At 37.6% G+C, this 72089-nt stretch overlaps 1 pseudogene; it reads right to left on the reverse strand.

The window, feature by feature from the left end:
• Window positions 1–27499: 27499 nt before the first annotated feature.
• LOC116914967 lies at window positions 27500–32723 on the reverse strand (annotated as a pseudogene).
• Between the last annotated feature and the right edge of the window lie 39366 nt (window positions 32724–72089).

Genomic DNA, 72089 nt, shown 5'->3' on the forward strand with positions numbered 1-72089 from the left:
TGATCATAGCCATTCTGATTGGTGTAAGGTGAAATCTCAGGTGAGTTACATTTCTCTGATGACTAAGGGTTTTGAGCATTTCTTTAAGGAATTCTCAGCCCCTTAGGATTCCTCTGTTGTGAATCCTCTGTTTAGCTCTGTACCCCATTTTTAATTGGATTACTTTTCATTGGAGGTTAACTTCTTGAGATCTTTATGTGTTTTGGATATTATCCCTCTATCAGCTGTGGAGGTAGTGAAGACTTTTTTCCCAATCTGTAGGTTGCCTATGTGTCATATTGACTAAGTTCTTTGTGTTACAAATCTTTTCAGTTCATGAAACCCCATTTATCAATTCTTGATCTTAGAACCTGAGATATTAGAGTTCTGTTTAGGAAGTGTGCCCTCCCACCCCATGTCAATGAGTTCAAGGCCCCTTTCCACTTTCCCTTCTATTAGATTCAGTGTATCTCTATTTATGGGGAGGTCCATGATCCACTTGGACTTGAGCTGTGTGCAAGGTGACAAATATGGACCTATTTTCATTTTTCTACATACAGACTGCCAATTAGACCAGCCCCATTTACTGAAGATGCTTTCTTTTTTTTCCACTGTATATTTTTGTCTTCTTTGTCAAAGATCAAATGTGTGGTTTTATTTCTGGGTATTCTATTTTATTCCATTAATCAATCTGCCTGACTCTGTACCAATACCATGCAGATTTTACTACTATTGCTCTGTAGTAGACCTTGAGGTCAGGGATGGTGATTCCCCCGGAAGAATTTTTTAAATTATTTTTTTATTTATTTATTTATTTATTTATTTATTTATTTATTTATTTTATTGTTAAGAATTGTTTTTGCTCTTCTGAGGTTTTTGTTTTTCAAATGAAATTGAGGATTGTTCCTTCCATCTCATTGAAGAATTTTGTTGGAATTTTTGTGGGAATTGCATTGAATGTGTAGAATGCATTAGGTAGAATAGCCATTTTTTTTTTCATCTTTATTAACTTGAGTATTTCTTATTTACATTTCGATTGTTATTTCCTTCCCGGTTTCCGGGCCAACATCCCCCTAACCTGTCCCCCTCCCTTTCTCTATGGGTGTTCCCCTCCCCATCTTCCCCCCATTTCAACAATCACTTTCACTGGGGTTTCAGTCTTGGCAGGACCAAGGGCTTCCCCTTCCACTGGTGCTCTTACTAGGCTATTCATTGCTACGTATGCAGTTGGAGTCCAGGGTCAGTCCATGTATAGTCTTTGGGTAGTGGCGTAGTCCCTGGAAGCTCTGCTTGGTTGCAATTGCTGTTCATATGGGGTCTCGAGCCACTTCAAGCTCTTCCAGTCCTTTCTAAGATTCCTTCAATGGGGGTCACGTTCTCAGTTCAGTGGTTTGCTGCTGGCATTCGCCTATGTATTTGCTGTATTCTGGCTGTGTCTCTCAGGGGAGATCTACATCCGGTTCCTGTCAGCCTTCACTTCTTTGCTTCATCCATCTTATCTAGTTTGGTGGCTGTATATGTATGGGCCATATGTGGGGCAGGCTCTGAATGGGTGTTCCTTCTGCCTCTGTTCTAAACTTTGCCTCCCTATTCCCTCCCAAGGGTATTCTTGTTCCCCTTCTAAGAAGGAGTGAAGCATTCGCATTTTGGTCATCCTTCTTGAATTTCATGTGTTCTGTGCATCTAGGGTAATTCAAACATTTGGGTTAATAGCCACTTATCAATGAGTGCATACCATGTGTGTTTTTCTGTGATTAGGTTACCTCACTTAGGATAATATTTTCCAGTTCCCTCCATTTGCCTATGAATTTCATAAAGTCATCGTTTTTGATAGCTGAGTAATATTCCATTGTGTAGATGTACAACATTTTCTGTATCCATTCCTCTGTTAAAGGACATCTGGGTTCTTTCCAGCTTCTGTCTATTATAAATAAAGCTGCTATGATCCTAGTGGAGCATGTGTCTTTGTTATAGGTTGGAGCATCTTTTGGGTATATGCTCAAGAGAGGTATAGCTGGGTCATCAGGTAGTTCAATGTCCAATTTTCTGAGGAACCCCCAGACTGATTTCCAGAATGGTTGTACCAGGTCTGCAATCCTACCAACACTGGAGGAGTGTTCCTCTTTCTCCACATCCTGGTCAGCATTTGCTGTCACCTGAGTTTTTGATCTTAGCCATTCTCACTGGTGTGAGGTGAAATCTCAGGGTTGCTTTGATTTGCATTTCCCTTATGACTAAAGATGTTGAACATTTCTTTAGGTGTTTCTCAGCCATACAATGGCCATTTTTATATGTTAATTCTACCAATCCATGAGCATGGGAGATCGCTCCATTTTCTGAAGTCTTTTATTTCTTTCTTGAGAGAATTGAAGTTCTTGTCATATAGATCTTTCATTTGTTTGGTTAGAGTTACCCCAAGAAATTTTATCTTGTTTGTGACTATCGTGAAGAGTGTTTGTTCTCTAATTTCTTTCACAGCCCATTTATCATTCTTATAAAGGAAGGCTACTGATTTATTTGAGTTACTTTTACATCCAAGCACTGAAGTTCTTTATCAGCTAGAAAAGTTCTCTAGTTGAGATTTGTGTTCCCTTATCTATACTATCATATCATTGGTAAATAATGATACCTTGACTTCTTCTTTGTCAATTTTATCCCTTTGATCTCCTTTTGTTTTCTTTTTGCTCTAGCTAGAAATTCAAGTACCATTTTAAATAGAAACAATAGATATAGGGAGATGGACATCCTTGTCTTGTCCTTGATTCTAGTGAGATTGCTTCAATACCTTTCCATTTAATTTGACATCAACTGTTGGTTTGTTGTATATTGCTCTTATTATATTTAGGTATGGGCCTTGAATTCCTGAATTCTCCCATACTTTTTCCATGAAGGCATGTTGTATTTTGTCAATTTTTTTTTAGTATCAGGAAAGTTGATCATGTATTTTTTTTCTTTTAGTTTGTTTATATAGTGGATTTTGTTAATTGATTTTTTTTATTAACTTGAATATTTCTTATATACATTTCAAGTGTTATTCCCTTTCCCGGTTTCCAGGCAAACATCCCCCTCCCCCCTCCCCTTCCTTATGGGTGTTCCCCTCCCCCTCCTCCTCCCCCCATTGCCGCCCTCCCCCCAACAGTCTAGTTCACTGGGGGTTCAGTCTTAGCAGGACCCAGGGCTTCCCCTTCCACTCGTGCTCTTACTAGGATATTCGTTGCTACCTATGAGGTCAGAGTCCAGGGTCAGTCCACGTATAGTCTTTAGGTAGTGGCTTAGTCCCGGGAAGCTCTGGTTGCTTGGCATGTTAATTGATTTTTGTACATTGAACCAACCTCGCATCCCTAGGGTGAAGCCTACTTGATTGTGTTGAATGACAGTTTTGATGTGTTCTTGGACTCAGTTTGAGAGAACTTTATTGAGCAAATCTGCATTGATAGTCATAAGTGAAATTAGTCAGAAGTTCCCTTTTGTTGTTGATTCCTTGTTTGGTTTAGGTATGAGAGGAATTGTGGCTTCATAGAATGAATTACGTAGTATTCCTTCGGTTTCTATTTTGTGGAATAGTTTGAGCAGTGTTGATATTAAATCTTCTATGACAATTTGATAGAATTCTGCAATATAACCAACTGGTCCTAGGTTTTTTGTTTTGTTTTGTTTTGTTTGTTTGTTTTTTGTTTTTTGTTTTTTGGTTTTGTTTTGTTTTGTTTTGTTTTTGTTTTTGTTTTTTTGTTTTTGTTTTTTGTTTTTGTTTTTGTTTTATTTTTTTGGTTTTTTTTTTTTTTTTTTGGTTGGTTGGTTAGATAGTTTATGTGACCTTGATTTAACTTTGATGCACCACAGCTGCCTAGAAAATCCATCTATTTCATCTAGATTTTACACTTTTGTAGTTGAATCTGATGTTTTCTTTCTTTCTTTTTTTTTGGGGGGGGTGGGTATTTCTCAGGTTCTGTTTTTATGTCTCCCTTTTCATTTCTGATTTTGTTAATTTGGATACTATCTCTGTGTTTGCTGGTGAGTCTGGCTAAGGGTTTACATATATATTGTTGATTTTCTCAAAGAAACTGCTCCTAGTTGTGTTTTTTGCTTGTATAGGTGTTTTGTACTTGGTTGATTTCATCGCTGAGTTTGATTATTTCCTTCCCTCTTCTCCTCTAGGGTGTGTTTGCTTCCTTTTGTTCTTGAGCTCTCAGGTGTGCTGTTAAATTGATATTGTAAGATCTCTTCAGTTTCTTTACAAGGGCACATAGTGCTATGAATTTATTTTTTTTTAGCATTGCCTTCATTGTGTCCCATACGGTTGGGTATGCTGTGTCATCATGTTCATTGAATTCCACAAAGTCTTTAATTTCTGTCTTTATTCCTTTCCTTACCTTTGAATAGAGAGTTGCTCAGTTATCGTGGCCATGTATTGCTCTTATTAGTTAAGTTCAGCCTTAGTCCATGGTGATCTGATAGGATGCATGGGATTATTCCATCTTCTTGTATTAGTTGAGGCTTGTTTTATGACTGACTATATTCTCAGTTTTGGAAAACGATCATGACATGCTGAGAAAAAGGTATACTCTTTTGTTTTAGGATTAAGTGTTCCATAGATATCTATTAAATCCATTTAGCTCATAACCATTATTAGTTTCACTGTGTTTCTGTTTAGTTTCTGTTTCAATGTCAACTCCATTGGTGAGAAAGGGGTGTTTCATTCTCCCACTATTATTGTAGGGGTTTAATATGTGCTTTGAGCTTTACTAAAGTTTCTTTTATGAATGTGGATGCCCTTGCATTTAAAGCATAGATGCTTGGAATCAAAACTTTCTCTTGGTAGATTTTTTTTGATGAATATAAAATGTCCTTCCCTATCTTGATTGATAATTTTTGGCTGAAAATCTATTTTATTGGATATTAGGATGGCAACTCCTGCTTGTTTTTTAGGCCCATTTGCTTGAAAGACTTTATTTTTATAGCCTCTTACTGTAAGGGTGTGTCTGTCTTTGTTATGGAGGTGTGTTTCTTGTATGCAGCACAATCACAATGCTAGATCATCTTTGTGAATATAGTCTGTTAGCTTATGTCTTTTTACTGGTGGATTGAGTCTGTTAATGTTGAGCAATGTTAAAGACAGATGATTGTTAGTTCTTGTTATATTTCTTGTTGTGGTGGCTTATGTCCATGTGATTCTGTCCTTTTGGCTTTATTGTGAGGTGATTAATGTTTTGTTTTCTCCTTTGGTCTTAGGTACCCTCCTTGTATTGGAGTTTTCCTTAAGAATCTTCCGTAGGACTGCACTGGTAGATAGGTATTGTTTGAATTTGGATTTGTCCTGAAATATTTTGGTTTCTCCATCTCTATTGATTGAGAATTTTGCTGAGTATCTTATCCTGTGCTGGAATTGGATTCTCTTAAGGTCTGCATGAACTCTGTAGAGGATCTTCTGGCTTTTAATGTTTCTGTTGAGAAGTCTGGCCAATCTGCCATTATATGTTACTTGACCTTTTTCTCTTTTCTCTTTTAATATTTTTTTTTGTTCTGTGCATTTACTGTTTTGAGTATTAGGTGGCAAAAGGATTTTCTTTTCTGCTCCCATTTATTTGGTGTTCTACAGGCTTCATTTTAAAATATCACCATCTCTTTCTTTAGGTTGGGGAATTTTTCTTCTATGATTTTATTGAACACTTTTGCAGTCCTCTGAGATGGGAGTCTTTACTCTACTCTATTCCTATTATCCTTAGATTTGGTCTTTTCATTCTGCCCTGAATTTCCTAGGTGTGTTGGGTTAGGAGTTTTTTATGTTTTGAAATTTCTTTGACAGTTGTGTTAATATCTTCTAAGTTATGTTCCACATCTGAGTTTCTCTCTTCTATATCTTGTGTTCTGTTGGTTATGCTTATATCTGTAATTCCTGACCTCTAGGAAGGGCAGATCTGTTATTGGGATATAAAGTTATTTAAAAATAAATTATTGAAAAGACACCATGGAGAAAGAAAAGGAGTTTTTTTCCCTTCTGAGATGGAGGTGGGGCAGGAAAGATAGGTGCTTCTTCTGCCTCTCTTATTTACCAGGCTTTCAGCACAGTGTCTGGTTCCTGCCTCTTCCTTTGGTACAATTGAATGTTTGAACTTAGTTTGATAAAACAATAGTTTGTGAGACTTTTCCATTTTCTGACACCATCTTCGATTTCTTGTTGAAACTCTTTAAGTTTTTGATCACACAGGACTTTCACTTTCTTGGTTAGAGTTATCCCAAGATATTTTATGTTAATTAAGACTATCGTGAAGGGTGTTGTTTTCCTCATCTGTTTCTCTGTCCATTTGTAATTTGAATACAGGAGGGCTACAGATTTTTTTAGTTGTATTTATATCCAGCTATTTTGCTGAAAGTGTTCATTAGTTTCCACTTTCTAGTTTGTATCTCCTTGTCTTATGATTCTAGCTAAAACTTCAGGTACTATGTTGAATAGATATGGAAAGAGTGAAGAACCTTTTCTTGTTCCTTATTTTAGTAGAATTTCCTTGACTTTCCATTTAATTTCATAAGGGCTACAGGCTTGCTGCAAATTGCCTTAATTGTGTAGGTATGTCAAATGTATCTCTAATCTCTCTAGGACTTGTATCATCAGGAAAGAGTGTTGGATATTGTCAAAGGTTCTTTTGGCATCTAATGATATGATCACATGTTGGTTTTCTCCCATGTTCTCCACATGGTGAGATTTAATGATTTTAATATGTTGAACCATACCTGCATTTCTGGAATGAAACATACTTGATCTTGGTGGGTGATCTTTTTGATGTGTTCTTTGATTCAATTTGCAAATGTTTTGTTGAGTATTTTTGCATCTATCTTCAGAGGTAAATTAGTCTGTAATTTTCTTTCTTTGTTGGATGTTTATGTACTTTGAGTATCAGAATAACTGTGGGTTCATAATCAGGCAATTATCCTTCCTTTTCTATTTTGAGGAATGATTTGAGGAATATTGGCATTAACTCTTCTTTAAAAGTCTGAAAGAATTCTGCACTAAAACAATCTGGCCCTTTAAATTTTGGGGGGAGGGGGACACTTACTGACTGCTTCTCTCTCATTAGGGTACATATGTTTATTTAAATTGTCTTATCTTGATTTAATATTGTTAAGTGATACTTATACAGAAAAATATCTATTACTGTTAGATTCTCCCATTTGGCAGAGTACAGGTTTTAATGTAAGACCTAAGAGTTGTATAGATTACCTTGGCATCTATTGCTGTGTTCCCCTTTTCATTTCTGTTTAAACTTGGATATTCTCTGTCCATCTCTTCTGTAGTTTCGATACAGGTTTGTCTATCTTGTTGATTTAGAGACAACACAATGGAAAACATAAATAAACAAGTTAAATGCCTACAGAGAGGGCAAATACATAAAAATTCTAAAAGAGTGATTCCAAAATTCTGAAAAGATGCCTAGAACAAATGAAATAAACAAGATCACAAAAGCCACAGCCTTTATTTTATTCTTTTATTGATCTCATTGTTTATACTTTCTGTATTTCAGCACTCAGTTTGATTATTTCTTTCCAGATGATTGTTTGGATGTGACTATTTTCTTTCTTTCTTCTATTTTGTCTTAGTGCTTTCAGATGTGCCATTAGTTGCTAGTATAAGATTTCTCTAATTTTTTTTAATGTAGCACTTAGTATTCTGAACTTTTGTCTTAACATTGCTTTTATTGTGTCTTATAGCTTAGGGTATATTGTACATTCATTTTTATTGAATTCTAGAAAGTTTTAAATTTCTTTGTTTATTTCTATCTTCATCTATTTTTTCAGTCAGAAGAGAGATATTCAGTTTTAGAGTTTGTAAGCTTTCTGTTGTTTTCACTATTATGAATATCCATGTTTAAAACATGACGGTGTATTCAGAGAGCTATTTCAATTTTCTTGTGTCTATTGAGACTTGCTTTGTGTCTGAGTATGTGGTCAATTTTGGAGAAAGTTCCATGAGGAGCTGAGATGAAGGTATATTATTTTGTGTTTGAACGGATTATCTTATAAATACCCCTTAGGTTAATTTGGTTTACAAAATCAGTTAGCTCCAGCATTTCTCTGGTGAGTTTTTGTGAAGATGACTGGTCCATTGGTGAGATTGTGGTACTGAACTTTCATACTATGAGAGTGTGAGTGTCAATATGTAAGTTAAGTTGTAGTAGTATTTCTTTCACAAAAGTTTTACAAAAGTTGTGTTTGAGGCATAGATGTCATGATGTTAGATGTTTCTTTATCGAATATGTATTATTGTTCTCCATTCTCTATAGAATATCTATTTTGATAAATACTAAAATGTCTGCACCAATGTGCTTCTTGTTCTATTTACTGGGAATAGCTTTTGCCAAACCTTTACCCTGAGGTAATGTCTAGCCTTAATGGTGATGTGTATTTGCTATATGCAGTAGAACACTGGATCCTGATTTCACATCTACTCTTTTAATTTCTGTCTTTTGGAGGGGATTGAGAACATTGATATTGACAGATATCAATGACTAATTATTGTTAATACCTGTGATTTTATTGTTGTTGTTGATGATGGCAGGTGTATGTGCTTTCATGAGTGATGTTAACCTCCTTAGCTTGGATTTTTCCTTCTAGCACCTTCAGTAGGGCTGGATTTGTAGATAGATGTTTAAATTTGACTATCATGAAATACCTTATTTTCTTCAAATATCATGATTGAAAATTTCACTGGGTATAGCAATTGGGCTTCATATGTGTCTTCTCTTAGTCCACAGCCCATGTTTACCAGCCCTTCCATCGTTTAGACTCTCTATTGGGAAGTCAGTTGTAATTCTCAAATATCTGCCTTTTATGTCTCTTGGTATTTTTCCTTGCAGTATTTAATATTCTTTCTTTGTTATGAATGTTTTGTATTTTGATTATTAAGTGACAACGGGACTTTCTTTTCTGGTCCAATCTATTTGGCATTCTTTATGCTTCTTACACCTTTATAAACATTTTCTTTTTCAAATAAAGAAATTTTTCTCATATGATTTTGTTAAAAATATTTTTGGAACTTTATGCAGGGCTTTCTCTTCTTCCTCTACTCCTATTATTTTAGGTTTGGTCTTTTCATAGTGTGTCAGATTTTCTGGATGTTTGGTGTCAAGAATTTTTTAGATTTAACATCTTCTGACTAATGTATCCATTTCTTCTATTGTATCTTTAATGTGTGAGAGTCTCTCTTCCATCTCTTTTATGCAACACTCATTTCTGTTACCTTACCTAGATTTTCATTTCCACAATCCTATCCATTTTCCTACAATATTCATGATGTCCTGGTTTTAAATAGCTGAATAGTATTCCATTCTGTAAATGAACCACACTTTTTGTATCTATTCTTCAGTTGAGGGACATTTGGATTACTTCAAATTTTAAGCTACTACAAATAAAGCTACTGTGAACATAATGGAGTATGTGTCCTTGTGATATTGTGAAGCATCTTTTGGGTATATGCCCAGGAGTAGTATAACTGCAGTTCCAGATACCCACAGCCAAACATTGGGCAGAGTTCACAGAAGAGTTGGGGAAAGGATTAAAGGCCCTGAAGAGGATGAGAACTTCACTGGAACATCAACAAAGTCAACTAACCTGGACCCCTGGGAGCTCTCAGAGACTGAGCCACCAACCAAAGAATGTACATGGGCAGGAACAAGCACATATGTAACATACATGCAGCTCAGTCTTCATGGCTGCCGAGCCTAGTCTGACAGAGACTAGAAGTGCCAGGGTTGGGGGATACCGAGAGGTGGCCCCACCCTCACAGAGGAGACGTTAAGGGAGAGACTCTGTGAGGAGGGACAGGAAGAGGGAGCAGCATTTGGGATGTAAATAAATAAGTAAATAAATTAATAGAAAAATATAACTTTGTTATTATTTATACTCAGAACCTAATTAATAGTAAAATTTGTAAGTCTCTACTTGGAAACTCACTGGTAACACTGACATGGGAATGAATAAGAGGATTGTCACTTTTGGATTTTTCCTCCATTGCAAATTCCTCAGACCCATCCCCAGCCCTCTTGCAGACCAAAGGACATCTAAAGGGCTACCAGTTTTGCATGCCATTTTTTGTTTGCTTTTTTTTTCTCAAGTAAATGCTTGTGAGTTTAGTTTCCCTAAGAATATTTGAAGCAAACCATTTCTTTCGATAATATGAGTTGTCCAAAATCATAAAGTTGATTTCCTGTTTTTGTTCTATGTTAACCCAAATGAATCCATCTCTGAATTCTGATGTGCAAGCTCCTACTTTCAGATCTCCCACAGGAGTGATATCATTGAACCAATCCACTCTCACAGCTTCCAGAGTAGCAGACAGTATCTTTCCATACTTTACCAACTATTTATGGGTATCTTTTTCTTCAAGTTCTGTGAGTATATGTACTCATATACTCACAGTGTATTTGAGACAGAAGGTGTGTCTAAGTGCATTTGAGATCAGAGACAATTTTCAGGAATCTGTTCTTTCTTCCCCCATTTAGGTCCTAACTTAACAACAGTCTCCTTTACTGGCTAAGCCATCTCACCACTGAATTATAGCCTCACCTTTTAAAATAAGAAATTACTTATTATCATTTCGTATATGTATGTATGCATCTGTCCTGCATGCAAATGATGTAGTCATTCATTCTACAGTGTGAAGGTCATAGAGCGACTTTGTCAGATTGGGTCTGTCCTTCTGTCTTCATGAGATTTCTAGAGACTGAACACAGGTCACTAGACTTGCACGGTGGCATGGAAGATGCAATCAGCCATCTTCTGGCATGCCTTTTTAAAGCTATTTTTACTAATTTACATTGGGAGTCATTTCCATTCTGTAAGATAAATTTTCTTAATGTTCTATCTCTGTTGCTAGATGTACTATTAAAAGAGCCTAATAGCTCTTATCAAATATCTTATTTAAGATATATCTGACGGGGTTGGGGATTTAGCTCAGTGGTAGAGCGCTTGCCTAAGTAAATTGCAAGGCCCTGGGTTCGGTCCCCAAAAAAAAAAAAAAAAAAAAAAAAAGAAAAAAAAAAAGATATATCTGAAACGCATGTCTGAGATCACTATAATGGTTTCTTATACTCACTCCAAGGAATAGAACTATTAGTAGAAGATATGGCCCTGTTGGAGTAGGTGTGACCTTGTTGGAGTCACTGGTCATCCCAGTATGTCACTGTGGGTATGGGCTTTTTTTTTTCTAGCTGCCTGGTGCTAGCAGCCTTCAGATGAAGATGTAGAACTCTCAGCTCCTCCCTCCTGCATAATGCCTACCTGGATGCTGCCATATTCCCACCTTGATGATAATGGACGACATCTCTGAACCTGTAAGCCGAACTCAACTAAATGTTATGCTCCTAAGAGTTGCCTTCTTCATGTTGTCTTTTCACAGCAGTAAAACCATTTGTGACTTCTCTGTTTTGTCTAAGTTCTAAGGAGGAGTTGCTGAGAAACTGCATAGAATCCAACAGAGACATTTAAGAGAAGCAAACTTCTAAATGCAGTGGTAAATTCACTGGCTGTTTCTTAGCACCCTCCCCCCTTTTCAGTCCAAATTGATCTCTAGCCTTTGCAGCACATGGAATGGTTGGAGTGGGTGGGTGGGTAGGGGTGTACACTCATAGATGCATGGATAGGATACGGCATTTCCAAAGGGAAACCGGGAAAGGGGATAACTTTTGAAATATAAATAAATAGAATATGAGATAAAAAAGAAAAATAATTTAAAAGCCTTTCTAGCTACAATTATCTGTATTTAGCTCTCTATGACAATCATCGGCAAAGGAATGATAAGTAGCCTTTGAAATTTGTCTGGAAAAGACATATCTTCTCTTGCTTTTCTTCCGAATTTACTATGCTCAATTATAGCCAATGGTAAGTTGCACCAGGTAGAGGGGATCTTTTATCATGAAAGCAGATAAGAATGGAAGTCAAATGTAAAAAGGAGAAAGGAAGAGAATCAACCAGTGCCTTGTCAGTGACCCTGTAGTAGGTGCCTTTGTCAAAGACAAATGACCAGCATCATTAAGAACAGCAATGATTTATTTTGAGACAACATCTCACCCTATAGTATAGGCTGACCTGGAACTTACTGTGTATCATAGGCTTTTAAACTTCCTCATTTTCTCAGATGATGAGATTATAAGGTGCATCGCCATGGGTGGCTTAAGAATGGGAATTTTGTTTCAGCTGCTGCAAAGGTGCTACAAAGGTGGAGCCAAAGAGATTTAGATATGGATCCAACTCTGACAGGACAAAGGCATAGAAGTAAACAATAAAGAAGGAGGAAGGATGAATGGGTGTGAAAATGTAAAACACAAAAGTCTAGTAGAATGAACTGATTCTTGGGAATGTTTAGGAAAGGTGATTTTAGGTAAGGGTGTATGTTTAGAGTTTATTCTAGGCAGGGTTTTCAGAGGCTAGGCAATCTCAGAGAAATCGCCTGGGGGAAATCAAGCTGGTGTTTATCTGTTTTTTAGTGATGGGGTTAGAGAAAGTCAGTTGTATTGGTAATGGACTGGTCTTACAATCCAAGGTTAAATCTGATTGATAAGGAAGTCTAGAGGAGCGTGGCTAAAGTTTGGTTAATTTTACATTGATATAAATTTAAATCATTTTTGAACTTGTTAAAAAAAAAGTACCTGCGTTTTAAGAGTCCAGCTTTTATTAATTATCATAAATGCTGGGTGCTGTATTTGAAACAGATTCTGCTCAGCATTGATGGTCGTACATGCAAAAGCAGATGTAGAGGGTTGTATCGAATGCTAAAGTAAAGGAAAGAGATTAGGGCTGAGAGAGATTAGTAAGCATAATATTGACATATCTACGAGGCTGAGTTTCTTGGCAAAGGATAAAGCATAGTTGGAGAAGAGAAAGCAGCCAGGGACAAGTCCTGGAAGCATGCCAACTGGGGGATGCATGTCTTGAATTGATTTTTTAGGCCTGAAGATGTTTTTCTTCTGGCCTTATTTACCCTTTTAATTTCTCAGAAGAGAATTGGTGTGTGGGTAAGGGAATGTGCAGGGTGTTTGATAAATACATTTAACTCAAAATGCTTTCTCTTATTTTTCATATTATTCTTCCCACAAAATAAGTGGTAACCTCATCTCTTGTTTTCTTATTTTTCTTCCATTGTGATCTAATTTAAAGATTCTTTGAAGTCTTGTTGCTGTGAATCATTTTAAATTTTTTTATGTTTAAGTGCATCCAGTTGTTGTATTATTTCTCTAGTATCTGCTTGTACTTAGATGAAAAGTGCTCAACACACGCAGAAAAATATCCTAGTCTCCACTGCAAAATAAAAATGAACCAACACAGAAAGCTTCTGCATCAATCTCCAGCACGATCCAGAGATGAAGCTTTATTTGAATAGCACTTGATTCTTTATGTACATCAGTGTAGTCAATGAGTATGCAAATATTTAAGTAGATGACCCTGGGTTAGCAATGTAGGAAAGAGTAAATATTTCCTTAATTAATTCATGTGTTTCTGTCTCATTCTCTTGCAAGAGAGCAAAGGCATAAATAAAGGGAGTATTGCAAATCCCCAGAGGAAACAGACTACTGTGCACCAGGGTGCGGGGTGGGGTGTCATTTTTTCTCTAGTGCAGATACTAGCGGATTAGTTGATTTCTACAGGACTTAAGACCTCATCTCTAAAATTGCCCTCTCAGTGAATGAAAACTATCAGTCCCACGAGCATTGATTGGGACATGCATTAGTCACTTTCTTCTTTGCTTTGATAAAACACCCAGCAGAAGCAACGTAAGGAACAATGGGTTTATTTTGGCTCAAAGTTTAATGGAATGCAGTACATCATCGAGGGATATAACAGTAGGGTGAATAACTCAAAAATGAGGCACAGGTGTTTGATGCAGATAACCATTTCCTCCCCAGCCAGGAAACAGAAACAAAGGGTGGCACTCAGTGGCACTCAGCTTCCTCTCCCCCTTTCACTTTTATTCAGTCCCTCACTCTAGTCAATGGGATGATGCCAGCCACATTTTGTGATTTGTGTCTTTCCACCCTAGTTAAGCCTCTCTGGAGAAGCTAAAAATACTCATCCAGAAGTGTGTCTCACAGTTGATTCCAAGTCTAGTCAAGTGGACAATGAAGATGGAGTTTAAAAAGACTATTGCCTATGACATTCCCATTATCCCATTTGGAGGTCTCAAAGTAGATATTCTAAGGAACAAAATAATCTTTTCTAGTATATAAAGACAGTAATACATGCATTGCCTATGTGATTGTTGAGACTTTTTATAACAAAAGTATTTCTGCTCCATCTGTTTATGGCCAGGTAGAGAAGACACAAGGAGGAACTTCAGGGATGGTTCCATAACCACACTTAAAACCCATAGGGACGTTGAAGAAATGTTGCTGAATGCCAGTCTCAATTCAGGTTACAGTGGTAGAAGTGGAAAATCATAAAAATGTTTAAGCACATTAAACAGTAATAGAAGACAACTGTAGAATAGGAAAGTAACAGTGAGGCAAGCCTCTCAAGATTATGTTTAATGTTCGATGCAACTTGCTAGCAGTCTGTGAAAGAACTGAGATGGATGGCACTAATCTTTAAAAGCTAAAGAACTTAAAACTATAGGGCAATCAGAGTAAACCTGATTAGCATGGGTGAGTTTCTTGAAACTTCGCAAAAGAAAAATTAAAGGTTTCTATTAAAATAATTTGGGGGTTGGGGATTTAGCTCAGTGGTAGAGCACTTGCCTAGCAAGCAGAAGGCCCTGGGTTTGGTCCTCAGCTCCGGAAAATAAAATAAAATAAAATAAAATAAGTTGATGAGTTAGGGTACAAACAACTCTTAGTAGGTTACACTGTAGTTAGATAGATCTAAATAGTTACAGGTTCACATCCAGAACCCTCCATTATGTGTGCAGAAATTCTTATTACCACTTAAAATATCCCATGCATATCTGCTGGTTAATATAACCAAATGCAGTTTATAGAAAATATTTTCCTTACAGTTAAGTTTCTGTACATAGGTATGAACTCAAAGCATTCTGTTTACAGTATCCTAAAATGCTCTTAATGATGTGGCATTTGGTATACGTGAGTGATAGGGCATAATCAAAATGTTACCCTAGAAATAAGAGTGCATATAATCGTTTGTTGATATTTATGTTTAGGTGTGAGCATTGGAGCCTTTCTCAATGAAACACTCAGTATAGAAGTTGGGAGAATGAGAAACTCCCATTCCTATGGGTGATCTGGGTTCTTGGTCTCACACCGTGACATTTATATTACTACTCTTTTACCTCTTTGTTGTATTATATAATGTGCTCCATCTTGGAACAGAACCTGCAATAAGGTCAATGGAGTGAACTACCACTTGACTTGGGGATAAAATCATTGCTGATTTAAAGTTTCCTATATTTCTCATCTAGATTCCACACTACACTTAGCAATGCGTTTATGTCCTTTTCCTTAGAAAACATACCTGATCCAGCCACTCAGGTCTATATCCTATGAGTTTACCTCAAAATTATGATCATTTTCTTGGACTGTTCCACTTGTGTATCACCAAACTTAAGTAAGAAAATACTGGGAAATATGTTATCAGACCAACTGTTGCTAAATACACCTTTCATTTTCCAAGAATGTACCAGAAGACCTATCTCCTTTTACCACATGATAAAGGATAGGTCACTACTACCCTTGTGGCAAAAGAAGATGGCAATGATGGGCACTGTAGATTAACATTCAGTGAGATATTTTCTATGTCCCTGGTGGACATATTTCCCCTCTGAAATCTGAGATCTCTAACATGAAGAGTTTGAAATCACATGATATAAATCTCCTCTTCTCTGAGCGAATCTTAAGGAAGGTCCATTACCATTTGTCTTTAGTTTGGCATCCTTGTCAGTTGTTGACTGGAGAAAGGACACTGAATGATGGCTTCGATTTGAGCTGTTTATTTATTTCCCTGATCAAGCTGGGACTTACCTTAGAGTGCTCAGGTATATGAGAGTACAGTCTGGCTTGTGTGTACATTCTGTGAAAGTCCAAATTAACTTTCTCTGTCATTTACTGAAGTAGAGTACTTTTCTAACTACATATATTTTACAGACTACAGTTTAGTCTAATTTTAGATATCCCATATGCCTAGTCCCCATGTTATAAAGAAAATGACAAGCACACCATTTGCATCCGTTCATCAGCCTTCATGCTTACTCCCTCATTAAACTTTGGCTGAGCACTTTATGAAATCTGTTAATGTCCTGGTTCTTATAATATGAGGTAAGCAGGTAGAAGTATCCAATATGAAATTGCCGTATGAGGAAAAATAACTCAACAAATGTTATATAGTGATTTTAGAGGAAGTAACTAACATTTTTCTACCACTTACTATCCTGTGAGAAAGAACTTGCTTAAGTAACTAATATCACCTAAAAGTAATGTCTGATATAACTAACTTCTCATTGTATGGGGTACTTGAGAGGTGTACTGGTTAAACAAAGCCCAGTATTGGCTTTTCCAACCCCTCTTCTCTATCACTAAGGGAGCGTATAGCTATAAATTCAATAAAATAATGGGTTTTGTATTATTTTAGAGTGAAAGATGAAGCTAGTGAATGGATTCTTATCTCTGCAAATACCTTCTCTGAACTGGAAAGTTAGCCGAGATAGGGAGTCTTTGAGGTAATTTGTATGGGCACTCATACGCAAGATTCTCAAATGGTGAAGACGTTTACAAGACAGTGCTTTGTAAAAGTAACTTTTATTTTCCTGTAGTAATTGTAGTCTGGATATTGCCTACCTACACCCAAGAGGCCAAATCCTTTAAATTCAGACTCCATTTTAGAGAACCTGACCTAATTTTAAACTCAGGGAAACTAATAGGCTAGTACTTAGCATTAATTTCCAAGATACGCCCACTCTCCCCCCAACAAAACCAGAGCCTAGCTCCAGTCTCTAGGATCACTCAAAACAATGCCCAAGTCTCCAGGTCATATCCCCAACAAGACCAATCTCTCCAGCTTATTACCCCAACAGATCTGTACCCCCATGTTATAAGTCTACCCCTGCCTAAAGACCACCAATGCAGAGAGAAATAAAACTTAAGTTTACCATTTGATTCCCAGCACTAGTCAATTATGATAAAGGCAATAGTAACTTTTCAATTAGATGCTTTCTTACTTATCTCCCCCCAGTCTCCACTCTTGCTTGCTATAAAGCCTTGCCCCATAGGTATTCGGGGTTCCTCTCTCCACCAAAAACCCACCTGCATGATGTTGATGAGTCGAAGGGCCCACAAGCTAACTCAAATAGAATAAAGAGCCTGATATGAATTACATCCTATTGGATGCTGTCTTTTTGGGGGAGGGGGGAATCACTAACACTTCCCTGGCATTACGCACCTAGTCCTAGAGCTTATGTACAGTCTTATTTATACCTAGAATGTTTTCATTCTCTGAGATTTGCTACTGGATAAGCTCATCCTTTCTAATTCTTTCTGAGCTCTGGCTGGCTGGTTCAACTGAGTCTGCCTCAAACTCTTCTCCACGATGACTGATAAAATGTGGCTCTTCTAGGCTTCTCCTCAATTGCTTTGCTTGACTTCAATCCAACATTAGCAATCTTTTCTAATCTTCTGGTTCTTTTTCATTCTCTTGCTCATTCTGTCTTTACCTGTGTCTAGTTTGCTTCCTTTTCAATATTGCACATCTCTGTCAATGTCTCCCAGTAAAACTGCCTCCTTCCTCTCTGTGTTGCTCTATGCTCCCTCTCAATTCTACTGCGCTGCTCTCCATGAACTCTATTGTATTCCTGTAGTGTACTCACTTATTCCTGCACTGTCCACGCCTTAAGTAGCTTCCTTTTTCTCTACCTTCTTATGAGGGTTTGGTATATTCTATTCTGCCAAATCTTTCTCTTATTCATCATTTTTTCTGTCACTCAATTAGACATCAAGTTCAAATGTGAGTGCTTCCTACCACAGACTAACCTTACATTCATTGTTTGGAATTAAAGTTGAATACTAAGGACCTATTTGTATTCTAGCCAGAGTAATCAAAGGTGTATGCTAAGGACTGAGACACATCCTAACTAGAAACAGATTTAATATCCCATAACAATACTTTAAAACTATTCTTTGAAAGTACTTCAATAGTTTGTATTGAGTTTCATTGCATACAATAGAAATGTCAATATTTGGGTTAGACTTAGAGATCAAGGCAATTTGATAAGGTTTCATACTAAGTACAAACTAATAATACTATTTAAGTAGGAGAAGACTTTAGAGTCCTGGCATCATTTAGAATTATAAACTACAATTTAGAGGTAAAGCCAAGTCATTATTTATTTTATCCATGCATTCCCCTTGGATAACTACAGAGTTAGAGACTAATAATGAAAGCATTATCGAACAATTGCAGAGAATTTTTTCCTAGAGCACACCCCCACTATAGTGAAATTGTTGCCATGTCAACCCATATAATTTGCCTATAGTGAAATAATATTTAATGAATTATTTATATAAGCTACTTTTTTGATTCTGTGATAAAACACTCTGACAAAAGCCATTTAGGGAAAAAGACATTTGTTTTGGACTAAAATTCTAAATGGATAGAGTCCATGATGACAGAGAAGGCATGGAAGGAGGAGCTGGAAACTGGTGGAGGCCATTTTTATACACTCACAGGAAGCAAAAAGTGAGATCAGGAAGTGAGATGGGTCTACAAGCTCTCAAAACCTTTCCTCAGGACTTGTTTCATTAGCAATGTTTTACCTCTTAACTATTTCAGAAGCTCTTTAACAACACCACCAAGTGGAGATCAATTGTCCAAGTACATAAGCCTATTGAGGGCATTTCTGACACAGACTACCGTATTATATCATACAGATGTGAATGCACATTTGAAACCTTTGCTTTTCCATATATATTTGTCATGTGCTTATCATTTAGGTAGAGATGCGTATAAAGTCCACTTTCCAAGAAGCTTTATTTGGCTACTTTCCAGTAAGGTCTCTTCACTACATTTGTGGTTATTATTCTGAGGTCTATCTTTTGTATTTATTTTGCTTGTTTTAATCTTGGTTGGTGTTATTTATTGGTGTCTTATTGGTTTTTTGTATGCATGTTTCTGAATTCAGTATGAGGATTCTGAGCTGATTCATGCTGCTGCATATATTAGGAGTGATTGACTGTACCCATAGTTGCTGGTAGTATATCAAGGAGTGCCAGAAGTACTGAAATATATGTAGGACAGGATGCTGAGCCTCTGGGTTGAAAATGGTGAAACTCTACCGTCACAGAAGCCAAAGTTCTACACTTGAAACAAACAAACAAAAATTGCAAGAAACTCATGAAGTGTTAAAAAGTAGAAATACAACATTAGTGGGTTGTGAAACTAAAGATGCTCCGTTGCCCTAACACTTGTCAAAAATCATTTTAATTAATCTAGCTAAAGTTATGGAATGCCATTTTTCAAAAAGACTTTGTTCAGCAAAATAATCCTCAGAATAAGAACTATGGTTGATGACCCTTCTGTTTATGTTTATATACTATATTGTAATATAATATAGTATTGTGATCAGCATAGGCACCCCATAAGTACAAATTATATATTATATATTATATAGTCAAATCACCCTGTATTTATTTACTTGAGACAGGATCTTAATTATTTAGCTCTGAGTGACTGTTTCTGTCTTTTAAGTGCTGAAATTAAAGCAGACATAGGCATTTTGGTCTGTGGGTGTGAACTCTATGATGTTCATCCACCGAGAAAGCAGCTGCACTAGGCATCTTTCAGAGCCATCTCCGTCATAGCTTGAGGCTGAAGTACAATATTACAGATTCTTGTTAATATGAATAATCACACTAAACAATGTTAAACCCACTTTATACTTCTTGAATAAATTTTATTGGATGATGATATATTAGCATTTTACATGTGGTTGATTGTGAAATTTTGAAATATTAATCTACATAAAAGTCAATGGATTTTGAGAGTGGCTTGTACATTGCGTTTGCTTTTAGATTTAGAACTGTAAGATCCTGTTTCATCATCTATCAATTATAGTTTGTTCAGAAATTAGTTCATTTGATTTATATTTTCATATTTCTTGTAGAAATTGTTTTACAAGATCCTTTCATTGTGAACCTCATTTTGGAATTTATAGTACGGTGGCATTTTTTTCTGATGCATATATGTATGTGGACATGTACATATGTGTATTATATACATATATGTGTGCCCATTTATGCAAACACAGATATATGTCTGTATGCCTGGATATGTAGATATAATTGCTCACATTTCAAAGGAGCATCTTTCAGCTTAGTTATTTTTCTAATATGTTCTTACTTTTCTCTGTCAAAGACTATGTTTTTGAATAGTTTAGTCCCAGGTATAAGAGCTTTTTAAAAAATTTTTTCTGAAGAATTTAATAAATGTTATAATTAATACTTCAAAAAGTTAGATAGTGAGTTTCCAACTATATAAAATTTATAATTATGTTATGTATTCCATATAAATGGCATTTTATATACATAAGTAAATAGATATAGTGACATGAGGTCATTCTTGCAGGACGGTCTGATGGCATTCATTATAAACCCACATCAATCCTCCTGCCTAATATTTTATTTTTTTAATTTTGAGGTTTCCATTCTAGAATGGTTTGGGAGTGGATCAGCTCTTTTGCTTTAATTTGGAAAATCTTGGATTTCTGAGAAGGAACTGTTTCTAACCAGTATATTCACTATCCAAGCTGTTCTTTTGACATAAAATCAGGGGAACTTTTCTTCACATTTCGTCATTTTACTCTAAATGGTCATGAATATATTACTCTTTCTGGCTGACATCTATCTTTAATTTCTAGCATGAATTCAGTTTTAATTGGAAGACTATCAAAAATTTTAATCAAATATCTAGAAAATTCAACCATATAAATCTCCTGCTAGTCCCAATCTGGCATGACTAGTACGGTGTCTGATTTGGATGGCACATCACCACTGTGCTATAGAGAGAATTTTTTTTTTTTTTATTAACTTGAATATTTCTTATATACATTTCGAGTGTTATTCCCTTTCCCGGTTTCCGGCAAACATCCCCTCCCCCCTCCCCCCCTTCCTTATGGGTGTTCCCCCCCCTCCCCCTATTGCCGCCTCCCCCAACTGTCTAGTTCACTGGGGTTCAGTCTTAGCAGGACCCAGGGCTTCCCTTCCACTGGTGCTCTTACTAGGATATTCATTGCTACCTATGAGGTCAGAGTCCAGGGTCAGTCCATGTATAGTCTTTAGGTAGTGGCTTAGTCCCTGGAAGCTCTGGTTGCTTGGCATTGTTGTACATATGGGGTCTCGAGCCCCTTCAAGCTCTTCCAGTTCTTTCTCTGATTCCTTCAACGGGGGTCCTATTTCTCAGTTCAGTGGTTTGCTGCTGACATTCGCCTCTGTATTTGCTGTATTCTGGCTGTGTCTCTCAGGAGCGATCTACACTTCTGCACTTCTTTGCTTCATCCATCTTGTCTAATTGGGTGGCTGTATATATATGGGCCACATGTGGGGCAGGCTCTGAATGGGTGTCCCTTCAGTCTCTGTTTTAATCTTTGCCTCTCTCTTCCCTGCCAAGGGTATTCTTGTTCCCCTTTTAAAGAAGGAGTGAAGCATTCACATTTTGATCATCCGTCTTGAGTTTCATTTGTTCTAGGCATCTAGGGTAATTCAGGCATTTGGGCTAATAGCCACTTATCAATGAGTGCATACCATGTATGTCTTTCTGTGATTGGGTTAGCTCACTCAGGATGATATTTTCCAGTTCCAACCATTTGCCTACTTAATTTCATAAAAGTCGTTGTTTTTGATAGCTGAGTAATATTCCATTGTGTAGATGTACCACATTTTCTGTATCCATTCCTCTGTTGAAGGGCATCTGGGTTCTTTCCAGCTTCTGGCTATTATAAATAAGGCTGCGATGAACATAGTGGAGCACGTGTCTTTTTATATGTTGGGGCATCTTTTGGGTATATGCCCAAGAGAAGATAGCTGGATCCTCAGGCAGTTCAATGTCCAATTTTCTGAGGAACCTCCAGACTGATTTCCAGAATGGTTGTACCAGTCTGCAATCCCACCAACAATGGAGGAGTGTTCTCTTTCTCCACATCCTCGCCAGCATTTGCTGTCACCTGAGTTTTTGATCTTAGCCATTCTCACTGGTGTGAGGTGAAATCTCAGGGTTGTTTTGATTTGCATTTCCTGATGACTAAAGATGTTGAACATTTCTTTAGGTGTTTTCTCAGCCATTCGCATTCCTCAGCTGTGAATTCTTTGTTTAGCTCTGAACCCCATTTTTAATAGGGTTATTTGTCTCCCTCGGTCTAACTTTTGAGTTCTTTGTATATTTTGGATATAAGGCCTCTATCTGTTGTAGGATTGGTAAAGATCTTTTCCCAATCTGTTGGTTGCTGTTTTGTCCTAAACCACAGTGTCCTTTGCCTTACAGAAGCTTTGCAGTTTTATGAGATCCCATTTCCATTCTTGATCTTAGAGCATAAGCCATTGGTGTTTTGTTCAGGAAATTTTTTCCAGTGCCCATGTGTTCCAGATGCTTCCCTAGTTTTTTCTTCTATTAGTTTGAGTGTGTCTGGTTTGATGTGGAGGTCCTTGATCCACTTGGACTTAAGCTTTGTACAGGGTGATAAGAGAGAATCTTTACGTAGTGCATATAATCATCACAATAAAATGTCAATGACCAATTAGTTTAGCATGATTAGAAAGTGGAATATCCATCAGAGAGAGAGAGATAGTATTCTAGAAAATAGTCACGGGAGATTCACTCCAAATGCAGAAGGAGGTTAAGTGACCTGAGGAGTGGTAACTAACTACATGGTGGGACTTGAACTAGTTTAACAAGACAGTGGAGTTATGAGTTAGCAGAAATGAACCAAATCTTATGGCTTAGGCATTTATTCATATGAAGTCTCAGTCATTATTCATAGGATCAAAGAGGCAGGATGGAAAAGCTTGTGCTTACACTGTGCTACATGTGAATTCTTTTGACCTAGAGTAGAGACAGAGAGAGAAAAGAGACCAAGGCCCACAAATGCCATGTAAGGGTACACTCTTTGCCCAAGGACACCTAGTAAACCCTACCATCTAAAGGTCAGCGGCCCTTCCCAATAGCACCACCTACGGACCAACCATTTAATGTGTGTATCTTTGTTAGATGCCTTAATGACCTTGGCAGTGCCATAACAATGCAAAATGTTCCTGGCAGAAGAGACTGTAAAGCAAGATTACCAAGGGGTCTTTGAAATGAAGACTTTAAAAAAATGAAACAGTCAGAGGTCACACCCTCCTGAAGGCTCTTGGTTTTTCCTCCTTCACAGACATGTCAGAGGGTGGACTGGGTGAGTATACCTGCTGATACCTAAGGGGTTTTATGGACTGGTCCACTGAGCACTGCTACCTGGGACTATTTTCCTTTTAATTGTGATATGTTCCTTGGTTTATTTAGTTTATCACTTTTAATGGACCAGGCTCCAAGGCATTTCTTGTTTTGTCCTGTTAGGCTATCGCTTTTATATGAAATACCACAATTGATGCGCTCTATATCTTGTCTTTTATACAGTTCTCCACGTAGTTCTAGAGATATATTGACACATATGCATTTATGCACTCATGGGCTAGCCTTAAGATACACTTATACACTTAGCCAAGAATTAATTAAAATTACCATTTCTGCCTTGGAGGTGCTGTGTGGGCTTCCTTGGAAGGTGTTTTCTATTGTGATTTTGAGTCACCCTGAGGCATAATTATTTTTTCTTAAATACTAGACATCTGTGTCTCTGCTTCCAGTCAATGCGTTTGTGACAGTAAGGACAGGAAGTAAGCCACTCTTTACGGTTATACAATAAGACTGCAAGACTGTGTCAGCTTGCAAGTATTAAGTTGCTCCTGTTCCTTTGTGTTCACCTTAGGTGGCCACAGACACTTCACCACTTCCCTTGGGGCATTTCTATTCTTCTCTCCATTTGGAGATCCTGGAGACTTAGAACTGGATATAATTCAAGGTAGAATTCAAACCTGATATTTCTGTTTCTTTGGAAAGCTAAAACCAGTTTCTTCTAAGTGGAGGCTGGAAGCTTTTTGGCATTGGTGTATAGGGTTTCAGTTCTTGGCTCAGTCTGAAAATATGCTAAATATTGTACTATGTCTGCCACTTCTAAGCATGCGTTAGGGATGGGTACTTTTTTTTTACCTTGATGAATCTTATCCACCCAGAACTGTCTCCAATCTTGATCCAGATTGGGAGGCATGCTATACATTTATTTAATAAAAAGTCAATCACCAGTGGGAAGTTGTCAGGCTGCCTGGGTCATCATTAGACAAAGATGATTTAGTCCTTGGAGGACAGCACTGAGCTTAACAGATATTTTTAATGCAAGGTCTCTTCAGCATCTTCCTTGAAAATAAAGATTTTTAAACACTGCCAGTTAATAGTACTGCTCTCGAGGATCTTGTTCAGGAGAAACACATGATTATTGAAATAGAGTTTGCTAAGGCCTGCTCTTCAGTTCATGACATCTCCATGAAGCCTGAAAATGGAAAGTGTGCCAAGTTCCCACCAAGGAAGCTTCTGGCCAGGATCCTCATAGGTGATTTCATAGGAAGGACATTGATTTGAGGTCTTAACTAGGTCACTGAAAAAATAGTTTTAAGAAGGAGACATAACTGGATTCCATTCCACACTTGGTATCAAATTGAAGGATCTTGGATAACTAATACATCGGTGAACTTTATTGACCTCATTCACTCTCTGAATATTGGTTTCGAATATCCTGACAAACACAGTGGAATTCTCCTCAGCAGAACTGGAACCTATGATGCATTCTGTAGATCCCATAACAACCAATCATCAACAAGGACCAGTCTTATTTGTAAGAGCTGTCATCTGTCCATAATTGACCATTTTACAAAAAAAAATAGATAACAGTTGACAATCCAATGCTATCTTCTTGATATGCCAGAGGCAACAGGACTGTAATACGTGGATGTTGATGGCTGTTGAGGTTCAAGGATGTGGATTGTTCTACCTATGACTTGGCATCATTCCTGGCATCACAGAGGAGTGTGACTCTTCCAATCCATGGACAGGTAAAAAGAACTAACTCTTTCTCCCCATGTCATCTGTGACTACATATCTTGAAGTCCAAAGGTATTGAATATCATACTATCACTTTAAGTCCTGTTTGTAAGCAAAAATACTACTTCATTGATATATAATTCATGTACCTTAAATTACATTCATTTAGAGGATATAATATAGTTGCTTTTGATATCCACAGGTTTTCTAAGTTATAACACACACACACACACACACACACACAGAGTTATGTGTCATTCTTCATGCTTTTTGTTTGTTAAGACTTGCCTATTCTGAACAGTTAATAAAAATAAATCATGTATAATAATATTTATCATAATTACCTTTTGTTTAGTATATTTACAGAGAACTATCTCTCTTTCCTTTTTTATTTTTTTATTGGATATATTTTTTACTTACATTTCAAATGTTATTCCCTTTACTGGTTTTCCCAGACATAAACCCCTATCCAATCCCCCTCCCCTTCTCCTATGAGGGTGTTCCCCTCCCCAACCACTCCCCCCTTTCTCCCCCCCCATGAGGGGTGAGAAGCCTTGGCAGGACCAAGAGCTTTTCCTTCCATTGGTGCCCAACAAGGCCATCCTTTACTACATATGCAGCTAGAGCCATGAGTCAGTTCAGGTATAGTCTTTGGATAGTGGTTTAGTGCCTGGAAGCTCTGGTTTGTTGACCTATTATGGCCATTGTTGTTCTTATGGGGTTGCAAACCCCTTCAGCTCTTTCAATCCTTTCTCTAACTCTTCCAAGGGGGACCCCATTCTCAGTTCAATGGTTTGCTGCTAGCATTCGCCTGTAATTAGCATGTCCTAGCTGTGTGTCTCAGGAGACAGCTATATCAGGCTCCTATCAGCATACACTTCTTAGCTCCATCAGTCTTACCTAGTTTTAGTGGCTGCATGTATATGGGCTGTATATCCATGTGGGGCAGACTCTGAATGACCATTCCTTCAGTCTCTGCTCCAAACTTTGTCTCCATATCCCCTCCTATGAATATTTATGCTCCTCCTTTTAAGAAGGGGTGAAGCATTCACAGTTTGGATGTCCTTCTTCTTGAATTTCTTTTGGTCTGTGGATTGTATCTTGGGTAATTCGAGCTTTTGGGCTAATATCCACTTATCAGTGAGTGCATACCATGTGTGCTTTTCTGTGATTGGGTTACCTCACTCAGGATGATATTTTCTACTTCAATCCATTTGCCTATGAATTTCATAAAGTCATTGTTTTTGATAGCTGAGTAGTACTCCATTGTGTGGATGTACCACATTTTCTGTATCTATTCCTCTGTTGAAGGGCATCTGGGTTCTTTCCAGCTTCTGGCTATTATAAATAAGGCTGCTATGAACATAGTGGAGCATGTGTCTTTGTTGTATGTCGGAGCGTCTTTTGGGTATATGCCCAGGAGAGGTGTAGCTGGGTCCTCAGGTATTACAATGTCCAATTTTCTGAGGAACCTCCAGACTGTTTTCCAGAATGGTTGTAACAGTCTGCAATCCCACCAACAATGGAGGAGTGTTCCTCTTTCTCCACATCCCTGCAAGCATCTGTTGTCACCTGAGTTTTTGATCACAGCCATTCTGACTGGTGTGAGGTGGAATCTCAGAGTTGTTTTGATTTGCATTTCCCTGATGACTAAGGATGTTGAAGATTTCTTTAGGTACTTCTCAGCCATTTGAAATTCCTCAGCTAAAAATTCTTTGTTTAGCTTTGTATCCCATTTTTAATAGGCTTATAATAGGCTGTAATAGGGTTATTTGGCTCTCTGGAATCTAACTTCTTGAGTTCTTTGTATATTTTGGATATTAGCCCTCCATCAGATGTAGGAATGGTAAAGATCTTTCATCTGTCATTTATCTATCTGTCATTTGTCTATCTATCATTTACCTATTTCTATCATCTATCTCTCTGTTTTTCTCTGTCACTGTCTGTCTCTGTCTCTGTCTCTGTCTATCTCTGTATGTATGTGCATTTAGATTAAGACTCTTAATTATTGCTAACAAATATTCTATCATACAAATATACTTTGCTTTGTTCATCTATTCATTAGTCTGTGGATATTTGAGCTGCTGTAAAATTTTGTATTGTAGAAAATTGTGGTTGAAATTAGATAATTTATTTTCTGTAAACTCACTCCTTTTTCCTTATGATTGTTTTGTTAACACTGGTTCTCTTGCTTTCCTACTTGGATCTGCTAGTAAATTTCTGCAAAAGAAGACAACAGAATTTTATTGGTTTTGAGTCTAGTATCAATTTATAAAAGTTGAACTTACAATGGTTAAATGAATATGTGAACTTCATTAGCCATATAGTGTCCAGGTATTTGGTCAATTTTTTTTCAGCTTTTAGGAACTTTATTTTCCTTCCACCTTTATTCCTTTGGCTCAGGTGTCTGCAGAGCAGCTCAGGACCACTCAATGGTGGCTCCAACCCACTCAATGGCCTGTGCTATGGGAGCTGCTAACCAGTTCTCAGTGGCTGCCTGCGCACTCCAGTCTTCCGTGGGGTACTGCTGGATGGGCACAGAGGGCACCATGTATACCCTCAGACCAGTCTGTCACCTCAGGTTGAGCAGCAGTGAACTCGGGCGCTGGTGCAGTCCATTCATCCTGGAATTCTTCCTTTGTCAGGGCTTTCACAACAGCAGCCTACTCCTCGTTCTCAATCTCCTCAGTGTCTCTGTAGAAGTAAAGATCAGGCATAACCTTCCATGGGTGCTCACGGGAGATAGTTCCTCGCATGCGGAGTACTTCTCAGGCCAGCATCCACCACATCAGACCCAGTGAGTGAGCTCCCTTGTTGTGGCACAGGATGGCAATGTCCACATAGCGCAGGGGAGAGTGTGTTAGAGCAATGGTGGGCAGGTTGACATAAGTGGCTTCTGTGAGGGGCTGATGGTCAGCCCGGGGATTTGTCACCACTAGAAGCCGTGGCTCCCTGAAGGCTGCTTGGATCTGGTTAGTGAAGGTCCCAGGTGTGAAGCAGCCAGCAACTGGAGTGGCTCCTGTGGCAGCAGCGAACTTCAGCACAGGTCTCTGGCCAGTGTTCCTGGAAGAGGTGAAGCTGACATCAGCAGGGTTCTCAATGGCAACAACAGAGCGAGCAGCGGGCAACAGCTTCTCCCAGGTCCTCTTAAGGTGTTTGGTGTAGATACCCTCACTTTTCCATTTGTAGATGTACTGCTCCATCTGAAAGTCAAGGTTGGTGCCACCTAAGTGGGTTCCTGCAGCAAGGAATTTGAGGACATCCTCTTTCTTCATCTGCAGGGCGTCAAGGGTTATCGACCTTGAATAAGTTTCTCTTTTAAGTTACCATGGGAACCAAAAACAACGCCGCCTGTAGACCGGTCCTGGAGGAGCACAGAAATGCTATTTGGTCAATTGTTATCCTGGACGTTTAAGTGAGGATAGTTTCAGATGAGATTAACGTTAGGATTTGTAAGCTTAGTAAAATTGATTGTTTCACCAGTTGATTTTTTTCCTCATTTAGTTGAAAGTCTGAATAGAACTTCTTTGAAGTAAAAAAAAATGGTTTCTTCTCCTTTCAGACTCATCCTGAGCTCTTTGTTCATTCCCTGGCCTGCCAGCTTCCTATGAGGAACTCGCTTCCTGAGTTCTGCTGGTTCCTCCGCTGTGAGATTCACAATAGAGCCTTGGCATCTGCTGGCCTGTATTTCTATCTTCCTAAGTAAGCACTTGGAGACGTCTGCTGTCTCTAAACTGTCTGAGCAATTACCAAGAACATCATCTTATACACATCCTAGTTAGTGGCTCTGTTTCCCTGGACCAGCCTGAGGCATAGAGACATCATAAATGTAGTAGAATTTCTAGTCCATGGATATGGGATGTCTTCCTTTCTGAGATTTACTCAATTTCGTTATGCAAGTTTAATAGTCTTTGATGTAAAAGTCTGTACTCTGTTGGTCAAAGTTCTTTGTATGACACTCTTTTGACATTTTTACAACATGAATCATTTTATAATCTCATTTACAATTTCATGACCATTTGGCTCAATGCAAGGATATAACTGATCTTTGTGAATTAAACTTCTTCTTTTCATTCTTGCTTAACATATTTTATTACCTAATTTTTAACAAACAAACCATGTCACGTATAGACAGAAGTAATTTAACTCCTGTCAGTCTGGATGTAGGTTTACTTTTATATCATAGGTGGCCCGAGTACTATGCTCAGGGTAATATTGGACAGTGGTGAGGCAGATCTTTAATTCTCCTTACCCTTCAACCTCACAGGAAGATATTCAATCCCTCTCTAATAAGTATACTGTTAGCTGAGAACTATTTTTATTTTCCCGTGTGTGTGTGTGTGTGTGTGTGTGTGTGTGTGTGTGTGTGTGTGTGTACATGAGAGATCAGAGGTAGCAGAGCCCACCGGAGCTGGGTTAAATGTGGTCGTGAGACACACAATTAGTGCTCTGGGAACTTAACTTAGTGCTCTGAAAGAGCAGTATCTCTTAACCACTGACCCATCTCTCTACCCCAATCCTTTTTATAGAGTCAAGGACACAAGCAAACCCTTAGTGTGATCCTAACACAATTAAACATATCAACACAAACCCTCACAATAAACTCTCACAAGCATGTCAAAGGATGAACACTTTCTTCTAACAGTTCCTGAAGTGTAGAGGATTGTAACTCAGCAACATGGCTACTCTGGCCAGCGATAACATCCAAAGACTGTCTGGGTCTATGTGGTCTGGCTGGAATGGAAACAAGTACTTAGTACACACCTTTAAGGTAAAATTAGTTTGCAGAAGAAAGCAGTCATGTTTTAAAGTAATGTCTAATTGAGGAGCAGACAAATTGATGAATCAGAGAAGAATTTGACAGAATGAGTCAAAGATAGGCTATACCCAACTCTCAGGGAAAAGCTATTTAAGAGCAGTGCAGGGAGAGGGAGTCAGCTGGCCTCAGTGCAGTGGGTACAGCACAGTGGAGTTGAGTTGAGTTCTGTAGTGAGTTTATGCCATTCAGTGCAGGCCAGCAGAGGCAGTTGAAGCCAAAGAATAAGAACAAGTCGGAAGATTAGAACAAACTGCCAGAGTTAGATTGAGTCCAAGGAGAGCAATTCAGTGATAAACTGAGATGGAATTAGTAAGCTTGGAGAGAAGTTTAAGCCAGAAGAACTGAGTTGAACCAGAGAGCCAGAGTTCAGAAAAAGATAGAAAGGGTGACTTATTCAGCAGTAAACCTCTGAGATAACAGTTACAACTAGTGAATAAAAGTTACCTTTGCACTTTGCACTGTAGGCTTGCCTCTCAGATGACTGTAGATCTCATCATGTTAATAAAACTATCGTAATAATGGTAAACATTTGTTTTGCTGAACTATATTGCTGAAATTATCTGTATACATATTTATATCATATGCTAGTCTAATATCTATGATCATATGTGTATATATGTGCATATATGGATATATGGACATTTGGAAATATAGATATATGTGCATACATATACACATACACATATGTATACACACATATACATTTTTTAACATCTAAATTATCAACACTTTAATATGTAGTGGTATTCCACATTTAACTATAAAATAGGAGTTTATGTTCTCTCTTCTGTAGTTGATATTTTTCCTTTAGTTTTCTCTTATTTTTGGTATGAGAATATTTATGACTTTTATAAATGTTTGTAAAAAAAGCACCATTTACAGTTCTGAACTTTGTCCATTGATTGTCTATTAATTTCTACTCTGTCTTACTTACTTTCTTTATTCTGCTTATTTAAGTGAACTTTGAAGTCCATCTTCTGCTTCCTTGAGTTTATGCTCTAGCTCATAAACGTTAGTTTGCTATGTTTTCATTTCATTTGTCTCAAATTATTTTCTATTTCCCTTTATTATTCCACAGTCCATTAATTGTTTAAGATTGTGCCATTTAACATTCACGTGTTTTTAAATTCCCCAAATGCCCTGTTTTATTGATGTGTTCTTTTATTTTATTATGGTTGAAATATACACTTTTCATAATGTCAGTGATCTTAAATAATTGAGAAGTATTTTTATCCTGCATATGCTTCAGCATCAAGGATTTATGTGATTTCAAGGTCTTATATTGTTTGCATAATCATGGTTTTAAATATGCAATACTATTTTATTCAGAAAGCATCAATGCCTGGGTTAATATGAAGTTATTTCAAGAGGGATTAAAACAGGTAAGTTACTTTCATTCAATCAAGTGGTATGACCATGGTAGATTGGTAAATGTGCATGATTAAAATTTATAATGAGAGCCAAACAGTACTTCTATTAATAGGTGATTTTCATTGAATACATGGTTGAATCCACTCATACAGAAAACACAGCTTTGCTCTTTGGAGACCATTTGATGCATTAAACATCACAGTGTGAAAAACGGTTGATGTTGTTAGGGATATACTTGCATTTAAAAGGTGTTTACTAAACAATTATTAACTAGTTCACACAATGAAAGGGTATTTTGTGTTCTTAATATTCTTTCAATAATAAAGAGATTGTATCTACTCTTTAAAAATCACACACCTTGCTCATGTATTTTAATGTAGGAGGAGAAAAACACAGACATCAAAACCAGAAATAGGGAAATGCATTCCTGTAAGCCTGTTTCTTTGGCTCAGCAATATGCTTTACCTAGGCGTTCTTGGTAATTCTTTAGGTCCATTATCCACTGGTCAAGAGCCTGTTTGGGCTACATCTTCTTGCTGGCCTTTGTCACTTTCTTTGGATTTTATTTCAAGTACAGCTTTAAATAAACTTTAAGATCAGTGTCAGTACCAGTACCTGGAAATTTGTTTCCTTGATGAAGCTTTTGTTGGTGTATAAAATCCTCTTGAGCATGCATCACCCTGCTTTTGAGAAATTCATCATCCGTTCTCTTTGCTTTGGTTCTCCTAGGTGAGAAGTAATTAAATATATTCTTTCTTAACATTGTTACCATTTCTTTTCTATGTTTTGTATTTATTAATGTCTTAATGTCCTCATATATTCTGGAATGAAGGGTTTTGATTTCTGTTGGGAATTAGTGCTAATGATGACTGAGCCGTACATCTTGTTTTAAGTGTCTGGTTATTTTGTCAGTTAAGAATTGTTAGTGTTCTGCTACAATTCCACTGTCCCCAAGGCTACTTACGTAATATTTATAATACCTTTAAACAAAAGCTTTTGACAATTTTAAACTGTCCATTGTTTTGAGATACGGCTGAAAACTCTACTTTTTCTTCCTTCTACAGTTCTGAATCTTCCCATGTTACATGTAAGCCTAGATTAATTTAAAGACATACCTTTTTTTTTTTATTCTTTCACATTTCTAGATGGTCAAGTTTCTGAAAGGTAGAAACCCTAGCTCTTTAGAATGTTCAAAACTTGGGAATACAACTTGCTGATGACCAGCATCATTACTGTCTTGGACGATTTTGCTTTTCTGTCTTCCTAAGCACACTGTCTCCAAGTCATTTGAATATTCCTATGTGTTTAATTGTTCAGTTATGTGAGCTGGCATGTTTTGGGTAATTTCTGTGGTTTCAGTTATGTGAGCTAGTGCATTTTAGTTGATTTCTGTGGTTCCCTTGTTTTCCCTTGTTAACTGACATTACCTTCTCTTGGAGGGTGCTACAATCATGGTTAAGATTTAGAAAAAGGAAGAGGTTTTAATGAATTAGGATATATCCCGCTGTCTTGCATGTAGTTTTAAAAGCATGCTACCACCTTAGCCTGTGAGCTGCAACCGAGCTCCTGGCTTAGCTCCAGATGGGCTGCTGCCAGCACTGACCCAGCTTACCAGGGAGCTGCTCTGCTCTAGTCCCTCACAGCTCCCTTTTTCACATCCTGCTTAGCTCCGGGGTCTATGGCAATCAGCCCTAACCCTGCCTCTCTCTCTATCTGCCTTATGCTCCAGGAGTCGAACATCCCATCAGCCCACACCAGAGGCCCTAGAATCCGCAGATAAAGGACAGACAGACAGCTTTATTATTTCAGAATTTGCCAGCTAGCCATAACTGCTGGGCGCAGAATCTTCTGCCTGGAAAGGCATGCCCTCATCAATTATTAGCTCCATTTCTCCTCCTGCCATAAATTTACCTAGTGGCTTGTATCAGCTAGCCCCTGACGACCTCCTTAGGCATCCTCTGGTAGCTAAGGATGCTGGTTCTAGCTGCGCCAAGATGTTACATGATTGCTATTTGATCCTCGTTCCAAAACCTGGCCACAACACACACACACACACACACACACACACACACACACACACACACACAAACACACACACACCCTGCCCCGCTAAGATGCTCTTTCCTTTTGGGACATGGAAGTTGAACCTGTCCCTTCCATTCAGCAATTGGTTCCCAGCCTTCTTTATTAACAAATCAAGAAGCAATTAGGGAACCAGACTTTAGTATCGGCACCTCTTCCTCTGCAGACCTGGCGATAGCAGTTGTTAATGCTTCTATATGATCCAGGGTCTTGTTACCATCTCCCACATAATACATCTTCTAAAACAACAATGGGAAATGGAGAGAACCCACATGTAATACTCTAAGCGAGTGTTTACCAAACCAGTTTTTTTTTACAAGTTCCAAGAAGTTATTTTAGCCACACAGTCTCAAGCTAGCTCTCGTATTTATAAAGAAAATTAATTCCCTTGGATCTCATCTTTTCATGCTGCTCCAAGATAAAGTTAGCCAACCACCTGTGATTCTGAGTATAATCATTGTTCATGTCACTTGTCATTGTCACAGTTCCCACTGATGATGCGATCACTAATTCAATGTGAGGTCTGGTGCCAGAGTGATTAGTGAGGGCATAGCTGATTGTCAATCCTTTCTTGAAATATTAGCTGAATACTATTTAAACTTCAATCTTCTTCTTGCTATTTTGTGTTTGGAATGAGAAAAAAGGACAATGTCAATATTCTACATGTCCAAACTCTCTGTTGTTAATACACTTTCTTCTGAATACATGGACATTGGTCATTATTTTCATTCCATAAGCCTCACTAGCATATTTTCCTTCTGTATTGTCTATTACTATGCTATCTTACTTTTGTGTAATTTCAAAAGTTAGTCAATAATTTAGTTACTAATTACCATGGTCAGACAGGATTTTAAACAAAAACAGAATTAAAAGAAAAAAAGACAAAATGAGAAAGAATTTTGATTCTGATATGACTGAATTTGATTCCTCCAAATCGTACAATTGTAGAGTTTGCAATTACATACCAGCATGTTGCTCGAATATTCTAGTTGTCTTGTAACCGTATCACAAATACATAAAGAGCCACTCTAAGTAAATGCATGTTTGCTTAATGCGTGTGCATACAACATACTTATGCACATGTACACAAGCACATGGTTAAGTATCAGCATAAACATATAAAAGTATATGAAACACATACACACACACACACACACACACACACACAAAGAGTGAGAAAAGGACAGAGAAAGAGAAACAGAGAGAATCTTTGGCAACAGATGAAAAGTCATTCTATAAAAAGGCTGTCTGCTAGAAGGTATATTATCTGCTCCCCCCAAAAAAACACAATGGTATTTGAAATAAAAATTAAAAATGTTTGCTGTTTGAATGAGAAGAGAATATGAGAAGCATAATAAAGCAAATACACTGAAAGAATTAAATGGGTAAAATGAGGATTACAAAAAATGCAAGCGATCCGAAGAGCAGGCATATTTTAAAATGACTCAAATAAAATTCTTGATATAAAATTACCACTTTTGATGTGAAAACCCCACTGAATGTTAAATAGCAGATTAAGTACATTTGAAAAGTGCGTTAGGGAAGCTGAAAGATGGATCTGAGGAAATTACCCACACACAGTACAAAAAAAGAAAAGTGTGAGAGGTAACAGAGAAAGAAGGGCACGGGAACATGTTTAAGAATCAACCCACCAAAGGCATGCAAACCTATTATGGAGAAAACTTGAACGTTTTACAGGTATGGAAAAGGAAGGCTAGCATTGACGGACAGATAAATCACGTAAGGGATGAAAGACTCTCTGAGTTAAAGATGTCTTTCTTTTGCAAATGCAAAGAAACATTAAAATGTCTTTTTCACAGAGCTACAGAAAGTGAGTTAAATTCTGATGGATGAGTACATTTGTGGGAACCATCAGGAAAATTTTAGAGGAAAATAATGAAAGAGACTGGAGATAGATAGTAAATACGGCACAAGACTGGTAACTTGAAGCAAACAGTGCTGACATGGTGATCAAGGAAACTTTCAGCAGGAATAAGAAATAAAGATCATGATGCAGCCTTTCATGGGAGTCTGGTGTATAACAAGCCACTACTTAAATAGGGGAAAAAATGATGGAAGTGTTGGGAAATTATTTCTTTTATTCTCAGTTGTAATCATTTAGGCATGGGGCTCTACCACATCTGCTATAACAATCCATTTAGTAGCTGCAGAAGAAAAGCAGCCTGGGACAATGGGCATACATGTATAAGCCATGTTCTAATAAAACTTTATTTATAAAGCCAGAAGCTGCCCCATAGGCTACAGCTTGGAAATCTCTGCTCTGTTAAATTATATTGTTTGGGGGAAATCAGGACACCAGATCCCTATTCTTATGCTGTGTATAGAATGAAATGACATCAACATAAAAATGTACACAAAATATAAATGAAAAACTTTAGATTCATAGAGAGAAATTTCTAGAAGAATATTAATGTAGATCAAATTTTCTAAAGAAGCAACAGATGACATGAAACAGTATTTATTTGACATTGTAGTGGTTTGAATATATTTGGCCCATGGAAAGTGGCACTGTGAGGGTTGGCCTTTTTCAAGGAAGTGTATAATATGGGGATGGGCTTTGGGTTCCTATGCTTAAGCTTTGCCTAGGGCGGAAAGACCCACGCCCCCTTGTGATTGCCTGCAGAAGACAAAGACAGTCTCCTGTTTCTGCCTTTGGATCCGGATGCAGAACACGTGGCTCCTCCAGCACCTCGTCAGCCTGCCACACTTCCCACCTTGATAATGCACTGAACCTCTGAAACTATAAGCCAGCACCAATTAAATGCTTACCTTTAGAAGACTTACCCTAGTCATGGTGTGTGTTCACAGCAATGGAAACCATAACTAAGACAAGGCATCAAATGTTAGGCATCTGGGTCTGCCAAAACACAGTTCATGAGCTAGAATGAAAAGGAAGTTGCTGTTTTGAGGGTAACATCTACCACATACACAACCAGCCCAAGATTATAGAAAACATACTCATTGAATATTTAAATGAGCAAATAAAGTCAACTTGAGAGGAAAGTCAAATGACTAATATCCATATGTAAACATTTCTAGTTTTAGTAATTGAGTAAATATAGTTTAGAACATAGGGTATGTGCATTCATTTTTGTGCAGAGATTACAAGCATGCGGTACTATACTGATTGTTTTTTCTTGGATGTAAATCTAAACTCAGGTCTTTGTGCCTGTCCAGCAAGCTCTTGAGCAGCTGAGTCATCTTGCCAGCTTCTTGTGATACGATTTTATAATCTTTAATATTAAAGCTATGAGGAACCAAAGTCATATATTGCCACTCTAAGTGTAAGGGCCTGCAGCCATTTTAGAATGCAACTTGACAATATTCAGTAATATTGAAGTTGTTCATATACTGAAATACATTACTTTCTAGTACATATCCTGAAGAAACTCATACATATATGCATATGAAGTCAAACAAGCATACAACTGTGTCAGTGCTCAAAACATTAAATATACTCCAAAAATAATCCATAGAGGGATAGCAAAGCTTTCAGTGTTAAGGAACATATATATATATATATATGCATAATTATGTATTAAATATTTATATATAATTTTGTGTTTATAACACAGGGCACAAACTTTTTGCATCCTTGCAATACAAAACTTTGATGTAACAATGAAGTGTAATATGAACCTAGTATAATAAAATAAAGAGAACCGAGAAGTGTGTATCAGCTTCGCTGAAAAGTTAAGCACAATATTTTAAGAGAATGGATGTCTCTTGAACAAGAAAGAAAGGAATGTGCCAGGTGTGATGGTGTACTGCTGTAATATCACAAATTCAAGAAGCATAAGCATGACGTTGGAAATGCTGAGGATGGTCTAGGCTACATATCGGGACCTTACCAAGGGAGAGAGAGATAAAAAGGGAAGGAGAAAAGGATAAATATAAAGTTATAGTAAGTATATAATGATTTTTGTCTTTAATGAATGATGTTATGCAATTTTAATACTGATAGGCTCCATAGGCATCTTTTTTATTTCTATATTTTCTTAAATCTTGTATAAGTTGATCACTCTTTAAATATGATGAAGAAGAAATATTTACATATGTATCTACATGCACATATATATATATATACAAAATATGTATGTACATATATGCAAACATGTGAGCACAGCCATACAAATACAGAAAGAGTATGAATAGGAGAAATATGTAGCATTATTCAAAGGCAGAAAATGAAAAGGAAATAGAAGAATTGCAAATAGAATATTTTCAAGTCTGTACATATTCCATGTGACTGAAAATACTACAGGGTAATAGTTCATGCAGAATGTTGTTAAGCAAAAGAGAGGTCCAATAAAGGATTTTAAATAGAAGTAGGAAATGAGATCGTCACAAGTTTTATTTTAAAATATCCTGGAAGTCTTTCTGATCATTGTGAGTCAACCAATTTGGGAACTATTTTCTTAGTCCCGAGGAAAGACAATAACAGCTGGTAATGATTTGTGCTATGATATCAATAAGACTCGATGATAAATTAGGAGGACAAAATTAACAGCTCTGAGAATTTAGCATGTGATGTGTCATGCCAGTAGTCAAGAGGTAATAGGAGAAGATGATGACTGCAATTTCATTTTGAATGTGTGTTGTAGAATGGCCATACCAAATGCATGCACACACACACACACACACACACACACACACACACACACACACACACACACACACACACATTGGGAGCCATGTTGACTTGCTTGCCCACTGGAGGTCATGGTTACAGACTAAGAGAAGAAACTATGTTCTTCCAAGGATGGGATTCTCATATGTCTTTCACTTTTCCTCTACTGGCATGGAGATGGCACGTTAAGTAGAGGAAGGGGGCTCCTGTAACACTGAATTTATAATTGAAGACATTTCTGTGCTGGATACTCTGTCTTGGAATCTAAGTCATCTACAAGGCAATAAAGAACAGATCTGATGGGATATTCTAGCAAAGGTGTCTTCCTGAAGATTTTTAAAAGCAAAATGAACACTGTGCCTTTATGTACATTTTTCTGTTCTCTGGAAGGAGTTCCTGGAGGGCAAGTGTCTGATATTTGCCCCTAAATATCTTCATAATTCATAGTCATAAGTAAGTAACAATTTGGCCAACTAGGCTTTCTCTAGAATGACAAATATTGTAAGTACTAAAATTAAAATTTCTCAAGCAAAAGTGTGTGATTTTGAATCTCTTTTTTACTTCATTGGAACTCTCTGACCACAGGGAATTGCAAAGTGTTTGATTATACTGTTAAATATGTAAAATCAATAACTTATTTACACAGTAACTGAAGGAAATATGTGGTCTATCGCCAAGAGGGCACTTAATGCCTCTCTTCTAAGTAGAAATGACAGGGGTTCCCAAATGTTAGGAAACCGGTGTCCTCCACAGTTGAAAACATCTACAGTCAATGTTCTTCTTACAACCCTTACTTAGCATATGGCTGTGTTTTCTTGACATAAATAACTCATTTTCTCCTCAAAGATTTTATTTTTAATTTATTATTATTGTGATTTGTGGGTTTCAAGCAAGATGGGACAAACAAATTTCTAAATAGAAAAAACTTTTCCATCTGAAACATTTCCATCTGCTAACATTCATGTTAATTTCCTTAGTTCAGTTTCTACTGTTGTTCCTGGGATGATAGTGTGTCTTCATCATTCATCTTGCAAGTCCCTGTCTTCTATTTTATATTTCTAAATTTTGTTTTTTGAAAATGGAATTTTGTTGTGATTTATATAACTCATAATTTTTATTTGTCTTTGTTTCATCTTGCAAAAGAGTAGCATCTCCAATCAGGTCATTCTCTTATAGTATCATTATACTATAAGAACTCATTACATTTAATGAGTTCTCATGGGATACTTCTTCACATATATGTCACACTGGTCAGTAATTATGGTTTTACAACCTACCAAAAAAAAAAAAAAAACAAGGCCAGATTCCCTTGTACGATTACATCTTCATCTTTCTTCCCATGAGATAGTCATACTTTGACTTATCTAGTAATGATCTATATGTACTTCCATAATAGTGATACTTATGTACTTGCCTTAATTTACAACTGTTTTTTTTCCTTTTCAAACACTTCTCTACTCCTCCCATTTCCTGCACACTTCTCTTCCCATCTGGATCCACCCTCTTTATGTCTTCCACTTAAAATCAAGTATCTACGAGAGAGTGAGAAAATAAAATAAATTAGACTAAGATAAAACAAATGGAAACAACTGGAGTAGAACAAATATTAACAGACGGAAAAGAGCCCAAGATACGACACCAGAAGCAGATCTAGATGAAGAGATTCAGTTGGCAGCACAGTGAGGGATCCTATACAAGCACAAAACTGAAATGATATATACACAAACATGTAGAGTAAAAACAATTAAATAAAAATAAAAATAATATTAAAAAATCTCTAACATGACATTATGGTGCAAGAAGATCAAAAGATGCTATTGTGTTTGTTTTATGTTGGTCATCTACTGCTGGGAGAATAGTTTCCCTAGGGAGACACCCATGGGGTAATTTTTCATTTGCAAGTGCTTATCAGTTAGGAATGACTTTTGGCTTAGGGATAGGGTTGCATTGTCCACTTCTCCTTCCAGGTCTAAGGCCCCATCTGGTGTAGAGCATGCTGCCTCAGTCTCCGGAGTTCATATGTGCCCTCATCCTGCTGGTAACATGAGCTTACTTCCTCGGTGTCCTGTCCTGTCCTGCCTAACTCTTCCATTCTTTCAGTCTCCTCTTCAGCAGGGTTCTCTGATCCCTAAGGGATGAATATTCCAGTCTCTCACTCTATTGTCTGTCTGTGGGTCTCTGTATTTGTTCCCATTTTACAAGGGAAAAGCTCCTCTGATGATGGCTGAGAAAGGCACTGAGCTATGCGTATAGTGGAATGTCATTAGGAGTCATTTCATAGCTATGTTCTTTTAATAGAACAGTGTCATTTGCTTTTCTCCTAGGTCCCTAGGCTATCTACTCTCCAGTTTTTGTGTCCCATTAAGTTTCAGGTACTGGTTGCATCTTATGATATGGGATTTAAATAAAATCAGATATTAGTTAGTTACTCCCACACGCATTTTGCCACCATTACGCTACCTGATCTCCCCGTCAGGATACCATTGCACATAGAAAGTTTCATAGCTGGCTTGGGGTTTACATTTCACACTTGGTAGTATGCAGAGGACCTTCCAGCACCAAGAACACTAGCTAGTAGGGATGAAGGTTGCAAGTAGGCAACAGATCAATTTGTCAGTGTTCAATGAGTAGTATAGGTATTGCTGTCAGCAATTGGGCCTTGCTGTTAATTTGTGGAGAGCAACCTATATAGCTTTTACAACAGCCTGAGTTGTTCGAAGGTCTCCATGGAAACCCTTTAGACAACAAATTATTTATGAGATATAGAAAGTTTGGTCTCTGTCTCCCTCATTGTTTGCCAGTTTTATCTAAATTGCCTTCATTTATATATATATATATATATATATATATATATATAAATTGCCTTCATTTATATATATATATACATATATTATTATAATTATATATATATAATTTTAAGAGCTTATATTAAGTTTCCCTAAGACCCCTCAATTGTCCTGTAATTTTAGGTGGTCATTTGTATTCTCTCACTTGTCTTCCTTCCCCGTCCCTCTCCATTTAATTCCTCTACTGTTAATTCTTAACATAGAGTTTACAAACACATAGATACATATGCTTTGATGAGGTTTTAGCTTCATCTATGCTCCTGTAGAGTGGTTAAATTGCAGGTTATGTTATTTTGCTTATCATTATTCATTTGCTATGGAAGGATAGACATTAACTCATAGACATGTGAAGCTATTGTGAATGGCTTTGTTATAGGATGCTTATTAAATTCATAATTTAATTTATTAGAAGAAGTAAAAATAGAACGCTTAGAAGGTTGGGTATAAACTTTCCCTACTTGTTACATAATAACTACGCATGTTCCATAAAATAATCCTGCAACTTTATACTCACTCATATTCATAAAAGCCCTATTCTTCACAATCCTTATCTACATGGTATCTGGTTTTTCCTCTACTGGGGATGTGGTATCTACTCCTCCATAAATGTTTTATCATAGTCTGTGATGGTTAACTGGCATTGTCATCTCGTTTAGAACAAAGTATAGGAGGTAAATGAAGCTTACTTTCTGTATCTGTGGATGGGCGTGCCCAAATGATTAGATCAGAATGGCCCTACTGTAGGTTCATCTCTGATGTAAGGATCATATAATGGCGATATTAGGAAATCTTGATCTTCAGGAGGAAGCAGGATTCTAGGGTAAATGTGGGGTGTCTATGTCTTGTTCTGGGTTCATTGTTTATGCCTCATGTTCTCTTACGTTTGTGCTCCACTCTCAGCTTCATGTCTTCCACGAGAAGAACTATTAGTTTTGTTGCAAGCTCGTGCCAAGAAGATGTTCTGCTCAAGTACATGATGTACAGCAAGCATAGGGACAAAAACTCACTGAAACTGTAACAAAAAATAGATCTTTTAGTTGTCCTCAGATATATTTAGCATCATGATTTAGAACACTAACTGGTCACTGTGGTATTTTTTAATTTAATTTAATTTATTTTTTACTTATTCACTTTACATCCCACTCCCTGCCCCCTGTTATCCCCTCCCATAGTCTTTCCCCCATCCTGAGTAGTTGGGGGGCCCCAGGGTATCCCACCGACCCTGGCACTGTGAGGCAAGGTGCTTCTTCTTCTTCTGAGGCCCAGTTAGATGAACTTATCCCACATACAGGCAACAGCTTTGGGATAGTCCCCACTCCAGTTGTTTGGAATCCACATGAACACCAAGCTGCACATCTCCTTCATATGTGTGGGAGACCTAGATCCAGTCTCTGTTCTTTAGTTGGTGGTTCAGACTCTGAGACCTACAAGGGTCCGGGTTAATTGTTCTTCCAGTGGAGTTACTATCCCCTTCGGGACTTACAGACCTTCCTATTCTTCTGTAAGAATACCCAAGCCCCATCCATTTGAATAGTATTCTAATTGTACTAATAGTACTCCAATTGAATAGTATTCTATTGTGTATCTGTCTGAGTCAGCTGCTATGTGAAACCTCTCAGAAGACAATTGCTCCTGTCTGAAAATATAGCAGAGTAACATTAATAGAGTTAGTGGCTGGTGCCACAGGATGGTTCTCAATTTGGGCTGGTTACTGGTAGGCCATTTCCTCAATTCTGCTCTAGTCTCTGTTCCTGCATTTCTTGCAGACAGAATAAATTTTGGGTTGAAAGTTTTGTGGGTAGGTTGGTGACACTCACTCTACCAGAGTTACTGCCTGGCTACCGGAGGTGACTTCTTCAGGTAGTGAGTCACAGCTAAAGTCACCCCGTTGATTCTTGGGGGCCTCTCTTATCTCAGTCTCTGTCTCATTCTGGAGATGCCCCCACTTCCTCACCCACATAAGTTGCATTCATTTTCATGTCCATCAAGCCATCTCTCCTGTCTTTCCCAAAACCTGATCTGAATGTCCCCATTCCCCTAACATATCCCCCCCTCTCACAATTCTCTGCCTCCCAATTCACTCCCTCCACCTGCCCCATATGTTTATTTACCATTCTAAGTGAGATTCAAACTTTCTCACTTGGGCCTTCTGCTTGTTTAGTTTCTTTGGGTCTGTGCAGGGTAATATGTTTCCTGAATTTTATTGCTAATATCCACTTATAAGAGAGTACATAACGTATGTCCTTTTGAGACTGGGTTACCTCACCAAAAATGATATTCACAAATTCCATTCATTTGCCTGCAAAATTCATGCCTTTATTTTCAATAGTTGAGTAGTATTCTATTGTGTCATTGGAGCACATTTTTGTTGTTCATTCTTCAGTTTAGGGACATCTAAGTTGTTTCCAGTTTCTTACAATTACAAACAAAACTGCTAGGGTCCTAGTTGAGAAAGTGTTTTTGTGGGATATTCAGCCCCTTTGGGGTATGTGCTCAGGATAATTGCCTTGGTCATGGTGTCTGTTCACAGCAGTGAAACCCTAAGACACTTTGTTCCACATCCCTGCAAGCATGTCCTATCTCTTGAGTTTTTGAACTTACACATTCTGATAGGTATAAGATAGGTATAAGAATCTCAAACATATTTTGTTTATCATTAGTGTCTAATGTCATTTTTTTTAATTTTGGATATTAACCTTTTTTCAGACGTAGGATTTGTGAAAATCCTTTCCAAGTCTGTAGTCTGCTATTTGTCCTATTAACAATGTCCATTGCCTTTCAGAAGTTTTGCAGTATTATGGGGACCCATTGATCTTCAAGCCTGAGCCATTGATGTTATGTTCAGGAAACTGTCTCCTGTACCAATGAGATCAATGTTATATCCTACTTCTTCATCTGTTAGATTTAGTTCATCAAATTTTAGTTGATTGGTCCATTTGGACTTGAGTTTTGAGCAGGGTGATAAATATGGATCTATTTTCATTGTTCTATATATAAACATCCAGATAGCCCAGCATCATTTGTTGAAGATCCTTTCCTCTTTTTTTTATTGTATGGTTTTGGATTCTTTGTCAAAATTCAAGTGTCCCTAATTGTGTGAGTTTGTCTTTGATTTGATTCCATTGATCAACATGTCTCCTGCTGTCTAAATACCATGCAGTTTTTATCACTATTGCTCTGTAGTATAGCCTGAGGTCAGGGATATTGATTCCATCCAAAGTTCTTTTATTGTTTAGGATTGTTTTGTCTATCTGCATTTTTCGTATTTCCATATGAAGCTGAGAATTGCTCTTTCAAGTTCTATAAAAGTTGTGTTGGTATTTTGATGGTTCCTGCATTGAATCTGTAGATTGTTTTTTGTGAGATGGCCATTTTTCATATGTTAATCCTACCACCCCATGGGCATGATGATCTTTCCATCTTCTGATATCTTCTTCAATTTCTTTCTTCAGAGATTTGAAGTTCTTATCATACAGATTTTTCACTTGCTTGGTTAGAGTCACCCCAAAATATTTTATATTATTCATGACTATTGTAAGGTGTTTTTTCGCTAATATCTTTTTTGGCCCATTTGTCATTTATAGAAAGGAGGGCTAGTGGTTACTTTAGGTTAATTTTGTATTCAGCCACTTTGCTGAAAATGTTTACCAGTTAGGGGGAGATCTCAGGTAGAATGTTTATATTTCCTGCTATATCATCTGCAAATAGCAATACTCTAACATCTTCCTTTCCAATTTTTATCCATTGATCTCCTTTAGTTGTCTTATTGCTCTGTCTAGAACTTCAAGTACTATACAGAATAGATAGGAAGAGACTGGGCAGCCTTGTCTTATCCCTGATTTTAGTGGAAATGTTTTAAGTTTCTCTCCATTTAGTTTGATGTTGGGTGTTGGCTTGCTTTATATTACTTTGGTTATATTTAGGTATGTGCCCTTTGTCCCTGATTCATCTACTTTAACATGGAGTGGTATTGATTTTTATCAGTATATAATGAGATAATCATTTGACTTTTTTGTTTGTTTATATGTTGGATTATGTTGATTCATTTTCATATATTGAGCCATCCCTGCATCACTGGATGAAACCAACATGATCTTGATAGATGATGGCTTTGATGTGTTCCTGGATTCAGTTTGTGAGTATTTAATTGATTATTTTTGCATTAATGTTCATAGGAGAAATTGGTCTGAAGTTCTCTTTTTTATTGAGTCTTTGTGTAGTTTAGGTATCAGTGTGATTGTGAACTCATAGAATGAGTTTTACAGTATCCCTTCTGTCTGATTTTGTGGAATAATTTGAGGTGTATTAGAATTAGCTCTTCTTTGAGAGTCTGGTAGAATTTTGTACCAAAATCATCTGACCTGGACTGTTTTTTAGGTAGGGAGAGCTTTAATGATTGCTTCTATTTATTTATGCCTTATGGAACTGTTTACATAGTTTCCCTGATCTTGATTTCACTTTGGTAAATGGTATCTGTGTAGCAAATCTTCCATTTCATTAAGATGTTCCAATGTTTTGGAGTACAGGCTTTTGAAGTAAGACCTAATGATTCTATGAATTTATGCAGTATTAGTTATTATGTCTCCCTTTTCACTATTGGTTTTTGTTTATTTTGATACTGTTTCTCTGTCTCTTGGTTAGTTTGACTAAGGGTTTGACTATCTTGTTGATTTTCTCAAAGAACCAGTTCTTGGTTTCATTGATTCTTTGTATTATTTTCTTTTTCACTAAGTAGTTAGTTTCAGGCCTGATTTTGGTTATTTCCTGCTCTCTACTCCACTTTGATGTGCTTATTTTTTTCTAGAGCTGACAGTCTAGTTTTAAGTCACTGGTATGAGAATATTCTAATTTCTTTAGGAGGCACTCACTGCTATGACCTTTACTTTTAGCACTTCTTTCATTGTGTCCCATAAATTCAGGTATGTTATACCTTCATTTTCATTGAATTCAGGAAAGTCTTTAATGTCGTTATTTCTTCCCTGACCACAGAGATCATTAAATAGAGGGTTCTTCAATTGCCATGGGTGCATATGCTCTCCAGTATTTCTGTAGTTGTTGAAGAACAGCTTTAATCCATGGTAGTGTAATAAAATACAAGGCATTAAGTCTATGTTTTTGTATATGTTTAGACTTGCTTTTTGACTGATTAAGTGGTCTCAGTGCCATGATATGCTGAGAAGGTATATGTCTTTTGTGTTTAGGTGAAATATTTGATTGTCTGTTAGATCCATTTGATTCATAGTATCTGTTAGTTTCATTGTTTTCCTGCTTAGTTTTCATCTGGATATCCTGTCAGTTGGTAAAAGTGGGATGTTGTAGTCTCCCACTATTAATGTGTGGGGTTCTGTGTGAAATTTAAGCTTTAGGAATGTTTCCTTACCAATATGGGTGCCCTTGTTTTGGGAGCACAGATATTCATAATTGAGATATTACCTTGGTAGATCTTTCCTTTGATGACCATGACATGTCCTTCCCTGACTCTTTTGATTAATTTTAGTTGAAAGTCTATTTCATTAGTCATCAGAATGGCTTCTCCAGCTTGCTCCTTGGATCCATTTGATTGGAAAACATTTTCCAGTCTTTTTACTCTGAGGTAATGTCTATCTTTATTACTGAGGTAAGCTTCTTGTATGCACCAGAATGGTGGATCTTGTTTTTCAACCATTCTGTTAGCCTGTGTGTTTTATTGGGGAGTTGATTCCATTGATGTTGAGAGATATTGATGACCAGTGATTATTATTTCCTGTTATTTTCATGTTGCTGGTGTTAGTGTATGTGCATGTGTGTGTGAGTGTGTGTGTATGTATGTGTGTGTGTGTGTGTGTGTGTGTGAGAGAGAGAGAGAGAGAGACAGAGACAGAGACAGAGACAGAGACAGAGACAGAGTTTGTGATTTCCTTGTTTTTCTGGTATGGAATTATTACTTATTTACTGTTTTCTTGGAGGTATTTAGCTTTCTTGGGTTGGAGTTTTTCTTCTAGTATTTTCTTTGAGGCTGGACTTGTGGATAGATATTGTTTGAATTTGGATTTGTCTTGAAGTATCCTGTTTCCTCCATCTATGATGATTGAGCATTTTGCTACATATAGTAGTCTAGTTTGACACCTGTAGTTTTTTTGGATGTTGCAAGATATTTGACCAGGCCCTTCTAGCTATTAGCGTCTGTGTTGAGAAGTCAGGTGTAATTCTCATATGTCTGCCTTTGTATATTACCTGACCTTTTTTTCCTTGCCACATTTTTTCTTTTTTCTGTAGACTTTTTGTTTTGGTTATTATGTACCGGGAGAATTTTCTTTTCTGGTCTGGTCTAATTGGAGTCTTATAAGCCTCTGGTATGTTTATAGGCATCTCTTTCTTTAGGTTGGGAATGTTTTTTCTATAATTTTGTTGAGAGTATTTTCTGGGCCTTGGAGCTGGAACTCGTCAACTTCTTCTATTCCTATTATTCTTAGGTTAGGCCTTTTCATGGAATTCCAGATTTCCTGGAGACTTTGTTACAGGAATTTTTTTACATTTACCATTCTCTTTGACTGATGTATCAATTTCTTCTACTGTATTCTCTACACCTGAGATTCTGTCTTCCATCACCTGTATTTTATTGGTGATGCTTGCGTCTGTTGTTCCTGTTCTCTTCCCTAAGTTTTCCATCTCCAGGATTTCCTCAGGATGTGTTTTCTTTATTTGCTTGTAGAGTTTTATTTATTTCCTTCACCTGTATAATAGCATTTTCTTGTATTTCTTTAAGGGATTTATTCATTTCCTCTTTTAGGGTCTATATCTTTATAAGATTGGAGTTGGGGTCATTTTTTATGTTTTGGCTGTATTAGGATATCGAGGGCTTATTGTAGTGGGGTAGCTGATTGTATTTTTTCAAAGGCAGTTAGCTGTATAGATGGTTTTGGTCCCTGGATATTCTTCTATTTGTAGTAGGTATTGGCAAGGGGGTGAACCTCAATGGTCCTGGTGTGGCAGGCCTTTGATGGACATCCTTGGGCTTTTTGTTTGCAGGCCTGCAGGTCTGTATAGTTCAGGAACCTCAGGTCTGATGGAGGTGGACAGAGAGGTAGCAGAAGAATGAAGTTCTTCCTGGGCTACCAGACTGCTCAGGGAAGCTTGGCTTGGCTCAATGGACTCAGAGGGCAGGGAAGATGAGTGGTGGAAGGGAAGATTACTTGTATGGTTCAGGAGTCTGATGGAGGTGGAGGAGAGTTTCTGGGATAGCAGGGTGCTCAGCCAGCCTAGAATGTGAGTGGGAGAAATGAAGCTCACATCAGTATTCTCAGTTCTGATGGAGGTGGGGGAAGTGGCAGCAGGAGAATGAAGGTCCTCCTGAGATAGCAGGCTGCTCAGGGCAGCCTGGCTTGGCCCAATGGTTTCAGAGAACAGGGAAAATGGCTGAAGGAAGGGAATCTAACATGTATGGTTCAGGAGTTTGTTTACGGTAGGGGAGAGGTGGTAGGAGTGACCAAGCCAGCTGTCAGTCAACAGGTTCTCTAGGGCAGGAGCAAGATTAAAAAGAAAAAAGACACTTAGACAACACTGAAGCAGGACCTCAGCCAGCCAGTTCTGAGGCTGATGTGGCTTTATTTTTGGCCAGTATGCTTTTATACCACTTTAAGTACATGCAGAAATAGTAAGATTAATTCTGGGTCAAAGAACAACCAAGACAATAAACAAAATCCCATAAACACCTTTCTAGGGCTTAATCAGGATAACCAAGACAAAAAAAAATCAAATCAAGACAAACAAACAAACAAACAAAAAAAAACTGTTCTTAATCTGAGCCTATTTCCTGAGTCCTAACCCAAAGTTAGGTTCCTGTTTTGAGTTTACTTTTTTGTCCTGGCCTGATGTCAAATTCCCCCAAGTTTCTAAAAATGGCCCTAAAGCCTCTCCATTTGAGAGAATGGGATAGAAGGCTGCTCAAGGAACATTGGCTTGGCCCAAACAGCTCAGTCAGAGGGAAGATAGGGAGAAGACGAGAAGCTAACCAATGTGGTTTAGGAGTCTCAAGTCTGATGAGGTTAGGGGAGAGGCAGTGGGAGAATGGAGGTCTCCCTGGGATAGCAGGCTGATCAGAGAGCTAAACAAGCAGGGGAGATTAGCAGGGGAAGGGAAGCTTACCTGTATGGTTAAAGAGTCTGATGGAGGTGCATAAGAGGTGGTGGAAGGATGGAGGTTCTGTGAAATTTTTAAATTCACTTGTTTAGGTTGATTCCTTGGTAATTCCTAAATTATACAGGTGTGTGTGTGTGTGTGTGTGTGTGTGTGTGTGTGTGTGTGTGTGTGTGTGTGTATGTTTTCTAGTCACCATGAATGGTGTATGAGAAAGGAATTGATTATTAAATAACGAATTTGTGTTGAACTCACTTGTTGAACTGTCCTTTTAATTAGAATAATATACCTTTGTATAACTTCTCATTTACTATGTAATTGAGGAAACTATTTACCAGAAATAAATTATGAATTTTTATTTCTTTGAAATGCTCTTGTTCTTCAAGTGCATTCGTGAATGAGTGAGTGAAGTAGGAAATATTGGCTCATTTGGTTTTTAATGTACAGCCTTGCACTGTCAAACTTTCATATCAAAACTATAGACAAACAGGGTTTTCTTTATTTTCTTTGAATGACATGAACATGAAACCTTCCCCTTTGCTCAAATTATTTTTAATATTATATCAGATCACTGTGCCCAGGGCATAGCTTTGCATTTTGCTATAAAATGACATGAGCAAACTAAATCAAGCAATAAATAAACTGTGCTCATTGACTTTCCCCTAAGTATGTTTCTATTACTTTGGATTTTCAGAGCTATAATGATGACTGGAATTGATTCATGATTTGTTTAATTGCATTGTTCTTATTCAATTGGATATCAAGGTCATAGTAACATTTATGAAAGCACGATGTAGATATTCTTACACTGTCTTAAGGCTTTAACATTGTAATTATTTCCTCCTTGTATGTGGTACTCATTTATAAATTCATTTGGAAATTCATGCTGTAGGAACATTTTTTTTACTAATAGTGACATTTCATTAATGGCAATTGAAAAAGTGTCTAATTTGATTCTGTTCAATATTTGGTTTATCACTGTTTTTAGACATACATAATTTTTTTCATATTAAATGTATGATTCAGTGTCACCAAACTCTTTTCTAATGTTATTTTCCCATCATTTATACTGGTTATTTTGTTATGCATCTTCAGATGTTTACCCACTTTATTACTGTTTCTAGTAGCTTAGTTATTTTGATTTGATGCTCCTGTCTATTGAGTTTAACACTGTAAGGTAATTCATTAAATTTACTAAAATGTCTTTGCTCAAAAGTTTAGTCGTTGGATGGTGATACAGCAAACATCAGCTTTCCTTTTATTACTTTTTGAAAAGCATTTTAAAATGATATTCTACATTGTATCTTTTTGACATAAAGCTGTAAAAACATTGGATTGTAGTTTATGCCTTTGACAGGTTTGACAATCTCTAACTTTTAATAGTTTTTAATTACAGATGAATTTAATAAATGACTTAATGTTTTTAAGGTTTAAATCTTTTTTATTTAATTCTATTCTTTCTGCTTGGATGAATATAAAAGATTAAAAACAGACATATAAGATCTTAATTTGTAATTTTCTCTCCTTTGGGGGGTATCAAACAATTTGAATCTATATATTTTTTTCTTCTGCCCACTAACTAGATTTAAAATTTTACATAACCATACGTCAAGATCTCCTATAATATAACAATAATTAAAATAAAAACATAGGAAGGATGGTGGCATAGACATTTAATCCCAGCATTTGTGCATCAGGGGCACATAGCTCATGAATTTAAGGCTATCCTAGGAAACATATTGAGACAATCTCAAGATTAAGTTCTGATGATACAGTTTAGTGTGAGAGGATTTTGCTAGTGTAACAGAGGCCCTCTCTTTGATTTATAGAATCAGAAAAAGAAAAGGTAATATGGTTTTAGTTCATAGCTGGATGGGAAGGTTAGATGAGGAGAGACCCAGAAGCTATTTTACATATCTGTGATTAAACATAGCAACACAGAAACACAGAAAAAACAAAGAACAAATTGGTCTGCACAATATACAGTTCCAAGTCAGTTAGAGATCCAAAATAAAAAAATCTTTATTTACGCATCCTATCATGCATAGAACTAATTTGACATAATTACTAATATAAAAACCATGACCTAATAAAATTTCTAGTAAAAATATTCTTTGATTTCAGCTTTGAAGTAAGAAAGTTTTCACTTCAAAAAATAGACACAAAGAAAGAAAAGTTTTTAATGACAGGACAACTATTTTAAAGTATTGATGACTTTGGATCTATAAGTTAGGTATTTTGAAAATACAACTTTAACACAGAGAAAAGACAAATCAAAGATTGGGAAAAATTATGTAAAGATTGTATTATAAATATATATACATTATGTTTATTTCAGTTATTTTTATATATTACTAATTACATATTTATCTAGCCCACATAACTACAATGCTGTTGTGGTAAATATAAAAAAAAACAATGAAACCTTTTATCCAGCTCTAGCGTGGACACCCGTGATGCCATATGGCACTTGGTTCCCTTTTGACCCGCTCCAGTGCCAGCACTCATAGTGTCCCATGGCACTGCGGATATCCTTATCTCAGTGACTCCTCGCTGGCCCCCAAGGTACTCTCTGACCTGGGCAGTGTGAGAACCATTCCAGCGTGGCACCTTGCCGGGCTGCTTTCACTCACAGTTCCCTTGGTGGGTTGTTACCACACCAGGATCAGTGTGTCCTGTCACCACACCTTCTCTTGAACTCAGTCAAGCCGCCACATGAAAGAACACACCACACAATAATCTCTGATCCAATTGATAAGCTACAACTGGCCCATCTAGAAAGCACAAAATCCTGTACACATCCATCTCTTAGAGCCTGCCCCACATGTGGCCCATGCATATACAGCCACCCAATTAGACAAGATGGATGAAGCAAAGAAGTGCAGACCGACAGGAGCCGGATGTAGATCTCTCCTGAGAGACACAGCCAGAATACAGCAAATACAGAGGCGAATGCCAGCAGCAAACCACTGAACTGAGAACGGGACCCCGTTGAAGGAATCAGAGAAAGAACTGAAGAGCTTGAAGGGGCTGAGACCCCATATGTACAACAATGCCAAGCAACTAGAGCTTCCAGGGACTAAGCCACTACCTAAAGACTATACATGGACTGACCCTGGACTCTGACCTCATAGGTAGCAATGAATATCCTAGTAAGATCACCAGTGGAAGGGGAAGCCCTGGGTCCTGCTAAGACTGAACCCCCAGTGAACTAGATTGTTGGGGGGGAGGGCGGCAATGGGGGGAGGTGGGGAGGGAACACCCATAAGGAAGGGGGGAGGGAAGGGGATGTTTACCCAGAAACCGGGAAAGGGAATAACACTCGAAATGTATATAAGAAATACTCAAGTTAATAAAAAAAAAAGAAATATTCTAAGAGCCTGGATCTATGCGCAGAGACGAATCTTAACATCTGCTACCATGTTCTCCCAGCTCCTCCCCCTCCTCGCTCCGACTTGGCTCCTTCTCTTTCTAAAACTTTGTTCCCAACCATCCTTCCTTCTCATCCAATGACAGGTCTCCTTCTATCCGGTACCTGCCTTCCTGCATAAAGACATCAACCTACACAATGCAGAGGCTATTTCCCCATAAATAAAAAATATACTGTGATCTTACCCTCCCTGAGGAAAAAGAATGGGAACATGCAAAGAGGAGAAGGGAAGGGACAGTGTGAGAGTGGGAGAAAGCACAGAGAGAAGTCTGCAATCGGGATGTTAATTAATTAATTAGTTAATTAAAATTTGTGAAATGGGAAACTTAAATAAGTGTTTTATTAAGAGTAGAAACAAATGTCCCAAAAGAAATTAATAGATTTTCAATGTCATTACTGAATATTTTCTCTCATCCCAAGGACAATATAAAAATCCTGATTATTATCTTATAATTTTCTTTTTTAATTATTATTTTATTTATTTAAAATCCTGCCATTGTACCTCTACTAGCTCCCCCTCCCACAATTTCTCATCCCATTTCTCCTGCTCCCCTCACATCTGGCTTCCCTACTCCCTGGTGCTTCAAGTCTCTTGATAATGAGGCACATCTTCTCCTACTGAGACCAGACAAGGCAGTGCTCTGCTATATATGTGCTGAGGGGCCTTGGACCAGCTCTTGTTTGCTGCCTGGTTGGAGGCTCAGTGTCCGGAAGCTCCCAGGGGTCCAAGATAGTTAAGATTTCTGGTCTTCCTATGGGGTCACCTACTCTTCAGCTTGTTCCATTCTTCCCCTAATTCTACCATAAGGGTCCCTAACTTTAAACCAATGGTTTGGTATAAGTATCTGCATCTGTGTCACTCAGTTGTTGGTTGGGCCTCTCAGAGGAAAGTCATTCTGTTTTCCTGCCTGTAAGCATACCATATTAGGAAAAGTGTCAGGCCTTGGTGCCGCCCCATGAAATGGATCCCAAGTAGGGCCAGTCAAGTCACTGGACCACCTTTTCCCCAGTCTCTTCTCCGTTTTTGACTCTGCAGTTCTTTTAGACAGGAACAATTCTAGGTGAAGAACGAGGACATCATGCGTTTGACAAGTAAGTACATGAAACTAGAAAATATCATCCTGAGTGAGGTAACACATACCTTATAGGACATGCATAGTAGGTATGCACAAATAATTGAGTATCAGCCAAAAAGTCCAGAATACCTAGGATACCACCCACAGAATTAAAAATTTTTGATTGTGGGTTGGCAACCTCATCGCTCTACTTGAAGCCCTGTTTATCTGCTGGAGGTGGATTCATCAAGTTCTGCCTCTCCAATGTTGGGCATTTTGTCTAAGGTCACTCCTTTTGAATCCTGAGACTCTCATATCCAAAGTCTCTGGTACTTTCTAGAGGGTTCCACAACTCTCACCCTGCTAGGTTACATATTTTAATTCATTTTGCAGGCTCTCTGAGCTGCTCTCCTGTTATACACACACATACACACACACACACACACACACACACACACACACCCCTGATCCTGTTCCCCTTTCCCTTCCACTCCCACCGAAGTTGCTCCTTCCCTCTGTCTCCCATGTCTATTTTCTTTCCCCTTCCAGGTGGGATTAAAGCATGCTTACTTGAAGCTTTCTGCTTCTTAAGCTTCTTAAATTCTGTGGGCGTTATCCTAGGCATTCTGGACTTTTTGGCTAATACCCAATTATTAGTGAATACATACTATGCATGTCCTTTGGGTCTGTGTTACCTCACCCAAGATAATATTTCCTAGTTTCATCTATTTGCCTACCAAATTTCATGATGTCCTCGTTCTTAACAGCTTAATAGTATTCCACTGTGTAAATGAACCACATTTTCTGTATTAATTCTTCATTTGATGGACATCTGGGTTGTTTCCAGTTTCTGGCTATTACAAAAAGGCAAATATGAAAACAGAGAAACATGTGTCCCTGCAGTGTGGTGGGGAATCTTTTAGGTATATGCCCAAGAGTAGTATGGGTGGGTTTTCAGGTAAATTTATTTCCAAATTTCTGAAGAACAGCCAGATTGGTTGTACAGTTTGCCGTCCTACCAGCAATGGAGGAGTGCTCCTCTTTCTCCACATCCTCTCCAGCATGTGCTGTCATCTGAGGTTTTGATCTTAGCCATTCTCTTTGGTGTAAGGTAGAATTTCAGGATCATTTTTGATTTGCATTTCCCTGATGACTAAGGACTTTGAGCATTTCTTTAAGTGCTTGTCAGCCATTAGGGATTCCTCTGTTGTGAGTTTTCTGTTTAGCTCTGTACTCCATTTTTTTTAATTGGGTTATTTTTTGGAGGTTAGCTTCTTGAGATCTTTATGTATTTTGGACATTAGCTCTCGATTGTATGTGGGTATAGTGATATTTTTTCCAATCTGTAAGTTACTTATTTGTCCTATGATAGTGTCCTTGCTTTACAGAAAAATTTCAGTTTCATGAGATTCCATGTATCAAGTGTTGATTTAAGATAAGAACCTGAGTCACTGAAGTTCTGTTTAGGAAATTTTCCCCTGTGCCAATGAGTTCAAGGCTCTTTCCTACCTTTTCTTACGTTTGATTCAGTATATCTGGTTTTATGTTGAGGTCCTTGACCCACATGAACTTGAGCTTGTGCAGTGTGATGAATATGATTCTATTTTCATTTTTCTACCACAGACTGCAAGTTAGACCAGCTCCAATTATTGAAGATGCTTTCTTTTATTTTTGGCTTCTTTGTCAAATATCATGTCTCCATAAATGTGTAGGTTTATTTCTATGTCTTCAATTCTATTCCATTGATTGACTTGTTTGTCTCTCTAGTAATGCCAGGTGTTTTGTGTTTTTTTTTTTTTTTATTGTTAAAAACTGTTTCCAGTATCCTGTTTTTTAATTTTTTGTTTTGTTTTTGTTTTTCCATATGAAATTGAGAATTGTTCTTTCCATGTCTGTGAAGAATTGTGTTGGAACTTTGATGGGGTTTGGATTGAATCTGTAGGCTACTTTTGGTAGAATGGCCATTATTACTATATTTAATCCTACCAAGCCATGGGAGATCTCTCCATTTTTTGAGGTCTTCTTCAATTTCATTGTTGAGAGACTTGAAGTTCTTGTCATGAAGATCTTCACTTGTTTTGTCAGAAGTACACCATGATATTTTATACTATCTGTGGCTATTGTGAAGGGAGTTGTTTCCCCTTATTTACTATTTACATAAAGAAGGCTACTGATTTATTTGAGTTAATTTTATTTCTAGCCATTTTGCTGAAGTTGTTTACCAGCTAGAGAAATTCTCTGGTCGAATTTTGGACTTGCCTATGTATATTATCCTATCATCTACAAATAGTGATACTTTGACTTCTTTGACAATTTGTGTCCCCTTGATCTCCTTCTTTTTTTTTTGTCTTTTTGCGCTAGCTAGAACCTCAAGTACTATATTGAATAGATATAGAAAAATTAGGTGACTTAGCTTGTCCCTAATTTTAGAGGGATTGATTACTTCACTTGTCTCTCCATTCAATTTGATATTGGCTGTTGGTTTGCTATGTATTGCTTTATTATGTTTAGGTATGGACCTTGAATTCCTGATCTCTCCGGTACCTTTAACATGAATGTGGTGTATTTTTGTCATAAGTGGGATGAAACCTACTTGGTTGTGGGGAATGATTGTTTTAATGTGTTCTTGGATTTGGTTTGCTAGAATTTTATTGAGCATTTTTGAATTGATATTCATAAGTGAAATTAGTATGAAATTCTCTTTGTTTGGTCTTTGTGTCATTTCGGTATCAGAGTAACTGTGGCTTCATAGAACGAATTAGGTAGTGTCCCATCTCTTTTATTTATTTTTTTTTTGAAATGGTTTGAAGAGTATTGGTAATAGGTCTTCATTGAAGGTCTGGTAGAATTCTGCTCTAAAGCCATTTGGGCCAGGGCATTTTATGGTTGGGAGGCTTGAAATGACTTCTTCTATTTCCTTAGGATATATAAACCTGTTTACATAGTTTACCTGCTCTTGCTTGAACTTTATTATATGGCATCTGTCTAGGAAGTAATCCATTTCATATAGATTTTCCACTTTTGTTGAATAAAGGCTTTCATAGTAAGATCTGATCATTTTTTAAATTTCTTCAGTTTCCATTGTTATGTCTCTGATTTCATTAATGTTATTAATGCATTGTTATGTTTCTGATTTTGTTCATTTGAATACTGTCTAAATGTCCTTTAGTTAGTTTTAGCAAAGGGTTCATCTATCTGTTGATTTTCTCAAAGAACCAACTTTTGGTTTTGTTGATTCTTTGTATCATTCTTTTTCTTCTAATTGGTTGATTTCTGCCCTGAGGTGGATTATTTCCTGCCATCTACTAGTCTAGATGTGTTTGCTTCTTTTTGTTTAAGGCCTTTTAGGTGTGCTGTTAAGTTGTTAGTGTAGGATCTCTCCAATTTATTTACAAGGGTACTTAGTGCTATGAATTTTCCTGTTAGCTCACTTTCTTTGTGTCTCATAAGGTTGGATATTCAATGCCGTCCTTTTCATTGAATTCTAGATAGTCTTTAATTTTTTTCACTATTTCTTCTCTGATCAAATTTTCATTGAATAAAGAGTTGTTTAATTTCCATGGGTATGTGGGCTTTCGGTTGGTTTTGTTATTATTGAAGTCTAGGATTAGTCCATGGTAATTGTTTAGGATGCGTGATACTATTTCAATCTTCTTGTATCTGTTGAGGCGTTTTTATTTCAGATTATATGGTCAATTTTGGAGAAGGTTCCAGAGGTTCTAAGAAGAAGGTATAATCTTATTTTTCCTTTTCCTTTTTTTCTAGGTTGAAATGTTTTATAAATATCTGTTAAACCCATTTGGTTCATAATTTCTTAGTTTCCCTGTTTCTTTAGTTTCTGTTTCAATGACCTGTCCATTGATGAGCATGGGGTGTTGGATTCTCCCACTGTTATTATGTGGGGTTCCATGTGTGTTTTTAGCTTTAGTAAAGTTTCTATCATGAACGTGGGTGCCCTTGCATTTGGAGCATAAATATTCATAATTGAGACTTCCTCTTGGTGCCTTATTCCTTTGGTGAATATGAAGTATACTTCTTCATCGTGTTTGATAGTTTTGGATTGAAAGCCTATTTTATTGGATACTAGAATACTCCCTCTTGTTTCTTGGGAACATTTGCTTAGGAAAGTTTTTCTAGCCTTTTACTGAGGTAGGTTTGGTCTTGGTAATTGGTGTGGGTTTCTTGTATTCAGCAAAATGCTGGATCTTGCATATCTATTCAGTCTATTAGCTTGTGGCTTTTTTGTGGGGAATTGAGTCTGTTAATGTTGAGAAATATTAAAGATTGATAATTGTTAGTTCATGTTGTGTTTGTTGTTGGAGATGGCATTATGTTTATGTGATTTTCTCCTTTTTTTCTTGTTGTGATATGATTAATTTTTTGTTTTTTTCTTTGATGTAGATAACCATCATTGTTTTGGAGTTTTCCTCTCTAGGGCAGGTTTAGTAGAGATATATTGTTGAAATTTGCTTTTGTTATAGGATATTTTGGTTTCTTCATCTACGATGATTGAATTTTGCTGGGTATAGTAGCCTAGACTGGCCTTTGAGTTCTCTAAGGATCTGCATGACAACTGTGCAGTGTCTTCTGGCTTTTAGAGTCTCTGTTGAGAAGTTTGTGTAATTCTGATAGGTCTGACTTTATATGTTACTTGGCCTTTTTTTCCTTACAACTTTTAATATTCTTTTTGGTTCTGTGCTTTTAGTGTTTTGATTATTATGTGGCAGGAGAATATTCTTTCCTGGCCCAGTCTATTTGGTGTTCTATAGACTTCTTGTATATTTATGAAGAGCTCCTTCTTTATGTTGGGAAAGTTTTTGTCTTCTATGATTTAGTTGAGGATGTTATTGGTCCTTTGAGCTGGCCATCTTACTCTCTTCTATTCCTACTATTCTTAGGTTTGGTCTTGTCATTGTGTCCTGGATTTCTTGGATGTTTTGGGTTAGGATTTGTTTTTTATACTTTGTATTTTCTTTTAGTGTTATTTCAATATCTTCTAAGGCATTTTTTTATGCCTGAGAGTCTCTCTTCTGTCTCTTATATTCTGTTGGTGATGCTTGCATGTGTGGCTCCTGACCTCTTTCTTAGATTTCCATTTCCAGGGTTGCCTCCATTTGTGACTTTTTATTGTTTCTACATCCATTTTTAGGTTTTGAACTGCTTTGTTCAATTCCTTCCCTTCTTTGATTCTGTTTTCCTGCATTTCTTTAACTGAGTTTTTTTATGCACTACTTCAAGGTCTCTACTATCTTCATGAGATAGGATTTTAGGTCAGCATCATGCTGTTGGGGGATCCAGTGCTTTGTGTGGTAGGAGAATATGATTCTAATGGTGCCAAAGTATACTGGATTCGGTTGCTTATGATTCTGTGCTTGCCTCTCAATATCTGGTTATCTCTGCTATTAATTGGCCTGGGTACCTCTCTCCAGAGTCTATCTCTTGGGTTGCAGCAGATCTCCTGGGAGACCTGTGACCCTGGCTGCAGCAGACTGGAAAGGAGGGGTCCTGGGTCCACTGGGCACCTTGGGGTTATTAACAGCAGCTGCGGTTATTTGTGTGTGTTACTTACTTGTTGCCTTGACTGCGGTAGATCTCCTGGGAGACCTGCAGACTGTAGTGTTGAGAGGGGCAGATACGCTGATCTGCCTATTATAATTTTCTATGTTTTTTAATTCCTCCTATTCAATTGTAACTATCGAGCCTGATACATTTCTCTAGAGTATCCTGTCCTCTATCAATATTTTTACCTTTGTCTCATTTTTGAAATGCAGGAATCAGTATGCTACAACACAGGTTTTGTTATGGTTTTTGTTTGTTTGTTTGTTTGTTTTTTGAATTTTTGTTGTTTTGTTTTGGGGTTGTTTGTTTATTTTTGGACTTTTTGCAACAGGGTTTCTCTGTGTAGCCCAAGCTGTCCTGGAACTCACTTTGTAGAACAGGCTGGCCTTGAAATCACAGAGATCTGCTTGCCTCTGATTCCTGAGTGCTGGGATTACTACCACCATCTAGCTATAACTCCTATTTTGACATTCCAATACCTGGTAACTATAGTGGAGTTTCCTTCCACATCTCAGTTACAGTGCTTGTTTCTCATATAAGTGTTCTCATTAGTACTATTATTAATTACTTTCATTATTTTAATGCTTTTTATCCATGGAAAGTATATTATATAAATGCAAGCACCAATTTGTGTGATTTACCCATCATCTGGATTTTTCAAGTTTGTTTTTCAGTTTTCTTTGATTCATTTAAGCTTGTTTTCAATACTCTCAGGATTTGCTTGGAGTGGATTAATGCCAGGGACTGATCTTGTGTGCAGGTCTGTATACCAGATAATATCTATAGAGATGTACAGGGGCTCTGGCCTAGCTGGAGTGATCAAGAAGTTGCATTCTCCAAAGGGAAAGGGAAGTCAAGGCAGCTGCAGCTCTTTTTTGTGGCTGTTGCTAGTCTAGACCTATGAGACACCGCTATGTGGGAGGGTGGCAGGCAGTCTGGTGTAAGCAGGAAGGGCCACTACTATTTGAAACTCTACTGCCTCCTCTGCTCTGACCTCCACAGCTGATCTTGACTCCATGTAAAGCCGTGAGCCACAAAGGTCAGCAACCAGTTGGCTCAGGCAGCTTCTACTGGAGAAAACTTTGAGAGAGAACCTCGCTAGGGAAGAGAGCACTTCCCCAAGAAGTGTTACAGCCATTACATGACGGAAGCTCTCAGAAGATCCTTGATGCAATAATTCTTACACCTTTATTCCTTCTGAATATGGTCTTATTTACATTTTGAATTGGGGTGGATTCTGGATGCAGATGCTTTCTATTGGCTTGGTCTAAGATGTTAAGGATGCATATCTGCTTGTGGAGGGGCTTGGGATGCTGTGACTACATGACTGTCACAATCCTCTCCATGGGGCCCTGTGGTTATAAACTTAATAGGTCTTTGTGTCAATTATTCCGGATCTAGAACAGGAACAGACAAGGATTTCATCCTTAAATTAATGTCTACAGACCGATCATTCCCGTAGGAAAGCAGGGTAGCCTTTGCATATGCTTTTTCATGTAGTCTAGGTGAGGCTGTCTAGAAACCTCACTGTTGAGTTTTGTTTCTTATTCTCAGGTCTGTAGCTCCATGCAAAGCACTTTGTGAGTTACCCACATGAGTAACTGCTAAAAGGGCAGTGGGTGGGGAATGTGAGCTGGGATCCACCCACATTACCTTTCTTATTCAAATGAGTCCTTGCTGCTTATCAACCATTTTTCCAAAAAACAATGACAAATTATATATTATATAATATATAATACACACACACACACACACACACACACACTACTCAGGGCTTTTTTTAGTGTATTGATGTGTATGCAATAACAACAAATGAAAGAGAGCAGTGGATTTTATAAAAAAGGGAGTTTTATTAGCAGGTTTGAACGAAGGAAGAAGAGGGGCAATTTTATAATATAGTACAATATGAAAACATAAAGGAAAGAAGTAAAAATGAAATAACAGTCATTTTTACTTATTTTATATAATGTGTATAAGTGATTTGGCTGCATATATGTCTGTGCCCTGCACACCTACATATCAGGTAGATATTTGAGAGCAAAGCTGGGTCCACTGTAAGAAGAGCAAACGCTCTTAAACCCTCACCCTTCTCTCTAATCTGTTATCAACCATCTTTTAACTTCTTTGAGACTTAAAGAATTTCTTTTTCAGTTTTTCTCCTAGTCTCAGTTTTCTTAGGAAGAAAGGACAGAAGGGCTTTGCTTTTAGTACTGCCAGAAGTGCAGGATCCAACCTGATGGTAAAAGTTTACACAGTTGACATGGTTGTTAACAAGCCAAAAGTCTTTCTTGTTTTAAAGATTCTCTTTTCCTGTAAACTTATTATCAAACAGATATTGTGTTCCTTACAAACCTCTGCGGGAACTAATCAATATTTTTGTTTGAGCATCACGCTGTATTTCTACCTTCCTTTATTTCTCATTGGGTTTGAAAGATTATACTTATTTGTCATGGCTCTTCTCTCATATGTAAAGATTTTTTTTTGCACCTTACTTTTGTAGAGTTTTGTTTTCTGTTGAACTTTTTAAAGACAACATTAGTCACTCTAGGGCAATGTGGTTGCCAAACCTTTTTTACTCAATGACTGAGACTCTTTTTGACTATGGGATTGTCCACAGTATTTAATTTCTGATGGCAGGGGTATGATGTCATTAATTTTACATGGTCAAGACACATCTGGGTTAAACAAAACAAAACAAAACAAGAAAACAAGGAAGACTAAACAACCAACCAAACAAACAAACAAAAAAAAAAAAAAAAACCAAACACTACACCATCACCACCAACAAAAACCCTTTAATCCTTTAATGAAAAATACAGTTCATTTCCATTCTCAACATACGTTGGCTTGATGCTTCCCATGTTACTTCCTCCTGGCATCTGTTGCTCTGTTACTCAAACAAAATATTTATGATGCAAACCCTGAGAGTTAGTCTAGCTCTGGGATGGACACCTGTTATTAGTATGCAGACAAGGCAGGATTGAAGGAGTGGGGATGTGAAGGGAACATGAAAAAGCAGAGAAGGCCACCACTCTAGAACTTGGCTACATTTTCTTCTAACAGTCAAAAATATTAAAACAATGGAGAGTACTCAGATTTTTCCCAAACACTGTTGTTTGATCCAAGAAACACCTCAAGCATTGATGGAAAAACATGGACTCTGATTATGTAGGGCCCGATATTTGAGCTATTCCAGCTCAATGTGTACTCCTTTCTCACTCCTAAATCTCCTCAAATGCATGTTATTAAACGAACCTGCAAATTTAATGAAAGAAAAATGGAAAGATAAATAAGGAAAAGGACAAAAAGCCTACGTGATTTTTCAAACTTTGCTTAGTCTTCAAACCTAGTAATAAGTTGTTATTTAAACACTATAACATCACATTCACAAAATCATATTCCAGCTTGCATGAATGTGTGTGTGTGTGTGTGTGTGTGTGTGTGCTCGCGCGCGCGCGCGCGCGCCCAGGCCTGTTTGCATTCATGAATATATACACGTGCTTAAAATACTTAAATGATTCTCCTTCATGTGGAACTAACACCCATGAATTTGGTATTCACTGTCTTCCTGTGCCCCAAGCACAGTTGAAGACTGAAGTCTGCCACTCATCCCTACTTAAAATTTAATTTCCCTTGCCAAGGCTAGTTTTCAAATTATTTACTGTACTGCAGTCGTGGATTAGATTAAGAATTGAGGTTTCTCTTTGGGGAACTAAACTTTTCTGAGCTGCGTTTTCTCCCAGCAGAACTGACAAACCCATTGTAGTCATTGACAGCCTTAGGGCACTTGAGTAGAAATGCGATTTCTTGATTTGTATCCCAAGGGTAGTGGCTCAGAAAATCTGGTGGCCCAGGCACAAATTGAGTAAATCTTCTGATTAGTGCTGAGATGGAATAAAATTTAGAAACATTTTTACAGGGAATCAACACATCTTTTCTATGTCATTAGGTACAGATACATAGAATATATTTGTGTCCATATTCTTCATTACAAAAATTCCTCAAATTTTGAGAGACAAGGTAGGTCTTATGGAATACTGCATGTACATATGTCTGTATAATAAGGAGAATAGGAAGGATTAAAAAAGAAATGTCACTCATTTTGTGATTAAGTTATATCACTCAGGATATTTTTTTTCTCCATCTTTATTAAATTGGATATTTCTTCTTTACATTTCAATTGCTATTCGCTTTCCTGGTTTCCAGGCCAACATCCACTGAACCCCTCCCCCACTTCTATATGGGTGTTCACCTCCCTATCCTCCCCCCATTACCACCCTTCCCCCAAGAATATCATTCACTGGGGGTTGAGTCTTGGCAGGACCAAGGGCTTCCCCTTCCACTGGTGCTCTTACTAGGCTATTCATTGCTACCTATGCAGTTGGAGCCCAGGGTCAGTCCATGTATAGTCTTTGGGTAGTGGCTTAGTCCCTGGAAGCTCTGGTTGGTTAGCATTGTTGTTCATATGAGGTCTCAAGCCCCTTCAAGCTCTTCCAGTCCTTTCTCTGAGTCCTTCAACGGGGCTCCCGTTCTCAGTTCAGTGGTTTGCTGCTGGCATTCGCCTATGTATTTGCCATATTCTGGCTGTGTCTCTCAAGAGAGATCTAAATCAGGTTCCTGTCAGCCTTCACTTCTTTGCTTCATCCATCTTATCTAGTTTAGTGGCTGTATATGTATGGGCCACGTGGGGCAGACTCTGAATGGGCATTCCTTCAGTCTCTGTTCTAAACTTTGCCTCCCTATCCCCTCCCAAGGCTATTCTTGTTCCCCTTTTAAAGAAGGAGTGAAGCATCTGCATTTTTGTGATCCTTCTTGAGTTTCATGTGTTCTGTGCATCTTGCATAATTTGAGCATTTTGACTAATATCCACTTATCAATGAGTGCATACCATGTGTGTTTTTCTGTGATTGGGTTACCTCACTCAGGATGATATTTTCCAGTTCCATCCATTTGCCTATGAATTTCATAAAGTGATTGTTTTTGATAGCCAAGTAGTATACCATTGTGTAGATGTACCACATTTTCTGTATCCATTCCTCTGTTGAAGGGCATCTGGGTTCTCTCCAGCTTCTGGCTATTATAAACAAGGCTGCTATGAACATAGTGGAGCACGTGTCTTTGTTATATGTTGGGGCATCTTTTGGGTACACGCCCAAGAGAGGCACAGTTGGGTCCTCAGGTAATTCAATGTCCAATTTTCTGAGGAACCTCTAGACTGATTTCCAGAATGGTTGTAACAGTCTGCAATCCCACCAACAATGGAGGAGTGTTCCTCTTTCTCCAATTCTCACCAGCATCTGCTGTCACCGGAGTCCTTGATCTTAGCCATTCTGACTGGTGTGAGGTGAAATCTCAGGGTTGTTTTGATATGCATTTCCCTGATGACTAAAAATGTTGAACATTTCTTTAGGTGCTTCACAGCCATTAAGCATTCCTGAGCTGTGAATTTTTGTTTAGCTCTGAACCCCATTTTTTTTTGTTCTTTTTTTCGGAGCTGGGGACCGAACCCAGGGCCTTGCGCTTCCTAGGCAAGCGCTCTACCACTGAGCTAAATCCCCAACCCCTGAACCCCATTTTTAATAGGGTTGTTTGTCTCCCTGCAGTCTAACTTCTTGAGTTCTTTGTATATTTTGGATATAAGTCCTCTATCAGTTGTAGGATTGGTAAAGACCTTTTCCAAATCTGTTGGTTGCTGTTTTGTCCTAACAATAGTGTCTTTTGCCTTACTGAAGCTTTGCAGTTTTATGAGATCCCATTTGTTGATTCTTGATCTTAGAGCATAAGCCATTCGTGTTTTGTTCAGAAGTTTTCTCCAGTGCCCATGTGTTCGAGATGCTTCCCCACTTTTTCTTCTATTAGTTTGAATGTATCTGGTTTGATGTGGAGGTCCTTGATCCACTTGGACTTAAGCTTTGTACAGGGTGATAAGCATGGATGGATCTGCATTCTTCTACATGCTGACCTCCCGTTGAACTAGCACCATTTGCTGAAATTCTATCTTTTTTCCATTGGGTGGTTTTGGCTCCTTTGTCAAAAATCAAGTGACCATAGGTGTGTGGGTTCATTCCTGTGTCTTCAATTCTATTCCACTGGTCTATCTGTCTGTCTCTGTACCCATACCGTACAGTTTTTTATCACTTTGATCTGTAATACGGGTAGAGTTCAGGGCTAGTGATTCCCCCTGAAGTCCTTTTATTGTTAAGGATAGTCTTAGCTATCCTGGGTTTTTTCTTATTACAGATGAATTTTAAAGTTGTTCTCTCTAACTCTGTGAAGAATTGTATTGGAATTTTGATGGGATTGCAGTGAATCTGTAGATCGCTTTTGGTAAAATGGCCATTTTTACTATATTGATTCTGTCAATTAACGAGATGGGAGATCTTTCCATCTTCTGAGGACTTCTTCAATTTCTTTCTTCAGAGGCTTGAAGTTCTTATCATACAGATCTTTCACTTGCTTGGATGTAGTCACACTGAGGTATTTTATATTATTTGGGACTATTATGAAGGGTGGCATTTCCTTATTGCTTTCTTGGCTTGTTTCTCTTTTGTGTAGGGGAAGGCTACTGATTTATTTGAGTTAATTTTATACCCAGCCACTTTGCTGAACATATTTATCAGGTTTAGTAGTTCTCTGGTAGAACTTTTGGGATCACTTAAATATACTATCATAACATCTGCAAATAGTGATATTTTGATTTCTTCCTTTCCAAACTGTATCCCTTTGAACTCTTTTTGTTGTATGACTTCTCTGTCTAGGACTTCGAGAACTATATTGAATAAGTAGGGAGAGAGTGGGCAGCCTTGTCTAGTCCCTGATTTTAGTGGGATTGCTTCAAGTTTCTCTCCATTTAGTTCATGTTAGCTACTGGTTTGCTGTATATGACTTTTACCATGTTTAGGTATGGGCCTTGAATTCCTATTCTTTCCAGGACTTTTATCATGAAGGGGTTTTGAATTTTGTGAAATGCTTTCTCAGGATCTAATGAAATGATCATGTGGTTTTTATCTTTCAGTTTGTTCATATAGTGGATAAGGTTGTTATTTTTTCATATATTAAACCATCTCTGCATCCGTGGAATGAAGCCTCTTTGATCATGATGAATGACTGTTTTGATGTGCTCTTGGATTTGGTTTGTAATAATTTTATTGAGTAATTTTATGTCAATATTCACAAGGGAAATTGGTCTGAAGCTCTTTTTTTTGTTGGGTCTTTGTGTGGTTTAGGTATAAGAGTAACTGTGGCTTCATAGAAGGAATTCTGTAGCATTCCATCGGTTTCAATTTTGTGGAATGGTTTGGATAGTATTGGTATGAGGTCCTCTATGAAGATCTGATAGAATTCTGCAATGAACCCATATTTACAGGGGCTCTTTTTGGTTGGGAGAATTTTAATGACTGATTCTATTTCTTTAGGAGTTATGCGGTTGTTTAAATAGTTTATCTGTTCCTGATTTAACTTCAGAAACATGGTATCTGTCTAGGAAATTGTCCATTTCTTCCAGATTTTCAAGTTTTGTTGAATATAGACTTTTGCAGTAGGATCCGATGATTTTTTGAATTTCCTCTCATTCTGTTGTTATGTCTCCCTTTTCATTTTTGATTTTGTTAATTTGGACACACTCTCTGTGTCCTCTGGTTTTTCTGGCTAAGGGTTTCTCTATCTTGTTGATTTTCTCAAAGAACCAGCTTTTGGTTCTATTGATTCTTTGTATAGTCCTTTTGGTTTCTACTTGGTTGATTTCAGCTCTGAGTTTGATTGTTTCCTTCCTTCTACTCCTCCTGTGTGTATTTGATTCTTTTTGTTCTAGAGCATTTTGGTGTGCTGTCAAGCTGCTGATATATGCTCTCTGCTGTTTCTTTCTGCAGGCACTCAGAGCTATGAGTTTTCCTCTTAGCACAGCTTTCATTGTGTCCCATAAGTTTGGGTATGTTGTTCCTTCATTTTCATTAAATTATAAGAAGTCTTTAATTTCTTTCTTTATTTCTTCCTTTACCAGGTTATCATTGAGTAGAGAGTTGTTCAACTTCCACGTATACGTGGGCATTCTTCCCTTATTGTTATTGAAGACCAGCTTTAGCCCATGGTGGTCTGATAGCACACATGGGATTATTTCTATCTTTCTTTATATGTAGAGGCCTGTTTTATGACCAATTATATGGTCAATTTTTGAAAATGTACCATGAGGTGATGAGAAGAAGGTATATCCTTTTGTTTTAGGGTAGAATGTTCTATAAATATTTGTTATGTCCATTTGGTTCATGACTTCTCTTAGTCTGTCTATGTCTCTGTTTAATTTCTATTTCCATGATCTGTCCATTGATGAGAGTGGGGTGTTGAAATCTCCTCCTATTGTTGTGTAAGGTGCAATGTGTGCTTTGAGTTTAATAAGGTTTCTTCTATGTATGTAGGTGCCCTTGTATTTGGAGCATAGACATTTAGGATTGAGAGTTCATTTTGGTGGATTTTTTCCTTTGATGAATATGAAGTGTCCTTCTTTATTTTTTTTGATGATTTTTGGTTGAAAATTGATTTTATTTGATATTAGAATGGCTACTCCAGCTTGCTTCTTCAGACCATTTGCTTGGAAAGTTGTTTTTCAGCCATTTGCTCTGAGGTTGTGTCTGTCTTTTTCTCTGAGGTGTGTTCCCGGTAGGCAGCAGAATGCTGGGTCATCATTACCTATCCAGTTTGTTAATCTGTGTCTTTTTATTGGGGAATTGAGTTCATTGATGTTGAGAGATAATAAGGAATAGTGATTGTTGCTTCCTGTTATATTCGTGTTTGGATGTGAGATTATGTGGTGTATCCTCAGACTTTCAATATCTTCTCTGCAGGTGAGAAGCAAGAACAATGCATGAGATGCAATGGAAGTAAAGAATTAATAGTTGTCCCTTTACTTTTCAAAATCTATGACTGATTGGTCAAATGGGTATCAGCTTGTCATATTGATTACAGGAACCACTGTTGGCTATATACTCAAAACACACCCTGATAAATTAAGCAGCTGTACTATGAAGGATAGTCAAAATAATCTTCATAAGAAATATTGTCTTGGTGGTTGTAAGTTGATTCTCCCCATAAAGTCCTTAGCAATAAACCACTACACTCATAGTAGTAACTTAGATATCTGTCCTTCTGTCCTTGGAATTCCTGGCCTTTAGGTTTGGGGTTGGGTCAAATACTCAGAATAGTGTAGCATAAAAGACAAAACATATTAGATATATAAAATATAAAAATGTACCTATAAGGTCTTTAGCTAAATCTAAGAGATGGAAATTCTTAATATGAACTGCTTTGCCAATCACAGTTCGCAGTGGTTAATCTTTATGTTCAAAATGATTTGATTTTTGAATCACCAAGGAGGCAAACCTTTAGAAATAGTCTGATGCTATTTCCAGAGAATTTTGACAGAGCACCCTTAATGTGGGGCTATTGTGTTGTAGGATGAGGATATAAGTGTTTATTATCCCTGCCTTTGGTCATAGGTATCCCCAGAACAGCAGAGTTACACCCCTGTTGTCATGACTTTTCATTCATCCTATAATGTACTGTAAGCCAAAACAACCTCTTCCCCAAGTTGATGTTATCAAGTATTTTATCACAGTAATAAGAAAAGTAATTACTACAGTGTTACACCTTACAGAAAATATGAAATTGCAGATCAGAAATCTACAGCTGTGACCTCAGCATTGTGTACCAGTTACAGGAACTGGAAAATAGACCTTTTCCCTAAGATACAGGCCAGAAGTGTTCCGGTGTCAATTTCCACTCCAAGCAATGCATTTCCTCCAGGAATCCCACTTTTTAGGCTCCAGTGATGTTTCCTCAACCCTGTGTTCTCATTCTTTAAAGCAATCTTAATTTAATAAGATCTTTCTGGAAAATTAAAAGAAAAACCTCCTTCTGTTATATTATCTGTTTGTCTGTCTGTCTATCTATTTATCTATCTATCTATATATCTAGAAATAGAGTGGAGCCAGACTTTGAAATAAGAAATGTGTGGATATTAAAAGTGGAAACAATAATATCCTGGAAAGTACCATTCATCTAGCAGTCAAGAAAAAACAGTTATCTTGAGGTTGGAGGATGTGACTTATTGGATTATTACTGTGGTCCCTCTTATTCTGCAGAAAGTGAAACAGAGGCTCATGTTATTCAGTAATTTGCCTAAGCTCTCTAGTCTGTGGAAAAGCAGAAAATGAATCTCAGTACTTTGCTTGTCTGACTTTCCTGCTCATTTTGAGACTCTGCACTGAACTGGTAGGTAAAAGTGCAGCAATACCTAATCCCAACAGAGACCCAAATGCCACTTACTCACACAACCAGATGGCAATTCGAATTAATGTTTTATATAACAAAATTCATTTCCTAACACTGTTTCCACAAATAAAAACAATTGTAAATTATAAATGAAAAAATTTCCAGAATCCCTTTAAAATACATTTATAAGCCTTTGCTCTCAAACAATTCAACAAGCCAGGGAAATCCTTCACAACTTAGTCTTTATAGGAAACATGAGAAAAAAAAGGTCATCTAATTGGAAGTGAATAAATATTTTCTTTAAATACAAATATTTTTTAACTTAAAACAGAATTTACTTACAGAGAAGTTTCTGCTTATGTGCAGAGACCATAAGTCTTCCATCCACAGCTAACTGAATGCTCATTCCAGATGGGGGTGGGCTACTTACCTAGATGCATAGCAATCCTACAGGTTAGTCTTTATACTGTTTCTAAAATCTTAGTCATTTTTTTATTCTTTATAGAATAAATTGTGAGCTGCTCTAAAAGTATATGAGCAGAGCACACAATTTACAGCATCTTACTTTCACTTACAACACTGACTTGTACTTCCACAATGCACTCTTTCCCTGTTCTGCTCAGCTGAGCTGAAATTGTTCCCATGGCATGTATAGAATGATTCCTTAACAGACTTATTTAGAGCCATCACCACAACAGATGAGTGATTAGGAAAATCAGTTGCAGAATCCCTGGTTGGAGGTGCAGTGCAGTCTCAGCTAGTCAGTAATTGAATGTGGGTCCTAACCTCCCTCACTTCAACATCTTCATCTTTGACGTTGAAATAATAAACAAAACTATTATCTATAATGTGATTTAAATGAGACAATGTAAGAAAACATTAATAAATATCAGCATCTTTCATATTAATGGAGAACCCTCTTTATAAGTCTTTAGTCTCATTTCCCGAGGTACCAGTTAACAGCTTTGTAGATGAGTGTTTAAGTATCTACCATAAAATAATAGATCTATAATCCTAGATGGAGTTACATTTCCCCGTGTCTCTGCTTCATACACTCTTTCCTTTCCTATCTTCTTTTCACTCTACCCCATGTTTCTTCTCTCTTCTTTCTTCTATGCTTGGAGACAAGGAAAGGAAAGGGAGAGTTTTAGAAGCTGGCCAATGGAAGATAGTATTCATTTTCATCTCTACCAGATTACTAATACCGTTGAGCTGTGGAATTCAGCTGATATGCTAAGTGATTCAGTCAAGGAAGACATAAATATCTGTAGTGTACTAGAAACTTGGAATTCCTTCCAATTGTTTTGCATACATCCACTTGTAAAGAAATTTTAGGATGTGTGAAAACAATTAGATTTCCTTATGAATATTACTTGCAAGGTGACACTTAAATAAGGGACTCTTTTTACATAGTGCAGTAAATGTTGCCTTCTCAGGGCAGATGATGGTTCCTAGGAGCCCTCAACTCTGTTAATATTGTTTCTTTAATGCAACTGGATGGTTTTCACAATATCCCGTATTGCTCCCACATTCCTTCATACTTATCTTTTCACTCAAGAAATGGACAATAGATGGAGAAATGTTAAGTTTTGTGAAGTAGCTTTGAAGACTTTGAGTGCTCTCTCTCTCTCTCTCTCTCTCTCTCTCTCTCTCTCTCTCTCTCTCTCTCTCTCTCCCTCTCTCTCACACACACCACCACCACCAACACCAACACCACCACCACCACCATCATTACCACAAATATACATATACACACGCTCTCTCTCTCTCTCTCTCTCTTCTCTCTCTCCACACACACACACACACACACACACACACACTCCACCAACCATCTCCATCACACAGACACATACACACATCACACCCTACTCCCATTCCCCCACAAACCTACACATACACAAAATAACACAAATATACATACAACATACCACACATACATTTGCACATCACATACACACACACACACACACACACACACAAGACACATATCATCCTCCCATCCCTGGACACAAATCACGCTGTACACACACACACACACACACACACACACACACACACACACACACACACACCATTAGTTTTCTAACTTACTACAAAACTTTAATAAGAGACAAAAGGAGAGCATATTTTTTTAAAACTCCCAACTTTCAAGTGACTCGACTTTGGCCATGTGCAAGAAGAGCAGGTCCCTATGCATGATTATGAGCGTGCAAGTAGAAGCTGGGGACTTTGTAAGGTGATCTTCCACCTCTTTCCCTTTTCTTTATTTCTTTTATCGAAACAGGGTCTCTTACTGAACCTGGAAATAACCAATGTGATGAGACTAGCTGACCTTCCTTCTGCTAGGCCCTATTGTTTCATCTGATATTTTTCCCTTTTTTTCTTTTTTTTCTTGGATATTTTTATTTACATTTCAAACATTATTCCATTTCCTGGCTTTCTGTCCATAAGTCCCCTACCCCATTCCCCTCCCCCTAATTCTATAAGGGTGTCCCTCCTCCCCAACCAACTCTCCTTCATACCTCGCCACCCTGACATTCCCCTACACTTGGGGGGAGGGTGTCCAGTCTTGGCAGGACCCAGGACTTCTCCTCCAGTTGGTATCCAACAAGGCCATTCTCTGCTACATATGCAGGTAGAGCCAGGGCTCTCTTCATGTGCACTGTTTGGGTAGTGGTTTATTCCCTGGGAGCTCTCGTTGATTGATATGGTTGTTCTTATGGAGTTCCAAGAATTTTCACCAATTTCTATCCTTTCTCTAACTCTTCCAATGGGTATCTCATTCTCAGTTTAATGGTTTACTGCTAACATCTGCCTC

The sequence above is a fragment of the Rattus rattus genome, chromosome 13 (genome assembly GCF_011064425.1).
Source record: "Rattus rattus isolate New Zealand chromosome 13, Rrattus_CSIRO_v1, whole genome shotgun sequence".
Lineage (NCBI taxonomy): Eukaryota > Metazoa > Chordata > Mammalia > Rodentia > Muridae > Rattus > Rattus rattus.